At 41.8% G+C, this 72089-nt stretch overlaps 1 protein-coding gene across 1 annotated transcript; it reads right to left on the bottom strand.

Moving 5' to 3' along the window:
* Positions 1-38278: 38278 nt before the first annotated feature.
* rnd2 (Rho family GTPase 2) lies at positions 38279-71754 on the bottom strand. Its single transcript, XM_083896688.1, has 5 exons — positions 71464-71754; positions 70659-70746; positions 46906-47015; positions 43147-43281; positions 38279-39418 (listed from the first exon to the last, which is right to left on the bottom strand). Exons 1-5 carry the CDS (start codon positions 71563-71565, stop codon positions 39149-39151), a joined length of 705 nt encoding a protein of 234 aa, XP_083752814.1. The 5' UTR covers positions 71566-71754; the 3' UTR covers positions 38279-39148.
* Positions 71755-72089: the final 335 nt, after the last annotated feature.

Here is a 72089-nt window from a genome sequence, read left to right as displayed (position 1 = left end):
CATACCACAAAGGAATTATAGAATATATCGACATTCATACCACAAAGGAATTATAGAACATCCGGACAGCTACCACAAAGGAATTACGACTGTCCACCTAGGTTTTAACAAGATTTAAAAAACACCGTACTCACTTTTAAATAGATGGAGCGTCCGCTGGTCAGCACCCGATCCTAACTTCAGGCGGAATTCCTGTCCTCCTTGGTGGAGCGGAAATTTCCTTACCGGTATTAACCTTCAGTCAGAACTCAGGCCCTGAGCAGTAGAACGTCCATCCCATCCTCGTCGCCAAAATGTGAAAGAAATTTCATTGGAGTCATCGGTGTTGGTTAAATCGTGTCTTTACTTCATGCATGAAGGAGAGAATCTGTCACCAAAGCTGGTCTAAATGTTCTCTGACGTTGCTTCAGAGAGCTCAAACATATATACAGTCACATCAAAGCAAGTTACAACAAGACAACCCACTTTCTTTATGACCCACACATGTCATCCTGTGCCCCTCATTCCGACCCCTGCTTTTACAATCCATTGTTTGTTCACAGCTTGACTTTTGGTTAATTGTTATCTTTAACAACATCAGAAAGCCTTACACTAAACCCCCCACGGGAATAGAAAAACTATCTATTTCCCACAGTATATGCAGAGACGAGCTCCATTGTTGGCATAAATTGCTTTGCCCAGGCATGATGCACCGGCCCCCTCCCCACCCTCCACCACCACCACCACCACCCCCACAATACTGATCGATCTAATCCTTACCTATAATGAGTTTCTCTGTCTGAGAGCGAGGGGTGGGAGCCAGGACATGGAGTGGAGAGGAGAAGTGAGCGGGAAGAGGTGGAGCAATGATGAGGAGTACACCCTGTTGTTGTTGCTGGTGATTATGAGGACGACTGACTTTGCCACGGAGAAGAAGCTGCGTAATATTTACAACCACGCGAAGGCTTCAAGTTATAATGTGACAGCACATTAGCGTCATGAGGTGAATTATTTGAAAACAGTTAATGACACACTCTGTTATATTGCATCGAGCGGTGAGATACAGTAAGCACCATCAGAATGTAGTAAAATACAGTAATTATACTTTTATTTATAGAGCATCTTTCATATATAAGTGCACCTTAAAATGTTAAAACAATACATATTTTTTTGAAGATTATAAAAAGAGAAAGTGCATAAACGGATAAATAAAAAATATACTATAGAAAGTGATTTTAAAAATCATACAGGGGCGGGGGAATATAAAACATCCAATAAAAGGCAGTGATTTAAAAGCATCCATAAAAGTCAACAATGTTAAAAGGCAGAAAAAGAGAAGCAAAGGCGCTCTGTGTCCACCAAATGCTTGTCTGAATATAAAGGGCTTGTTTTTGAAAGATATCCGTCTGATGTGGCTGCATAGGCACGGTGTTCCACAGTTTTCGGAGCTAAAAGCAGCTTCTCCGTTGGTTTTGTGGGAAATGAGGAACAGTTAAAAAAAAACAAAAAAAAAAACAGGCATCAGCAGAGCTGAAGATTCTGGCTGTGTGACATGGTGTTAGAAGATCTGAAGGAAGAGTCCTGAACAAGCAGGAGTTTGTCAGTCAGCAGGGTTTGTTTTTGGAAAGATAGAGAAAAGTGTATTACCATGAAACCATTAATTAGCCTCTCACTCGTTGTTTATCTCTTTGTTCTCCACATGAGGGTCACAAGGCGGCTGGTGCTAATCCCATCTGACTTATGGTGGAAGACGGGGTCCACCCTGGACAGGTGACCAGTCCATCACAGTAACACACACAGAGACAAACAACCAGTCACCATTCTCTCAATTAACATCTGCATGTTTTTGTACCTCAGGAAACCGGAGAACCCAGAGAGAACCCAGAGAGAACACACAAACTCCTTAAAAGCCAAACCAGGATTTGAACCGGTAAGCTTCTTGCTGTGAGACAACAATGCCGTTGTGTCGTGTGGCTCATTAGCTTCTCTGCATCTGATTTTGGTGACAATCTTTATTATTTGTGAGAGAAAATTGCCTTTGTCACATTGCAAACTTGTAGCTTTAAATCCATAGACACACAAGACTCTTGACTTCCAGTTGGGTCAGGTAAGACCAATTTAATCCAGCACTAAGTGTTTCTGTTATTGATTAAGTCAAGTAAGTTTTATTTATACAACCCACACAGACTGTACAGCGAGTGTCACACTTTATCCTTAGACCCTATTAATGTACACCATGACATTAACTTTGTATTATACACTAAAACTTCTCCACACCATATCAAGGTTATAGTAATAGTAAGGTAATAGTTTGGATTTGTATTTCGTTTTTAGTTAGTTTAGTCTGTGGTTTACTTTACGTTACGTTTTTATTGGTTTTAGTGTTTTAGATTTTTGTAATATAGAGTATTTGCAAGATGCAAAAAGTTTATAATAAGTATTGTGTCTCCAATAAAACTTTTCAAAATTGCCAGCAGAGACAATATAAATACACTTCATATGAAAGCAAAATTATTATGAATGAATCTAATTTACAAAGAAGAAAACTAATGGAATTGTTGTCTCGCGGAGCTCCGCTTTGTCCATAAAACACGAGAGTGCTGGCGAGGACATCGGCATCCGAAAACCGGAAGTCTGCGAAAAGTTCTATTCTTGGCTCCACAGTGCAGCACAGAGTTCTACATAAACGTCCAGCCTCAGAGGATTTATCTGTCCAGTGAATACATGTTATATATGATGACAATGTGCCTGCTAGCGCCTGCAAATTATCACTTTTCCAAATGCTAACTGCTGTTAGCTCCCAGTAGCCTCTGTGGCTGATGTCATTTCCTGTTCCTTAAGTTTCATTTTACTCTTTTTTTAAGTTGGACCTAAAGAGATACTACTAAACAGAGCGTTCTAAACAGGGCTGTTTTGGCAGGGTGATTGAACTGCTGTGGTGCTTCATCCTTATGGTATTTTGACCAAAGCATGTCACAGACATGTTCATTAGAACACCAGGGAACTAGGTTAACTTGGAGAAATACGGTATAATATGCCTCCTTTAATGCTATTGTTTATTTTTGTTTCAGTTAAAAAATATTTTTCAATTTTAGTTTCTGTTATTTTGTTAGTTTCCGTTAACTATAATAACCTTGCATATTTTTTGTGACCTAAACTCTGTATTTTGGAGATTTAACAAAGATAAAATGAGTTATAAACACATCTGTACTCAATTCCCTCACTCACACCACTCTTCCTTGGTGGTGTTTAATCATCTCATATGTACTTGAAGCCACACACTTTTGCAATGTTTCAAGGAAAGGTCTTTTCTGTTCTGACATTTACCTGCAACATGTGGTAATCAACATTTTTCCATGCTCCCGGACCAGAATAGCCCGGCAACCATTCCCCAAAAGCACAAAGTTTGTGTACACACATAAATTTTTGGCTGCTCAACCCCGAGAACACAAATCGAACAACCCTCAAAATGTCATGGCTGCTCAACTGGAACGAGCTCCAGTGGGATGAAGCCAGTGAGGTAACAATGAAAGGCAATGTTGCTTCCCTCTTGCAGAGAACCCGACTGCCAAAAGAGACGAATAGCAAAGCCGAGACGCTGAGACAGAACAGACAGCATCGCCTGTAGTTCACAGGCTGACTGTCCATCATCTCCCACAGAGCCGGCACCATGAACATCAAGGTAGAAGACATGAAGATTTTTCTACTCCATGAAAAAGCTTTAGACGAGTAATAAGTCACACAGAGCCAACATCTTTGTGACTATATATCACTCGTCTCTGAACCTTCACACACCGAGTTCGCGAGGCCTGCGATCTAATTCCTCTCATCCCTTATCTTCAAGGAACTTTGAGACAAAAGGAAAAGTGCACTGTCTATTAAGTTTAAAAATGATCTATGAGAACTTTCTCCTCTGCGAGAGTGCACCACTGTTCTTATCGTTCTTGCGAGTGGTAGCTTCCCTTTCTGTCTGTTATCAACAGAAACACCACAATTGGAGGCAAGTAGGGCTACAACTGATAATAAGTATTATTATTATTTGCCATTATCCACTACAAATCAATCATTCAGTCTAACTTATACTCGTTCAGTCCCTGTTCAAATGCGTGCCTGTGTGTTTTTTTTGTTTTTTTTTACCAATATCTCCTACATTTCTTATCCAAATAATGTGAAAGTCAGCACTGCACACACTGGTGCCCTTTGTAGGTCAACTCCCAAGTTTGGTGTCTGTCAAACGACCTGTTGGACAATTATGCAAAGAACACACAGATGAATGGAACATTAGTTGGTGCTGTGCGTGTGTGTGTGCGTGCGTGCGTGTGTGCGTGCGTGCGTGCGTGCGTGCGTGCGTGCGTGTGTGCTCTTGTACTTGCGGCATACTGAGGACCACTGAGGGTTTTTAACCAACAAAGTGAGGTCATTTTTACCAAGTGAGGACATTTTGGCCGGTCCTCACTTTGTTTTCATTGAAATCACTTCCTTAGGTTGTAAACATGCTATACTCTGTTTTTAACAGAGGTCCTCAATTTGGTACAAAAACCCAGTTTTCCAGTCCTGGTGTTTCACACACTTTTTGCTCTGGGGCACCACCTGCAGATATTTTATGGAACTGCACCCAGTAGTTCTTTATAGATGTCATTCATGAAGTAGATATTTGTAATTGTGTCGATTTATAAAGTGGAAATGTGTGTGTGTGTGTGTGCGCGTATGCGTGTGTTTTTAGGGAGTGTGCCTATAGGTAAATTTGAAGACTTGAGACTTGCGTGACTAATGTTGGTAAGAGACTGGACTTGACTTAAACTTGACTTAAATTACTCTAAATGGCTTCACTATATAATATTTACATTTTCAGAGTTCCTGTTACAATTTGTTTTTGAAACACAGAAATCCCTGGGTTTTACCAACACCTCTGCGTTTCAAATTCCCATGGTTTAATGTGTGCATAATGTCATTATTCTTTATATTTTGGGCTCCGTAGTTGTATTTATTTATTTATAAACCACCAGGCAGTCCTAACATTTTATGAGTTGTACAGTGTTTCTGTAACCGATAAAACTTGTTTTTTTGCATATTTAAATGTGGAATATCTGCGGAAATCTTCTCCATCTTCTATATTCATACAACTTGACTTGTAACTTGCTTGATTTGATGAAGAATGACTGCAAACTTGTCATAGATAGACAAAATAAACTTGAGATATTCACGTCTTAAAGCAAAAATAAACATCTAAGGTGGATAAAAGCAACTAAGCCCATAATTGGAGAGGAACAAATAAGCACTTGCTGCATTTTTTTCCTTGATAAGTAAGACATTTTATTGTCAGAATATATTTAAAAATCTAAATTTGTTTTATTCAACTGGTTGATTTTTCAACCGATTGTGTCATCTCTGTAGGGAAGACTCTAAAAAAGCGCCTGCTGTGCCTTTATGTTTATCCTCTCTGTATATCTTTGCATGGCCGAACATCTCTGTGTGGTTTAGCCGGTTCAAGTGCAGCTAATCTGACCACCGTTGGCCTCAGAGGCAAAGGACTGGCTCCACAGAGCGGCAAATGTGAAAGGCCTCTTTGTTGAGCCGTGTCATCATCATTGGGATTCAGCGCGATCAAAGTCTCCTCAGCTGGTTTCAAATTTGTCCTGTGGCTACGAGACGTGACGCCGGAGCAGTGAGCGAGGGCGCCGGGGGAACGCGGAGGAGGCTACGACTTTACATAGAATATGAATGCGGAAGGAATCAAGTCAAGGGATTTGCAATTCGGGATCACGTGGGCATCTGTGAGTGTGCTGCTGGTGAAGAGTGTGGGCTGAATAGAGTGTGATTGCAGTCTGTGGGTGCAAGTCTTTGAAAAGTCTCTACTTTTACTTTATGAATCACCTTTTTTACAACTTTTTGTGGCTTCAGTACAAGTTTATAATAGTTTTAGAATTGTATTAGTTCTAAGTTTTATTTAGTTTTAGAGCGGGTTTTCTTTTTCTTTTTTTTTTTTTAGTTTCTATTAGTTTTAGGGTTAGTTTGAGTTGTTTTTAGAAAATGGAGAATTTGCCAGGTGCAAGATTCAAAAGGTCATAATAAGTATTGTGTCATGAAAAACCCAGCAAAATATGCCATTTTTAAAGGTTATTATATAACAGAGAAACAACCATCCCTGAACCAAATATAGCAATCTACAAGAAATTAAACTGAAGTGCAAAATGTGCATCATTTGAAAGGTTAAAAAAAATATAGCCAACAGACTAAAGACACACATGACCATAAAAACATACATAATAAAAATAATACATACTACTCATAAGACACATCACATTGTTTGTGAGCCAGGAGTCTCAGGGAGTTCATCCATCCATTATCTATCGCTTTATCCTCCACCGAAGGGTGTGCTTATCTCAGCTGACATAGGGCGATAGGTGTGGTACACCCTGGACAACATGCCAGTCCATCGCAGGGCCACATATAGAGACAAACACCATTCACTCACACACTCACACCTACGGTCAATTTAGAGTGACCAATTCACCTAATCCCCATATCGCATGTTTTTGCAAAATTGAAAAACCCAATAAAAGACTTGAGGTTTAATTCACAATGATTTCACTCAACCCAATTTAACAAAATGTTATGTTTAACTTGCATCGCCTTGTGTTTCACATTGTAAACAAAGAACCCCAATTAACAACGAGATTGTTATTATGAATGACACACTTCATATGAACCCAGAAAGATTATGTATGAAATTCATTTACAAAGATTAAAACTGAGCACATTTTCAATACAATTTTAGTTCGTTTTAGAAACACACAATTCAGTTTCAGTTTTTTTTTTCTCAAACTCTAGTTTTTATTTTTATTTCAGTTAATTGATTTTTTTTTCATTATTTTATATATTATATATTTTTAAATGTTTTTTTTTTCGTTTTTTCGTTATTTTGGTAGTTTTCTACAATAACCTCACTACATCATCTGTATTAGATAATGCCAATGAAGTTCTATTCTATTCTTAGCATTTGCACATTAATATTGCGGAATATATGCTTCTTGAAGACTGACAATATTGTGTCACAACTTTTTTCAAAATTTCATGAGCTGATAATGCTGGAATTACGTTTAAAGAATGTAAGGTAACGCTTTCTTTCACAGTCCCCTAATTACCAGGCATTTACCTGGTAAATTCATGGTAACACAAAAGTGTTACTAGGTAATTACCAAGGGTAATAAGAAAGTAAAGTAAATACAGAAACATTAATCATGAAAATAATCGACAGATTAATCGTTTATGAACATAATCGTTAGTTGCAGCTCTATGTGCATTTGCTATATTTTGCACAGACAACAGTTTGGTCTGTGTTTCCACATTAAAAGCTCTTTTGTGTCACAACTCAGTCGTAGTCTTGCAGCAGCAGCAGCAGCAGCAGCGATGTCACAGAGGTCTCCCTCGTCTTCATCACTTGGAGACAGGCTGTCACAGACTACACTGGTTACACTGTGGCTGCACAGACATCTGCCATCTTCTTCCATATGGCAAACACAGAGAGAGAAAAAAAAAAAAAAAGAATCAATAGACTCGTTGTCGACTTAATGGAGGTAATTTTTGCAGCCGTCCTGTGTCGTGCAGCAGCAAAGTGTCCAGCTCACTTCTTAACCTTTCTTCGCCTTTCCACGCGGTTCAGTTCGGGATCGATTCGTGAGCGTTTAAATCGAATTGAGAAAGAGAAAATGTGAATGCTTTTGTTGGGATTTGAATGCAGCGAAACCTTTCAATCAATTGTCTTATTTTACATGCGGATCCTTTTCACGAGCCGTCTCTCCTCATCTTTGAAAACGTTGCCGTTACTGTTTCTCAGTGTCTGCAACAGCAAGAGCCTAATCACATGCTTTTCATGACCTGAGACAGTATATCACACTGATTAGTGTCTAAACAACACTGTGTATATATATATATATATATATATATACATGCTATTTATACTTAAGTTTATATGTTACTTGATTCTCTTCTTTTGCACAGTTGATTGCAACTGAGATAATGGCACAAGATATGACAGCTCACACTGTCACATGTTATGTAACAGCATTATTATTATTATTGCTGTACATGTATTTATTATCTGATAATTGGAATAAAGTCAGGGGTGTCCAAACTTTTTCGTGGACCCTTTGTGCTCACGTGGCACAGATCTGTGCCAAAGGTGCACCCGTGGAAAATTACTGTGGGGAATAATACACAACTCCTTATATGGACATCCTGGGGGTGTGTGTTTATAGGTCACATATTCAGGCTTTAAAAAAATTATGTGTTGTTGAGTGAACTGTTACATATCTCCAAATTTCACAAATTCAATCTGATTTTAAACATGTTGAGTACTTCAGGTGTGTTTATATAGTTGGTGAAAATGAGAGAATTTTTCATCAGATTCCCTTTTTTGTGCTTAAAAAAAGAAGAATATAAGACCCTCTATTTTGCCCATTCTTGTACCCTCTGTATAAACTGTATGTTTTATCTTAGTAATGGAAAAAAGCAGCCAAAAGGCTCTGTGTTCTAAGGGTTAAAGAGGGCCAGATTAGATCATGTAGAAGATTCCCGGGGACTTGAAATTATCCTTTTTAACTGTAAAAGTTAAGTACAAATGCACTGTTTTATAACAATTTTATTTCCTTTGTCACAATTGTATGCCATACAGGAGTGAAAAAAAAAACTAAAGAATTCTGCCTTTCTTTGAGTCAGATAACAAAGTAACATAAAGTAATATCTACAAACCTTATTGAAACTCTCGCAACTGCTTACCGATCTTCTGTCCCAGTCCATCCATGGCCGTAAATAATACATTAGTCATTCAGCCGTTTTATAGGCCTTTCATACATTTGCACTGGTGTTAAATTTTAAATTTGGTTTGAAAATGTGGCCCAAAAATGAATAGCCTTGCTGTGGCCCTGCTGTTACAAAAATTGTCAGTAAAAATAGTCCAAACCTTTCAATTCTGCGCATGCTTTATCGACTCAAAGGTGATTGTGTGCTGAAGCTTTATTTGTACAATCCATGCAAGTAAAGTCCAAAACTAAAACATAAATAAACACAACACATTTCTGAGAAACAGAGTGGACATAAGTTCCGGATAAGACGCTGGTCACAAAGGATTGAAAAAAAGAATTGTGTGTAGCCTCAGGCGAGAGATTACATTATAAAAAATATGAAAGTGCTCGTGCTTCACAGCCACGCATCAGATCAAGGATAGTCTCAGGCTGTGTTGGATTAAAACTCATTTAAAGCTGGGATTTTAGTCTCTTTAGAGTTTATTATCCTCTTCACTTGGATAAGCAGGTTAAACTTCTGCAGCCAGATGAACAGAAACTGCTATCTTTACCGGACTATATACAGTATATCATATGCAGCTTAAACCCACAGACACATAACTGGAACCAGGCTTAGAACTGTCTGTGCTTTTCTGAATAACCAGGAAAACTTAAGTATCATGACATGTAACATCAAACAGTCTGTGTGGACAGACACGCTGCCGGCGAGCCCAGGTGCTTTGACTGAGACGACAGTGACCTTCCTCTGGCCTCGGGCTTGTTGTCTTGAACTTGTCTACCTGAGGCCGATGTGTTTATCATCTCATCTCTCTCCACTCTCTCTCTCTCTCTGCTCCTGACATGTCTCTGGATCTAAAGCGCTCCTCTGTGAATCTTAATGTCCACTCCTGACCAAACGGATCAGAAATCAAAAACACTAAAAATACACTGACTTACTTATGGAGTGTGTGCACGGTGTGTGTGCCCATCACAAATCCTGAGACGCGCGGGGAGCACAGGTCGCTGGTGTTCACTAAAAGTGAGGAGTGTGCTGAATTATTTAATGGTCACTGAGAGGCAGAGTGTTGGAGAAAGAAGGAATCACAATTCAGAGCGTATCGAGACTTGATTTGCAGAGAGTTTGTTGACTAAATATAACAGATTATTTTACATAGTTTACGTGTAACAAATGAGAGCAACTTGCACCTTTTACCTCTTTGAAACCAGGGCTGGCCCAAGCCTTTATAAGGCCTTAAGCTGATTTTATTTGGGGGGGCCCTTCCACCACCTAGGAGTCAACTGTGCTTGACTATTATTGATAGAAATGTAACTGTAACTAAAATTGCCTTAATTATAATATAACTGTGTTGTCACTCTATATTTTAACATTAGAGGGTAAAATTTGTTCTTTTCAGTGAAGCATTAAGGTCGTTTTCACACTTAATAGTCCGCTAGACTCGTTACGATTGTGGGGTTGCAACATTCAGCCAGTCCAAGTTTGCTTTCACACTGCACCAAGAATTACTGAAGGAGAAGACAAACAATGAACAAGAAAACTCGCTCATCTGTTGGTTAATGCAGGATAACTTCTGTTTCCTCCACATAAGAGCAAAACATGGAGCTGCATCAAATCCTATCATTGCCATCTAGTAAACTAGGTTAATAGCCTTGGTTTTTAAAACATGGAACAGATGTGTAAGTTTGCACTAAATGTGCAGTCCTCAACTACAAAATAAAATCAAATAACTTTTTTCAATACGTTTGCTTACACCTTTGTTTATATCAATTGCTTCAGCTTATTGTACCGTTGAATATGTTCCAAAAACGTTTTCATGTGTATATATCTTCTGGCAGAAAAGCGCCACTTTTGACCCACTATGGAGCAACACGTTCGCACATTGCTACTTGCTCTGATCTTCGTTTATGTTTCTGTATTGGCCATTCTTGGCAAAATATCCAATTTGAGAATGAGTCGCGGCTGCGTCTGGAGAACAATCTGCTGATGCACTGGAGTCGGCGAAGACGTATAGCGCGTCATTTCAGGCAGAGGAGACGCACTATTTTCATGAATGTGACGAAGATTGCTCCAAAGACCTACAATGTAGGCTATGTCCATGGCATTTACTGCAGAATATGGTTTGGACCTGAGTTCGCGTTCTCACCAGAGGGACCGCACCAGAGTCATTTGGTGCGGAGTCAAGCAGACCGAGACCACCTCTTTTTAGCGGTCTCGGTCTGCATGATTTGGTGCGGACCCGAGTGCGATTGATGCTTTCACCCCAACGAAAACGAAACGAACTAGAGTTTTTGGTTCGAATGGATCGTTTGGTGCGCACCAACTGCTGTTGGTGTGAAAGCGCCCTTGGTTTCGCTTCAAGTGAACCAAATGCAGGAAGTGGACCACCATGCAGGGCATTGTGGGTAAACCTACATGCATGTGTGTCGAACAATGGTCGGGAGAAATGTCTGAGTCCTTTGTCGCAGTGTATATGTTCACATAAAACGATAGGATTTGATTTGTTCATTGTTTGTCTCGTCTTCTTCTTGAGTAAGTGAGGAGGGGAATAAGTTATTCAAAAGGCTGAATGTAGCATGAGGTGTGAATACAACCTTGATCTCACTTAAATCATCAAAACCAGTGGCAGATCTTGGATCTTTCTTCAAAGTCAAGGGTTTTAAAGGGGCCAGATTTTACCGTCATACTTCATAACATCCATGTGTCACGAGGCGCCAGATCTGTTAGTGTTTTTACTTGTTTATTCAGTTCTTGTTTGTTTATGTTTAAAGTCACGTTAAGTTCATGACACTTTTGGTGTTGGGTTTGAATGTTAATGTCTTGCTGTCGCTTTGTTACTTCATCTGCCTTAACACATCTCCCCTAATTCCCTCATGCACTTCACCTGGTGATCCTCAAGTAATCACTCACACCTGCCCTTGATTCCCTCTTCCCTTTAGTCCCTAGATCCTCTGTCATGTGCCAGTGTGTTGTTAATGCAAGAGAGAAAACATATTGTCCCAAGTCTGGCTCGCTCATTCTGTTTGAGATTAGCTCAGTGCTAAGTTTTGTTTGATTTTTTTTCTACTTCTATGACGAAAAACCTCCTGTGGCTCTGTGTGTTTTGCAAGAAGAACAAGTAAAGCTCTTGAATCATTCGTTTTGCCTCCTGTCTCGTGCACTTGGATCCAAGCAGTGTATTCAGCGTATTCCTAATACCTTGTGTTCAGTGAGGAGCGTGTACATCACCAGTCACGCCTTGTTAAAACATTTTGTCCTGTAATGTAAACATCGGAGGTTTTAGCTCGTCGCTGGTGACACACTGGTGTCAGCGTGTCCCTACGAGTAACATTTATTTCAACGTAATTTAAACCTTGCAAGGTCAGGTTTAAGGTTTAATGTGGTTCTGCAGAAAAAAAAATGCATTATTCAGTTTTGAAAACAGCGTTGTAGCATTTGGAAACTGAGCTGTGTTTTGCAGGCAGTGGAGTACGAATGGAAAAAGTCTTCATGGATTTTGGAAAATGTGGTCATGGAGTGTGTTTTGTGTGTAAGCAGTGAGCTTTAGTCACGTATGTGTGCGATGCGGGATTGTGGCGGCAAAAAAACCCAAAACACTTTGGGCTTATCTCCAAATAAAGTGAAATAGAGCATTTGATCACGATGATCAGCTGGTACTTTATGCCTCCAATAAAAACCAATAGAAATGATGAGATGATGAGGAAACTCTAAAAATATAAACTCTCTTTCAGCAAAAAGCACACAAGGTTGTGTGTGTGCGTGCGTGCGTGCGTGCGTGCATGTATGTGTACCATTTAGGACTTTTTCTGGTATAACCAGTAGTCCTCATCGGTCCTCGTGAGGTAGAACCTCATTTCTGAGCAAAGTTTCGGCCTAAGATTTGAATTATTAAGTTCAGGGACACAGGATGTCCAAATGAATGGAAGTCAATGCAGTGTCCTAAGAAGAATAGCAGCACAAACCTGTGCGTGTGTGTGTGTGTTGTCGGTGGGCAGCCTGCCCTGACGGAAAACCAAAGCGACACAATGACTTGCATCAACGTGTATATATCCCAGCATGCATGTTGCTTTTATCCTTGCTATCCTTTACACTCCTCTCCCTGCACTCATTCTCCACACACACACACACACACACACACACACTAAAACAGAAACCTTCAATTCGCATGGAAAACCGCGTCCGTTGTGCTGGTGAGAATCAGTATTTTGTGACGCAAATTAGACTACATTGTCTGATCATGGAACGGGGCTGTGTGAAGCAGCACCTCACCACCTCCTCACTGCTGCCTTTATCACTTTGAGGTCTGCTTTTTGTTCACGTTTAGTCTGATTGCAGAGTTTAATTCAACACCAACTGAGACTTGTCACTTATTCTTTTTCAGTCATGCTCTGCAGTGAGGCGGCGGCGGCGGCGGCGGCGGCTTTTCTTTGCCTTGTCGTCGTCATGTTCACATACTGTTTTAATGTATGTTTAAGCTGCTTATTTAAATGAGCACGCCTCTGTCGGGAGAATAATGAACACAGGGCTGTTCTTTGCTGTGTGCGTGTGCTTGTCCTCGTGTGCCCGATTGTCTCGACAGGCCGGGCTATAATAAGATCGCTGTAAAATAACAGATGTGACCGGACCTGCTGAGTCGGCCCTTTTCTCTCCACGAGCTGACAGAGATGTCACTCAGCGGGGAGCAGCATGACTGACAGGAGAGGAGAGGAAGAAGCTGAGTGACCTGCAGTGAGGAAGGAGGTTACCTGACACTTGATCACACAGCTTCCTCGTTGTCAGAAATCGGATGTGATGTTGAGACCTTGTATTTCTATACGGCAAAGAGAATCATCCAACGTTTAGAATGTTTCCAGACTTCAGTTTCTTTCTATTTATAATCACAGAGGCTGATATGTAATAAAATGACTGTGATATGTCATCAGAGACTAAATACTGGCTTCATTTTATAACAAAGGCAGTTGGCAGCCAACAGTTAGTCTACACCAGGGTTATTTTAAAAATGATAATGAAAACTGACCAACAGTGAACAATATTTGTATAATAATAATCATAAAACATAAGGTTATATTAATCACATTGTTCAATTAAACATTGAATTATATATACGCTGGTATAGTGTTTTAATTACAATGGTTTTGAGTTAATACAGATTACAGATTCATTTTCATTTATATCAAAACAAACACATTTTGTAACGCTTACTTTTGTTTTTCATTTTAATTTGTTTCCATGTCTTGTCATTAACTCTCCTGTCATTTCAGACCCCGCCTTGCCATGTAATCAACTCATTTCCCTCACTTGGTTTCCCCCGCCCATCCTCACCTGCAGTCCATTTGCTCATTCGTCCCTCAGTGTATATATACTAGCCCATTTTCATTGGACTCCTGCCAGATTGTCTGTTAGTTTTTTTTCCCAAAAGCAACATTTCCAAGAAAGCATTTGCCTTCAGATTCCTGCCTGTCCCTTGTCGGATTTGTTTGCCTGCTTGTGACTGATTTCCTGGTTTTGACTCTGCCTGTTGAACTAACTGCCTTTTCCTCTACAACTTCTCAACCTCGTTGTGATGCTTTTGGGTTCTCCCTCGCCTGTGCCAGCGACCGTGACACTTTCACTTTGAAATGCGTGCAATATCATTAATTGTAGCATCATGATGGATCATCAAGATGATTTTAAATTCTAATCAGTAAACAGTTTTTTTTTTTTTTTCAACAGACCCCTGGCCCGTCCTCTCAAGACCAGACGAGAAGTTCACTGGCTTCCAGATCATTTTGAGTTTGAGACCCCTGGTCTACACAGTGACCTACAATTATGATGTGCCAAACATTACCAAAGACATAAAGGCTCATTACCCCAAAACACCGTCTTGATCAGAGGAGATGAAAATTAGTAGAAATGAGCAGTTCTGCGATGAGTTAAAGCGGCCATAAAGTGGTCCTATGGCACATTATGGAGGTCTACTTACATACATTAACTTGTTTTTATGGTCAAAAACCTTCTAGTTGCTGGAAACGAGCCTAAAGAAATCTCTCCTCACTGAAGCTCTCTTCAGTCGCACAGTTTCAGACTGAAATCTCACCCCCAACGAGAGCTTTCCCAACTGTGTTGTGATTGGCCAATACCTTGAAGTGACTTAATCAGCACACCAGCTCTCAGAAGCGCAGCTCCCCCCTCTGGAACGGTGGATGCACTGCTACTCATTATCAAAACACTGTTTTAGCAGCGTTTAAAAATAGCTTTGTCACGACTCCCCGCCGCAGTCCCTTTGACAACTTTGAGTCAGAAGACACTGTCGCTCGTGAAACACCTCCACAACGGACGTTATTCTTCTTCTGCAGTTCAATGTACGCAACCGGATGTTCCCGGACTAGTGCCCGGAGCAGGAGGATCTGCTGTTCAGGAAAAATGCTGTTTACGTAACCAGACCGCTTTTTTCAGAGATCTCACTGAGCCCGAGATTACAATAAAACACAGTGTTCTCAGCAGTGGCTGAACTGTTTGTTTCGAACCTTCAGGGCTTCATAAACCAGGTAATGCTGCAGATTCACACCAAAAAAACCCAGCGTTAATTAGAACTTCCGGTCTAGGTCCGCTTTAAAACAAAGACAGATGAAAGCGGAGAAGAAGGTGAAGACAGACGTGCCAGTGTGGATACATTTCTCCCAGACAGGGCAGCAAAGCAGAAAGCTACAGCCAAGGTTAGATAACACTGTCTCTCTCCCTGTTGTTAGTGGCTATTTAACATTTATAATGTTTTCACAGCTTATTATTGTCTCATCTATCTCTTGCTCCTGAATCACACATTTTGTCCTCTGCTTCAGGCTCTGCTTCACCTGTCTGTCTTCTTGTAAGTCCCAGTACACGGTCAAATGTTACTGCAGAGCACCGAAAGAAAAAAATCACAATAGAGGTTCTGTGTGAGGGGAAAAGAGCAAATGGGCACACACACAAAAAAACATCCCTCTGCTCCTGGGCAGACGGCCACTGGCCCACAGCAGCCTCTCAGTCAATAGCTGTGTGGTGTGCTTTCTCCAACAAGAACCTGCTGCAGAAACCTGCTACTGCGCCACGTGCAGACCCCAAAAAAAAGAAGAAGCAATTTAACAATTGGCCAAAGGTTGCATGAGCCCTGCAGTTATGCTTTCACCTTCTATTAGAGCCAGGCAAATTTTACATATCTATAAAACACTTGATAGAAAATCCACTCTGTAATAATTTGGGTGACGTGACACTTTAACCTGCGTCTGACCCTGGCTGTTGTTTTTACGGAAACACAGTTTAAGAGCTCAGCCGTCCAAAGCTGTGAGAAGTGAATCTGATGAACACACTCAGTTGTTGTACATTTGTTAATCCCTGTGCTGCAACTTCTTTATGAGACAACATGTCATTAGCGAGATAATCAAGCTTGTTCCCGTTATCGCTGCTAATGTTAATGAGTTGTGTACATCCACAGCACGGCCTGCAGAGATCAGCCATCACTCATGGAGGTCTGGTTTTCCCCAGCGTCCTGTCTTTCCCTGGTAAGCCATGTTTCCATCATGGTTACGGTTCTTTTTGGTACAGTACGGTTTGGACCTGCTACGCTCTAATGCTTGCGTTTCGAGAACAGTAGTTCTGTTCTCGTTCTGAGAACAGTACCTTTATTTGGTAGGCAGGGTGTGCGCTGTGTCTGATTGCCGTGTCATCAAGATACTTTTTTTTTCTGCTCATTTTGAAGAACGATGAAGAAACACTAGTTGCAAAGGAGTGACATTTTCTGTCTTCTAATCAGCTCACTGTCGTGGGTCTAGCTCCACCCGTACCATACCGTGTAAAATAAATAAATAAGGAAAGAAAAAACTTCATAATAATCTTAAAATCATGCCATACACAAGTGGAAGTGGAAAAACAATAAGGTAGATTCTTTATTTTTTGGTAGGTAGTGGTAGTAGATGGTATGCACTGGTGGAAAGTAACAAAATACATTTACTCAAGTTACTGTATTTAATACTTTTTTTGTGTATTTGTATTTTTTAAGTACAATTTAAAAATCAGGATTTTGTATTTTACTTGAGTACGTATTGACTCAAGTATTGTACTTAGTTACTTTATAAATCCTATCCGTTACTGAGTAAAAATAAAAATTAAAGCACAATAAAGACCTACAGGGGGTAAATATACACCAGAACCAGACGAATGATGATGTGATTATCACCAGCACTGGTGCGTGAACATAGAGGTGACATAGTATCCTGTGTCGCGCCGGGCGCGTGAGCTCCAAAATAGTTTTGGATTTCTGACCCCTTGTCATATTTCTACTACCCTCACACCCCACGCAAAGTAACTAAGTAACTTTTACTTAAAGTAAATTTCAAATGAACTACTTTTTACTTCTACTTGAGTACATTTTCAGATGACTACTTTTACTTGTACTTGAGTAATAGTTCATCAAAGTATTGGTACTTTTACTTGAGTACAATATTTTAGTACTTTTTCCACCTCTGGAAATATGAGGCTCTGCTATCGATTTTCACTGTGGTAGCATTTTTTTGACGGAGCAGCAAAATTTGACAGAACACCGCACCATTACTCTGGTATACCCCAAAGGGAAGGGTATCGAAAAAATGGACTGTTGGGACTGGTAGTTTGGTGCAATACCAAAAGGAAGCGCAAAAAAATACATACAAAACTGAACTGAAACTTTCAGGATTACTTTATCACTACCTCAATTTGGCCATTCTTCTCTGATTCCTGGCATCAACAAGGCATCTTCACCCAGAAAACTGCCACGCAACTAATATTTCTTCTTTTCAAACAATTCTCTGAGATGGTTGTGCGTGAAAATACTCTGGTCCATCTCGCACCAACAAACGTGACACGCTCATCTTGTGGTCGACATGCATTGAGTTGGTGTCATGTGAGTGGTTGATTTAGTTAAAGAAGTGGTCGAACGTACCTAATAATGTGGCCAGCAGTTACAGTGACAACCCTACTGTCGCATAGCAACCAGCAATCAGCTCCTTTTCCATTCAGAGGAAATCTGCAGGTTCTCCATCATATGAGAAGGCTATGATGCCTGACCTGCCTGATAAATGATTTATCAAAAGCACACACACACACACACACACACACACACACACACACACAACTAGTGTAGGTAAGAGCTGTGGATGCAAAGAGAGGAATTAGAGGGAGTGAGTGAGCGTGAATCTGGTGAGAGAACAGATCGTTGAGGATCCAGATGGTGTCAGTGACAGGTGTGATCATCATTGGGAATTTCATTTACACACGACTGCACAACGTGTGATATTCTAATTCTAATTCCAGCTACACATCACACCACGAGAACAGGGGTCTGCAACGTGAATGGCTTTTTGATCCAGCAGATGAAATGATGAAATGATAAAATGCTGAAATGATTCAAGCATGAAAATATAAGGTTTTGTTTCATAAACACTATCCACTTCCTGCAGATCATAGTTTAGTGAAATCATTTTAATTTGATGTATTTCTTGCTAAAATCTCAAACTCAATGCCACCAGTATTTAAATAATAACAGAAATTAAAATGGGCAACATGCTATTCAGATATTGCAACCCTGGTCATAAATGGAAACTGTTATTGATTTTTTTACAACAGAGGCCTCAGTGATTCCTATTATGTCAGTGTTCATAGGAAACCAATATTTGTGTTTTTGTGGCCAATTAGCCATTTTTCAGGGCATAAATTAATTCTCCCCACATTTTTGTCTGCAAATAAAGCAAAGTTTACTTCGGCAGCAAGTTCGCCGTTTTGAACATGAACACAAAATTAAAAGTTTTCATCATAGTGTCATACATTATGCACACACAAATTAACAATTAAACTTTAGATAAACTGATGTCATAACACTGGCAGCACTGGACACACAATTATCTACATTACACACAATTACAGTCATTTTGGATCCTACTTTAATTGTTAATACTCTGCCTTAATGTGTTGTCTCCTAATTGAATCTCCAGCAAACACATTTACCTGCATTAAATATCACATATTCCACAGTGTAGGGATATTACACTGTGTGAGTGTGAAATTAACTGTATATTTTTACTTCAAGTTCGACTACAAATCAAGATCAAAATATTATCTTCCATCAATCCATCCATCCAGAGTCTGGTCAAATCCATGGGTCACCGTTCTATAGCAGAGCCAACATACAGAGAAAACACTGAGTGGAAAGAACAGTTCTTTTGCAGAGCTTCAGTAATGTCTCATCTGCACGTGTGCTGTCTTGATATAGTTTTAAAACACACATGCAGCGGTTTATTATCTGGGAAAAATGCTCGTTTGCGTGTGTATGTGTGTGTGTGTGTGACTCACTTTATTTACTCACCATGGAGCATTTTTAAAAAACTGCAAATCTGTCAACTCCAGCAAAACAAATCTTTAGTTTCCCCTCTCCTGGTGGCAGTTGAACAGCAGCTATATGGATTTGAGGGGAATTTGTTCCAGCACAGTACTTTATCACTATTAACTTCCCTCCCTGGTGCCATCATTTTCCCTCCATTTATTCTCTCTCTCTCTCCCTCGACTAGACACAAGAGCACTTTGTGGCACTGTTCCTCTGTCTCTTTCCTCCCCTCACTCTTTAAAATGTGTCATTTGATGCACAGGATGTTGCTGTTGCCGTGATCTACATTTCTGTCAGTTTTTCTTATTCGGCGCAACACCACTTCACTCCAGTGAGAGGAAAGAGTGTAAAGGAAGTGGGGGAAAAAAAGGTGGAAACATTAGAGACGATTGAAGAAACCATTGTTGCGAGTATTGTCCACTGTGTCAAATACAATGTGCAGCTAAACCCGAGTGATATTCACATTTGGCTCAAGCAAAAATGCTCATTTGGCTTCATGAGTAGTTTTTTTACTGCGTTGCAATTGCAAACACCCATTATTATTGCCATTAAATCAGTGTTAGCAAGCTGTGAAAATGTAATTTCCAGTTCAAGAACTCTAATTGGAGCCGCTTGGAGCTGAAGTGGAGAGCACGACACTGTCTGTCGAATAGGTTTTGACAGGTTGAGATTACCCCACCTCTGCTGGTGGAGGAGAGTTTAATAGATCGATGGCAGAGGAGGCTGAGAGAGAGTGACATAGGCAGCGAGAGAAGAAAGACATGACATGAGTGTGGTTATTTGGAAGTAAATGAGTGAGGGGAAAGTGGCGTGTGGTGGGAGTGATGGGAGGGGGAATGACTGGCTTGATTTCCCCTGTGTGTGTCATCATTGGGGAGCCGCTCTGGCTCCATCAGCTGGCCTGGAGCTCGGCTGCAGCTCCTAAAGGCCACTCCTGCCCACATCACATGGCCGTTTACAGGAAAGTGCTATGGTTTGATGAGCAGACATATTGGTCATCATTGCCTCTTTGCAGGAGATGAACAGACAAAAGGGGAAAGGGAATTACTCATTTGCCCTTGCTTTCCTTCATCCCTTTTATAAACACGGTGCAGAGATGAACTCCACTGTGTTTATTCATGCTGAAAATCCGTCACTTGGTGTTTGGTTCGCCTACACCTTTTCTGTCTTCCTTTTACTTTCGCTGCCTTGTCTGATTCATTCTGAATTCTGTACGTGTGCTGCTTGTCGGCAGGTTCCATGCCGCTGTATTTTCAGGTTCTGTGGGATTTGTTCTGTTTGTTGGCTGCGTGGTTCATCCCTGCAACTGTTGGGCTTTGGCACAAAGTCTTTGTGATGGTTTGACGTCTCTCAGGACTCCTCACAGCTAACTGGGCAACGCTGGCACATTTTTGTGTTTGCGAGACAGCGGGCATGTGTTTGGTCCCACCTGGCAGGGGGAGATAGATGGGGAGGAGTGCTTGAAGGAGTGTGAATAAGAGGCCTGTTGTAGCACTGTGGGGAGCGGGTGGGCATATTGGAGAGCAGCAGGTGCTCAGCCAATCTGGGAGGTGGCCTGATCCCCCGAAAACGGTCACCTCAAAGGACGGAGAGCTCCTGACTGGCTGCTAGTCAAAACTGACAGAGGCCATGACCACGTTGCTTTGCCAAGGACCCAGTTGAGTGCACCTGGCGCGGAGACACATGACCGGAGACGTCTCAGACAGACCCTGTATGTGGTGTTTGTGTGGCTCCTTTGAAGTCCTTGGTTGTGGATTGTTTGTGTTGTGACCACATGGGGAGTGTTGGGGTCTGTTTGCCAATTAGTGCCTTTCGGCGGATGCTTTTATTCCTGAGGATTTTTTTTTTTCATTTTGAGGAAATCTCCGTTCAAACTAAGACCAGGGTTTTATTCACCAAAATGTGTGTCCCTTGTTGGCTTAATTCTTTTTCTTTTTGATAAAGCCTCTTTTACAATCGTAGCCTTCAAATCTTACCTCAGTGAATAAACTCGCTGGCTTCCACCAGATGCCAAAAATGATAAGTTACCGGTGCACTTTCTCCCTCTGACCTTCTCTCTCTCTTTCTCTCCCTCTCTCTCGATCATTTGCTTTTGATAAAACATTTGAGGCTCTAACCTTGAATGCTCACACCTTTAGCTAGGACCAGGACCAGCAACAATGCCAGCTGTCTCAAGCAAAATGGTTACATATATAAATATTACATGATAAGGAAAATGGATATTTTACACTCTCAGACCTTGAATTTTTGGAATAGATGTAGCTGTGTTACATATTTCAGAAAAGTACTTTCCCATTGTTTTCACCATTAAGTTTGATTGGCATTCCATTTCTGATATACTTTTGTACAATTAATGATTCTTTCATTCGTTCTGTCTCAGTTTCAGAATTTTGGTTTTAAACAATAGCAGAAGTGTCAGTTCTGGTTCCCTGATGCTTCAGTCTTTAGATTATTTTCTATAATATAACCAATAAAACCTGTCAGTCCTCATCTCGTGTCTTTTGAGTACATTTTCACTGCCAAATCCACGTGGAGACAAAGTGTGGCTTCTGCCGCCTATATACTCGGGGCCCGGGTATGAAAGCGCTGGCAAAGGTAAATAAAGCATTAGGATATCACTGCAAAGCTTGTATTGTCAAAACACTTGAGGATTATGGGATTTGAGCCAGATGATGCCCCACTGGCACTTTGCAGTCACAAACAAGCCCACTCTGACCCTGACTGCATTAGGAGCATCTCTCTGGATGCTTTTCAGCTTTCACTTTGGAGTTAGTAATTCCCCGAGCCTCGTATCAAACCCACATTCTCAGAATTTCCAAGCAGTCCTCTAACACGCTGAGTGATCTGACAGGAGACAGTTGACGTCCATTTGCTTGACTCGTCTGCAAGTCTTTCATCTGGCTGTTGACCACAAATTCAAACTTAAGATCATTTCCAAGCTTAGCAAGCGTGTATGAGCAGTGCAAAGTGCACAGAGTACACACTGAGGCCTTTAAGTGCAGGGTATAAATGATTCTGACTATACATTAACCATAATCAATTATAAAAACTTAGCAAAAGCTTACATTCCACGATATGGTTCCATATGTTCATTATTTATAATACTGTATTGAGCTGGAGCCAAGCCCAGCTACACCACCCTGACACAAAACCAACACACAACCATTTACACTCAGATTCACCCCACTCCCCGTCCACTTTGAGGCGACACCACCAACTAAACCCAGTTAACGATTCAACCTAAACTAATTTGCTCCAGTGACAATTTGAAGAAACAGAAAGCATTGGATTGAAAACATTACATGAGGTCACATTTTAACATGTCATTTGGAAACAGCATCTAATCCCCAATCAGCTCAAGAACAGCTGCTTCTTCTTTTTAGGAAAACGCACCAGCTCAACTGCTCATTAATGCAGATGTTCTCGGTGCATTTAGTCATGCAGACATGGTCAAAACAAACCGCTGAAGTTGAAAACGGGCATCTGAATTTGGAAGAAACGTGATGTAAAACTTTGACTGGGGTCTGGTTGTTGGTATTTCAGAAACTGCAGGATTTTTTCCACACACATTAATCTCTAGGGTTTCTAGTGAATGCTCCAAAAAGAAAGATAATCTCCAGTGAGCGTCAGTTCTCTGGAAGAAAATACCTTGTTGATGCCAGACTGGTGTAAAATGATAGAAATACCCAGCACCATGTCGTACTTCATTAGGTGTCCTCTGTGCCCGGTGTCGTGGCTGCTGAGTGTATGTTTCGATAAAATGTTGGATTACAAACACATGTTGGTTAGTCCAAGGACATTAAACTGATTCAGTGGTTGCCTCGCTACAGCAAATAAAATGCATTTGGCTTTTCTGATAAAGCCTGCTATTAAAATAAAATTGTGCATTGTGTTTTGCACCCTACAAAACATGCTCAGTAATTGGTACCTCAGCTTCAACGAGGGTTAAATAAATGTCAGGTACAGAGAGGTGGAACAGGCTTTCTATTTCAGGTGGACTATCTATCTATCTATCTATCTATCTATCTATCTATCTATCTATCTATCTATCTATCTATCTATCTATCTATCTATCTATTCTTTCTTACGTTATTTCGTCTTTCTTTCACAAAATGTCCCCCAAAGTTGTTGTTTTTTTGTCCTCACAAAGATACCAACACAAGAACACATGCGCGCGCACGCACACGCACCCACATACACGCACATTTTCAGTATGAAAATCTGAAATTAAAATCACAGACACAGGCTAATTTCCTTGGCGATGCCACAGTGAACACATCTCTGCTCATTTACAGTGGGTCTGTGCCATTGTCTTAGAAAAAGAGGTAATCAGTGCGGAAGAGATAAAGACTGAATTATTACGGTAGAATGGCAGCTGAGGTCGAGGGGATTGGAGAAGGATGGAGAAAAGAGCGAGAGAGAGAGAGAGAGAGAGGGAGAGAGAGAGAGTGCCTCTGTGAATGCAAGTGCTAAATGCTAACATCTATAAGCTGCTTAATTTTACATGCAGTTTAAACAGGCAATCCATTTTTAAATACTTCAAATTTCGTAGGCCAGCGCTGACTCCATCAAGGTAAGAGAGCATTTTCTTCACTGACTCACACTCAGACTGAAACCATTACTCTAATGCTGTAGTGAAAGTGTATATATATATATATATATATACATATCTACTAATTTTCCCTGTGTTTCCTGTGTCTGAGAGGCTCGGGGAAAATTCTTAGACGGGACAATTATCACTTGTTTTAAACCTTTATTTCTACTTTCCTGTTCCATTTTTCTTCTTTCTCAAACTAAGTCGGACCATATATCTTTGTGTGCAGATGTCAACACTTTGGATACTGAACGATAAGCACCATCCATCAGGATTAAGTGTCTGCTTTATTTACTTAAATCAATTCCCCAATTGTATTGTCACCAACAACCTTTGCATGTGGCTGCCAGTTGGCAGAATTTTGAGAAGAGTCACTTCATGAAGAAAAATGCAGTCCATGCGGAAAGTGATAACTTTGTGTTTTCATTTCACCCTGAGAGAATATCAAGTGAGAGGTATTTGGCCCGATGGAGTGGATTCTCATGGACTGCATTAGGTATTATTTAACAAAAAAAAAACACCTGCCTATATAAGGAAGTCACACAAGAAGAAATGACTTATGGAAAATGAAACACAGCAGTGCAGCAGGGGAAATAAACCAAAAGTATTCATTTTAGCCGACCTGCTGTCAGCTGCATATCTGCACCACTTACAAAAATCACACAACCTTGCAGCCGCCAGCTTCAGCTTTGTCAACAAAAATAAACATGCACTTGTTTTTGCCCGAGGAAATCTCCCCAGCATAAGATGCTAGCGTCCACGCTCGCATGGCTGTCGTTGGTGGCCAGCTCTGGGCGTCCAGCAAGATCTTCTGGCTCTGCTGAGCAACGTTTCCTCCAAAGTGCCAGACCTTGACCTTGGCTCCAGGGCTGCCCTGTGGGTGTGTAGGACTCTTTTATAAGCCAGGATGACACTCATGGTGCTGGAAGCCTCCCCACATTTATCTTAGTTAGTTTCTCGCTGGTCTGAAGAAGCCATTAGCTGCAGCTTGTACTGTATTTTACATGTGATGTAAATGGAGAGAGGTGAATCTAACCACTGTGCGTCTCCTCTTTCCACCTCTCTTTTAGAGGCGAAGAAGGGAGAGAGAGGGGGGAAATAATATTGTAACTAAATGCTGGAGTAGCTTATAATAATCATTAGTCTTGTGAGAGCTTCACTACCCTGTGCAGTCCTCAATAGAAAAAAAGCTGACAATGTTTTATGACCATTCTTTCATTCAACTATAGCCAACAAAGATTTGTGTAGAAGGTGAGGGTGAGGGAATACATTGTTGGCCACTGCTGTTTTAGGGTGATGGCTTTGTAAAGTCGCTCAGCAGGGGGAGGCAATGATTTATGTGTTTTGCAGGATGGGAGGACGCACGTCTTGCTGACGCGACTGTCCTCCAACCAGACGTCTATCTGTGGAATTACAACCCACAGGTACGTTTCTAGCACTCTGGTACTTTGATGTGATCGGCACAGGTTCAACTCCCACGTTAGACTTTTACACACGCGACACACTATTTTCTTGCGTTTGTTTATGTCCTTGTCTAAAACTTACTGTCCAGCCCGGTCTTCTTTAGCCCTAACCTTAACTTCACTAACTAAAAATACAGAAAATGTGAATGAATTGTTGTTGTTGTCATCCCTGCTGTTATTATTATCACTGGTGGCATTGCCATGAATATTGTTGTTGCATTAACTCATGATTCCTTATTGTTGCTGTCATAATTGTTATTGTTTTTAGCATTATATTAACGAATGATAACAATCACAATGCCTCACTGCTGTTGTTGTATGTTGTATGATCATATTCCTCTCCTTTCTCCCTCTTAAATAGTCTCGGTATAACAGGCCATAGTATAACCCCAGTCCAGAATAAACCTGGGGTTAAAGCGGCCTATGCTAGATTATACTCCTCTTGTGTAAAGAGGTTTTGATTTAATTTACACAAGAATGAAGCTTAATTGTTCAACATGTTAATTCACCTCCATTAATATCACCCTAGGAAAATGTCAAATGTATTTGTTAATAATTAGAGACTTCTTTTGGATAAATGTATAAAGTAGTTGATGACTTCTATATGCTACATTTTGTTCGGTTGCTGATGAAAAAAGCTACTTTCAAGAACATGTTTTATTTTCGGCTAAAAATATAGATTATTCCAGGGTAAATACATGTTGCTGTTCCTGTTTATAAATATTAGTGAGTGTAAATACAATCAAAATATCTTTCCACAAGAGGGTTATACTCTGGGGTTAAAGCAGTTTAGGCCTTAATATACCCGAAGTATAATCTATCCAGGGTTAGTTTGGCCTAGGACAGTTTATTCCCCGGGTATACTATGGCCCGGGCCAGAGTATACCCAGAGTTTATTCTGGGCAGAGGTTCATTTGGCCTGTTACACCTGTGAAGAAATTATGTCTCCTTTGCTCACACCAAGCACCCACACTTTCATTATTTTTCTCCAGTTAAATGTTATTTTATAGTGTGTGGTGTATTCTTCAAAATAACACAAAATAGAAAAATTAAAATGCATAAAACATATGCATGGGTAGTTTTCAGTGGTTGAGCAAAACGACCCATAGTTATGTTGGAGGCCTTGTTGTGCTGACATAACTCAGCCATCGTCTCCATGCTAAAAACTACAAAGGTGGACTTAGGGTGAATTCCAATTCCTTGCTTAACCCTCAATCTCAAAAATGCGCGCTCCCTCTAGTGCAAGTGCTGTCCCGATTCTCAGAAAAATTAAGTTGAGGGTCAAGTTTAAGGGCTGTATCGCCCTCAATATTGAGAGTTTCTGAGACCACCCTTGGGAGCAAGGGCTACCCAGAATGCATTGCGTGTTTTCACATAACAAAGATGGCGCCGAAAGCAGCGAAACGAGTACGCTACAAATTAAGTATTTTCTTTTATTAATAGAGATATAAAAATTATGAAAACCATTGTATTATCTTAGTTTAGGCCCATATTATGGATTACTGACGTCATTGGTGCGTAACATTTATTTTTATTTTACGATCTTTTGTCAATAGCACATGCGATCGTTTGCTATGGTTTACTTTTCAATAAGCCGTGGTGTGTGGTAACTGTCAGCTGAATATGTCCGTGGTTGTGGTATTTGTATGAGTATCATCTTATCTTAACTGACAACCTAATAACTTGACTGACAAACGGATCGTAATAAATAATTGTGACGTAAATGTGTTCTTCTTCTTCTTCTTTTTTGGAGTTGACAGACTGGACTCAGCTTTCGCTTTATTCTGCCCCCCGCAGTCTGAAGACGTATCTGCATTTAAGGGGTGTCCCATTTCTAAGTGACAAAATAACCCTCAACACTTGAGGGCCAGTTAAGATTAAGGGTTGAGCTTGAGGGTTAAGATAGGAATTGGAATTGGCCCCAAAACAGAACAGGTTTGCACAGCTATTCTTTTTGGATTGACTTCCTTTCATTTGTACAGCCTAAACAAAACCTTATCCCCCAACCTTAACCATAACCAGTTAATGTTTAACCCTAAGTGCAATGCAAACCTTAGCCCTAAAATTAGGGCTTCAGGAATGAGGCTCTGCATCATGAAGCCCAGATTTTGGTCTTCATGAAGACTACTGGTCCTGCCAAGGTCAGAGTTTAGTCCTGAAGACGTAACAAACACACACACACCCGCCCTCCTTCACTTGCTGTTTGCTCATCTGTTCCTCTTTGCCCGGCAAGAAAATGTATGCTTGCCACAAAGCATAAATAAACACACACACAAGCTAAGGGGGGTTAGACCAAAGACACAGTCACACACTGCATTCATCGCGTAACAAACAAAAACCAAATCACACAGTAAATAAGGATATCAGCGGCAAACCTGCAGCATGTGCCACTTGCAAGGAAGAAAACATAACAATAACCACTAATTAAATTTTTATTTTATCACCACAAAGTGGTTGTTTCATCATCGCAAAGTGTTTTTCTTATCGGGAAGGCACAGACTGATTAATGCAACTGCTGTTCATAACAAAGTGAAGCATGAAGGGTGTCTTATGACTGTGTTCATATAACCATGTGAAGTGACTCATTCCTGATTTTTTTTGTTTTGTTTTGCTTTGTTTTATCAACATGTGATCCTAAGACTGAACGTACATCCATTACAGCCTACATACAGCACATGACTGTTGTTGTCGACCTGCACGTCAGAGCCACAAAGTCAAACTAAAATGAAGGACAGACAGTAATGATAGCAGTCAGTGGAGACATGTGGTAATCAAAGACTTAATAGACGTTTTGGGGCAATGAATTAATCCAAGCCAGGACAGACACAAAGTCAGATGCAAGACACATGTAATTATGAATGTGTGAAGCGTTAAATCTGATCTAATGAATGTGAATGTAAGTGCATGATACTGTAACATGCATGAATGTGTGGCCTTTCCCTCACTTCACTCCTGTGTAAGTGTTACTGCAGAGAACAACAGCAGCAGCAGCAGCAACAACAGTCCACATTAACAAAGTCACCATTCTGTTTCTTGCTCTGGACTCGAAGGTCTGAAGGCAGCTGCTGCCAACTTGGTGATGTGCCATTCAAAACTGGCAACACCAGCTTAGCTGGGCCTGGAAAACAGCCACAGTACTGTACAACCCCCACCCCCACATTTGAACTAGACAAACTCACAGAAGAATACAAAGCTGTGCTTGTGTGCGCTGCATTATGCTGGATAGACCAGCGATTCCCAAAGTGTCGGGCATGGCCCACTGGTGGACCTGGGAGGTATTACAGGTGGGACTACAGACTGGACGAGAAAAAAAAAGCTCCCATTTACCAAATTAATTGAATAATAGGTCGTTTGTCAAAGGATCCCAGGAAATGTAACTTAAAAGATATTGAAATATGACAAATAAGTTATTTTATTATTTTGCCAATTATTTTTAATAAATATTGAGATTAGGATTTAGTTTTTAGATAAATATTATGATCATTTATGTTTTTAAATAACCTGGAGTCGTGCAAATCTGTAAATGCTTTAACTCAGTGTTTGTCAAACTCTCTATATGGGGACCCACTTCATGATCAAAATCACAATATCAGTAGTTACAAGAGCAAAAATGCCTAATATCATTTTGAATTGGAAAACAAATAATTTCCAGTCCAGGGTTGTATAATAAATGAATGACACCTTCATTCTATGCATGTTATTTTATACACATAAATAACTATAAAAGGTTAATTAACTAAAAGGTTGGGCACATGTGCATTCTCAAAAATATTTCCCACAACAACCCATTCACACGACTCTGTTTGATGGCTGAATGTTGACACAATTTTATTATATATGCTTTTTTTCCCCAGAGGTTTTCCACAATTTTAGGAGCCCCAAACATCAGAAATTTGAACATTTTTACTCGATACTAACAAAACGCACCACCTAAGATGCATCTTCCTGTGTTTTCTAGAGCGTTGTTGATGGTACACTCATGACAGCACTGTGTCCTATCCGACATTAGTGACCTTTGGAGAAGGCAGAGCCAGACAAAGCAGGATGAGAGTAAAGGAGCTGGGCAGTTGCCTTAACACACTCCAGCCTTTGCTTCACGGCGGAGTGTGTGCTCAGGGCTACACAGGTCTGATTAGGAACGACTCACTGGCTTTTTCCAAACCAATAAACCCCCCTCGTCCACATTACGTCTCCCTCTCTTGTTTTTCTCCGTCCTTTTCCTCTGACCGTTTCCTCTCGCTCGACGTGTACTTTTTGTTTTGCCACGAGTCCTCCGAGCACCTTTGCAGTGACTCACCTCCACCAGGTAAACTCACTGACAGCGTTTCTTGGTCCAGCTCATTAGCATTCTGCAGCATCACCGGCCACGGTTGCCATGACGTCAGCGTCTCTGTGGAAACCTCATTCGAGGGATCAGGGTCAGATTCACATTCTGCTACGATCATATTACTATTCATCCCAACAGGTTGTCATAGAACACATTGTGAATAATGTGTTGTATCTCTCCTGTCTGGTCTTTGTTATGATGACAGCCATGATTTCCTCTCGGCACTGTTGTACACTGCTGTAGATGATACATGGTCTAACAGTCTGAAACGCCTGCAGGGCAGACATATGGAGAGACGAATAACAGCAATGTTGAGGTGACAAAACATCTGACTGGTTCTCTAATGTGTGTTTAATTGTCCAAATCAGACTCGCATCAGGCGGACAAAAAAAGAAGCCTTGTTCTCTCGTTCATGAAAGCAGGAGGAGAGATTTCAGCAGCCAGACAAAATGTGTGCTGTGATACACAAGTGGACATATTTTTCATTACTCCATAATCACCTTGACTGAGCTTGTGAGAGGTTGAGACACTTCCTCCTCGGAGAGAAGGCGGCTGCTGAGCGTGCTTCCTCGCTGACATTATGTTTGGACAGCCTGGGCTGCATATTCTCATCCATGATAATTATCTAAAGTGCTGTTCTCATGCACAAGGTACATAGCATTATGTACAAGCAATTACACGTGTTCAATATCAAGGGGAGGGCGAGCGTGACGAGTAAAGCGTGTGGGATGAGTTTATCATTTCAAGACTGTGTTTTTTCCTTCTGATGAAATCTTGTTTTTAATTTAAATGTGGAGATTTTTTATGTTTATTTAAGCAGACACATTTGCTGCGGTCGCTGCTGTTCCGCCACACAGCAGCTCACTAATTTTTCGGCCCAACAATACCAATAAAGTCTGTATAAACCACACCTGTAAATATTATGGCAAATAACTATTTATTTCCTCTGCCAGGAAGATGTTTTTGCCAGCGTTTTGTCTGTCTATGAGTGGCATCACTCATAAACTCAAGGACGGATTTTGATTAAATTTTATTTTTGGAATGTAGGTTACGGCCAACAGAAAAAGTATATACGATTTTTGTGATGGTCTGGATTTGTAGTGTGGGAAACTGAGCGGCCTTGGTCTAGGATTGTGCTCCCTTGTGTGCTTTGTTTGGTCAAGATATTAATTTTAAGGCTGTCAAACAATGAATCATATGTTTAAAATGTTATAAATTTGCAATTCAGTGTAAAGAAACTTTTATCAGTGTAACTTGATTCTGAATCAAATGCATGCAAAGAAACTTTGATGATATCACATCATAAGAAGCACAAAATGCCTGCGGTAACACAATGTCTACTTCAGAAATGTAAATGCGACGGCATTAGCATTTTGCAGGAGTTTGCAGGAGTTTAGTTGCTTTCTCTGTTTCATACAGGCTATTAGAGTTATGAATAAATCGTTAACATAATGCTAAGAGTCTAAAATGATAGATACAGGGAGAGTGATTCAGTGACACAGTGAACCAGGTGAACTATTTTTCACTGTCTCTCAGCAGCTGCAGCTTCATTTATTTCACTTCCTGACTAAGTGATTGATCCACAGCCTTTTTTCCCCCCATTATCACATTGTGTTACAGTTTTTTGTTGTTTCGGATCATCAGCTGTTTTTAAAAAGCCAACATCACAATCATCATTTTTGCATCAGGGAGGCCAAAGACAAAGCTAGTGGCAGACTAAGATGAACGGTGGTTTCAAGTAAAAAGGAAAAGCATCACCTTGGTTTCGCTCAGATTACCCGGCTAAAGTGACTTCGATTGGATTTTTTTCCAATCTAAGTGGAAGACACAGAAATCGGCATATGGCCGTAGATCATCACATGAATGAGAAAGGTCATTTCAGAATCACTTTTGCATATACACTGCGTATGTACTGAGTGGTTGTCATGTGCCGAGAGTTGACGTCATCGTGAAAAAACGGCAAAACCAAAACAACAAAGGAGGAGAGCGTCGTTCATCTTCTGAAGCTAAATCTCAGGCACGCGTTTGCTGCTTTGGGGGTTCAGTGAAGCTACATCTTATCTTATCTCACATACTTCAATACCGAGTGGTTTCACAAAATGTGACATTTTCTACTTTTGCAGATGAGGCATGCACAGAGGTATTTGCAGGCATGTGTGCCATGAAAGGCCAATCGCATTGCATCAGATTTGGCTGTTAATCTTAATGTAGTCCTAATATGCTATCAGACTGTGGTAAAGTAGAGAAAACAATCTAAATGTCTCAGTCCAGCTGGGATTTAAACCAGTTCTAACCTCTGTTCCATGTGCTGCCTCCAAAGTTATTTTTGTTTTTTTTATCCAAATGACATTTGACTCAGTTCCCCAGCATATTTCAAAATGAAAATGCTTTAACAGTCATCACAAAAGACTCTCTGTGTACAGGTTGAATTGGTATCACAATAGTTAAAATTATCTCACCATATTTGCACTAGAGAATAATTTATGCTTTTCCCTTCTTGACAGTGATGTGCCCTTTATTAAGGCACTAAACCGTCCTCGGCTTCAGCTGAGCTGCATGCTCACTGGTAAAACAGGGAACAATTGAAAGGGCATCTCCCTAATGTGTGACTGTGTAATAGGGTAAAACAAGTATGAGAATATGAACGCCACTGTCTGTGGAGACAGACGTGACGAGGATTCATTTACTTTCCCCAGGCAGCACAAAAACAAAGAGGAGATGTTTAAGTCAACCATTAATCTCCAACATTACAATTTTAATTATCACACTAATATGAAGCATACACAAACAGCTGTTTCCAAGGTGACAAAGTACTGCAGCTGCAACTTGCTGTTGTCATTTACCACATAATTGGCTGTTCATATCAGACTAAAACAAATAGACCAGATACAGCAAGGTCAGTATTAAGTTACTCTGTATTTTTTATTTATCTTAGTGACTTGCTCCCTACTTCCTGTTCCTGGTCTGTATATTATCCCTCCATTTTACATGAACACACCTACTTCCTGTCCCTGATCTTTTCACCTGGTGAACCTGTGCACTCATTCACCAAGTGTTGCTGTCAGATTGCCTTTGTTTCTCTGGTGTTTTTGGCTAGCCCCCCTTGACTATTCCTAGTGTTTTGCCTGTTGGTTTGGACTCAGTTTTGGATGTTTGCCTTGAACCCTGCCTGCCCACTGGATTAAAGTGTTTGGATATTGGACTGAACTTTGGCTGTTGACATCACAGCCTATCAAAAAGTGTCACAAAGCAGCAGGGACTGATGGTGAGTTAGCTTTCCTTGATAGAGGCATTGGTTTGGAGTATTTTTAGATAGTAATATCCATATATAATGTAAAAAGAGTCTACTTAATTAAGACATAGAGTGTTACAAAGATGTGAATTCTTGACATTTGGGTCACATGCATAGACGATATAAAAATTGACATAGCCTTCAAGTTTAAAGTGGGGGCAAAGCCACTTATTTCATAGAATAACTTGTTTTTAGAAGATTTAATGTTCTTATTTGCTAGTTGCAAGTCTTCTTCAATAGAGCATCACGTCATTTCAGTAAATTAAGATCTCATTTAGAGGGAAATGGACGATAAAGCACACGAGTGTGAATGACAGCTGGCGTCTTTCTAAAGAGTTTCCTGGTTGCAGTTTCCAAAACTGACGCTTGATCAGTCAAATTGCAAATCTTGAGGCTTCACAGCAGGAGTTTGTTTTGAAACTAAATCCACTTTTTATACACAGCTTGGTCTTCTAAAACTACTATTATTCATAAAACATTACATTTAAATCAAACATATTTATATAAATAACACTAAAGAAGTGTGTGCTGATTTTATTGCAGATAATTTACTTGTTTTATAAGTAAAAGTTGGACCAGTGGTGACACTAAACTATGCGGAGAAAGGTCTGGGAATCACTGCTGTCGTTAAAATTCATCTAATAGAAATCTGTAATAAATTTGAGTCATTTCCCTGGTTTGTAATTAGAGGAGATTCCAGACTCCAGAGTACCTCCAAGGTTATGGAGCGACATCAAAAACCTCTAACCACCATATGTCAGGTAAATGGCCAGTTTGCTTTTAAGTCCATTTTTGAAGAAATGGATTGTCTGGACTGGCTTGAGCTATGCAGCATACGATAAATACTCAAAATACTCACCATAGATAACAGCTGGTTCATTTTCCATGGACATCCTCCAAGATATCAATCAGTCTGTGGACTCCAATTTGAAAACTCAAGTGGTGGAGAATGAATATCGTTGCCAGACCTCTTCATCTTCTTCCTCTTATCAGGGCGCCCCTCCTTTTGCACAGTGCAGTCAAACAAGCAACTCATACACAACAAGTAATCCCTCAGGGAAATATGAGTGCATCCATCTGCAGGTGCATGACGGAGAAAACACACCTTCTGAAATATCAATAACTTCACCCATTAGTTCATCTTTACTCTTTTTCAGATGCTGATCCCACATGTAAACTCTGTCACACAGACAATCACAGATTGAGACATTAACACACACATGCAAATACACACGAGCGTTCACACATTTTAATTAGCATTACTTTCATGCAAAAACCACTAAGCCATGGGCTAATTAACCTCCACAGGCTGTGTTTTCACTGCTACACCACATCAGGGAGAGGCCCAGGTTAGGCTCAACTTTGTCAGGTTTATCTGCTGGGAAACGGAAAACAATAAAGCTGAAAATCTTAAGAGGTAACCGGGGAAAGGTCGTCAGATTAATGTGCTGTTGAAGGCATTTTCTTGTGCAGTTCAGTCATGGTCAATGCGAACAGTGTCTGCCAGTTTCCTGTGCGTGCGTATGTGTGTGTGTGTGTGTGTGTGTTTAGCATGGTCACACACTGCTTCTCATTACAAATCCTCTCATGACTGTATTTAATTTGTGGTTCTGCTCTGTAGCCTTTTGTCAGCAGACAGGCCAATTGCCATCTCTCTCTGTCTCCCTTCGCTCCGCTTCACCCCCTCCTCAGTGTGTCTCTGTCACTCACTCTCTCTCTCCCTCTATCCCCCCCCCCTCTTCTCATTCCTAGGGACACAACCCCATCTGCAAATTGTAGTAATTTGCCAAGAATGCCTGCGATTGTGGACTTCCTGTGCACATGATGTCACCTCTGGTCATCCGGGGATAAGATGACTGGGCTCTCTGTCCTCATCAGAGGCTACTTGGAGCAGCATAGAAGGGAAAGAGGAGAAAGTCAAGGACACAAACGGAGACCGTCGACTCACAAAGGTACCTCTAATCCTCCTGGCATCGCAGCACTAAAGCTGAGAAAACAGCCGATCACTGTAATAAATCTGCCTTTGGAACAAAATTAGATGCCAGGTTAATTTCATAAACAAAGTAGCAGGTGATTGGTCATCTGTAGCAAGTTGTTCACACACGTGTAGGCACACTAATCCTATTGAGTGTCTGTCTGAAATGTCGGGGCACAGCAGGCCCAGTGTCCCGACTGCGGGTGCTGCTCTCATTTCAAGAGTTCGTTTCTTGCCCTGGGCAACACATTTCTGCTGCTCCTGAGACTCGTGTGTCTAACGTCGTATGTTTGTCTGCTATAAGGAGTAGTAGGAGTCTAAACTAGTAAACACTGTTAATGTCATTATATGAAGCAAAACTGTGACTTTTGGCTTCACCGTTCAGATTTTGTCAGATAAGATCCAGACAAACGTGTTTTCAGTAAGTAAATCAGAGTCAACAGCAGTTTTAAACTTCTTAGGCCTCTTTACACCTATTTCCACAAATCATTCCAGTTTGGTTTAGTACGGTACAGTATGCAACTGTGTGTGTTTGGATTGTCTAACACTGAAAAGCTTACGAAAAACATCTGTGCCATCCCAGTTTTTGGCACCCTACTGTTGTGAAGCGTCACAGAAGGCTGAATGTCGTCCATTGTTGCTCTTTGTGTCCGGTACTTGTGTCACGCAGGTGTGATGTTGCAGTATTCATGTAGCTGATGTAAATAGTAACATAAATCACGTATCCTGCCAGCACAACACCATGGTGGAAATGCAAGTCAGGTCATTGTGTATGCACTGTGGCCAGCTGAACTGTACTCAACTGCTTGGTGGGAACTAGGCTGGACAAACAATGGGGTAACGAAGACTTCCACCATGCACTGTAAGAGCACAGGTCGGCAGGTCAGTTAGATACAGCAATCAATTATTCCACTATTCCATCAATTTAAAATCTGAAATGATGGCTATTGCAGGATCTGAAGAGGATCACAATGTTGCAGAGTTGTGTAGCGGTTTGTTTTAAAAGCACTTAACCTTTAGATTCATGTGCAAATTTAATCCTGTAATTGTAAGAGTAGTTTCTATAGTCAAGTTTCCTTGTCACAAACTGCATTTTGCTTCTCCTTGTTTCATCCTGATAGATTTTTTTCTTTAACACCGATACAACCGATTAAGATATCGCAGATGAAACGTTTGCACAAGCACACTTTGCATTACTGTAATGACGAGACGGTTTGAGTTACAGGAAAAATTCCAACGGTTTGTGAAAGCTGAGAAGTTGCACGTAAAATTAGTGAGTCTTAGTTGGAGAGGGAAGAGTTGGAAAAATGCCTGTACATAGTTATCTGGTGTTCATGTACAACTACATGCACTTCATTTTTAATTGTTTAAACAGTATTTTAACATGCAGAAGAATGGAAATAAAAGCCAGATATTGAAAGTTATTCTGGAAAAATGCACTTAGTTACAGGACATTTTCTGGCCCTTTTATGGTTAAAATAAGCAACAAAGTCCACATAGGCATTTTGAGGCTTAGGTGTCAAAAGGTTAAAGGTGCATTATGTAATAAATCTAAATCAACTGGCCATAAAATCCTCCTAATATGTCACAGAGACTCAGGAATAATGTTCATATAACAAACTGAACTCACCGCCAACAACAGTACAGACAAAATATTTGCATTAAAAAAAATATTTTGCAAACTGTAAATCGTGTTTATGTTTTGAAATCATGTTTTGGTATGTGGCGCCACCTACCACTGTCTACCAATCATTGCAATCAGTAGAGTCTCAGCTGCCGAGCAACCACGGGTTGCCAGTTACGTCAGAAAATGAAACCTAAAAGACCTCGGTATGTTGAATTTGAATGTAGTAACCGTTTTTGGTCACATTCTTACATATGGCGCCTTTAAGCATAAAGATGAAATAACTTTAGTTCGTTTTTTTAAGGTAAGACACTTGGACATTTAAACAATTTGCTCTCCGTAAACTATAAAATATATTGTAACTCTTTAAATCAAGTCTACAAACTCCTTCCCCCATGAAGATAGAAACTGCAGAAAGTACATTTTTTGGTGTAATCGTCCCTCAATCTCTTTCTCTGCAGTTTCTTGTCTTAGCTTGTCTCTTTCTTTATCTATCCGTTTGGTCCTGCAGGGTTAGAACAACATTTAAGTTGTCGGACAACACTGACAGTTGTAGAGGTAAAGCTTTTAGCTGTTGCCAGAGTGTTTTGACTTGGTCCAGTATAGACAGGCACGTTCACTCTCACCTCCACCTAAATCGTGTCAGGAAACAGCGGCGGTCCAGCTCGAGACAGAAAGTCCTGCTGCATAAAAGAAACTGTCTACTTCAACACTGACCAATTTTGCAGAAACAGCTGGGGGGCATACAGCAAACACAACTTGGTCCTGGGACCGACTGGACACCAAAATTGCTTGCTGTCGATGAAAGAGCTCTTGTGTCGCGTCGTCTGTTGCACTGAATCTACTTGAAGTTTCTGAAACACCGTGGAGTCTGTCACTTAAAAAAAAAAAAAAAAAAGAACACTTCCTCTGTGCCCGAGTGCTGCTGCATTGCAGTTCAATTTTGTTTTTGTCAGCTGTGAGGTCTGCAAGGTGTGCATTAAGACTGACTCATTCCTCAGGCTGCAGTGCTGTTTGACTTGCAGGGCAACATGGGAGCACAGAGACGGCATTAACACATGAAAAGGCACCACTGTTATCAACAGATATGTCTTTTGAAAAGCTGGTTGGAGGAAAGTACGTGGATGGGAAGTTGAACACAAAATGTTCAACGTGTTTTTGAGGATTCTTTGCATCAGAACATAACGAGGCAAATTTGGTCAAAGTCTATTATGAACGCACAATCAACCTCTTTGAAAACTAAGGGTGCTTTCACACCTGCAGCATTTGGTTCGGTTCGTTTGCGTAGGTGTGAATGTAATCTCGGTCCTTTGGTACGCACCAAATCAACGGCTTTATCCGCCCCACTTTGGTACGGTTCCTCTGGTTTGAAAGCAACCAAACCATATGGGACGAAATGGTCTAGTTTCTTATACCCATAATACATTATGGGTATAAGATACGGGATAACCCCGGATTTCCACCGGAAACCTCAGTGTCGCGGTTTTGCTCCGTTCTCAGCCCAGCTTCAATCCCCACCAGGCGCGTTACGGCCTTGCGAGCAAGCCGTATTTACGCAAGAAGCCGAGGCGTACCCGGTGGAAATGCTCCAGTGATCAGCTCCGGTGACCACGGCGCTTAGGTTCCAAGGCGGTGACGCACTCGGTGGAAATCGGGGGTTAGTCTGGTTCCGGTGCCGTAGTCTTCGCGGTCTATATTAGTTCGTTTAGAACTATGCATATGTGAAAGCAAACCGTACCCACGTCTGTTTGCTAACATTTTTCTGACTGGTGCGGACCAAAGCAATCGAACTATAGGTGGGAAAGTGCCCTTAAAAAGGAAATAGAAACTGTCCCCTCTCTGTAGAGTCAAGCTGCTGCTTTATTTTAGTTTTGTGAACGTACAACAAAATAGCCCTAACATTTCATCACTTTATTTTCCACAAAGAAACATCATCAAAATAGTTACAACAGCATTGAGTTTCATTGAATCGAGGTGACACAATTGGTGTTGATGAGGAAAAAAAATAGTGTTAAATGAGCAAATGAACATCAGGTGGGCTAGATTTGTGACTTTTGTTTCTTTAAAAATGCACTTGTGGTTGTAACACCGTGATATTTCAGTCAGTGTCACAAAATCTCATTTGCACCAACATTTGGTTTGAGTCGTCGTTCACTTATCCCTTTTCAGCACAATGCGTTTTTTCCTCTCAAACATGGCGACAGATTGAGCAGCCACACTTTTCGTCCTCGTGTCCACGCCGCGAAACTGTCTTTAAAAACAACATACTTCATCCACAGATGCACTGCTTCAACATGGATCTCCTCACACACACACCTCGCTCTCATTGCTGTCACTTCGACGCCGTACCATCCACTTATTGGAGCAATTTCAGGAAAATAATTCCTTTTTTTTTTTTTTTTTTTTAAATAGCCAGAACTGAACACTTTCAGTGTTGGAGCTTTCTCGTGTCCGCAGAGTCGGTCCTTTTTTTCAAAACAACACAAATATGTAAACAGCTTTAAAAATATGCACACAGGCAATAAAATGAAGCCAAAAATAAGTCCAAAGCATTTTGTTTTCACAGCCGCGCGTTTCATTTTAAACTCACTCCTCTGCAGTGCAAATTATGAGGAAAAACAACAAGAAAACAATAAATAAACTTCCTCTGTTATATATTTCTGTGTTTATGTATATACATTACAGTATATATATATATATATTTATAATTAGGGGGCCTGTGTGCTCTACATGAGCACGCAGCTTTTGGCTCGGTCCTTCCTCATGGCTGGGGCCTGGTCCATTTGCTCAGTCCGCCCCGGCAGAGGCGGCAGAGGGAGCTGTGAGACTCGCTTCAAGCCCCTGCGAGAACTGCTGCGTTTGAGCTGTGGCTTGTGAGGCCGCCGCACCGATGCCAGCGTGGTGATGTGGAACACGTCTCGAACGCTGTTCTCTGAAACCTTGGAGGTGCACTCCACGTAAGCCACCGCCCCCATCTGCCGAGCTATCGTGCTCCCCTGGAAAAACAAAGACAGAAGAGATTACCAGCAAGCAAGGAAACAGTCTTTTTACGACATTCATCAGAACATGAGTTGAGAAATGAAAGAGAGAAGGGTGAATGCATGCATAAAACAAACTGTTAATTACACTTCAGAGCGGAACAATATTTGGGTAAAATATTTAATTGTGATTTTCATTTCCAGACTGCATGCGATACATCAAAATATTGACTTTTGTAATGGAATACAAACAGAACATATACAACTAGTTTCCGACAATGTAGCTACTTTATTTTTTTTCAATGGTCATATATCGTAGAACAATAAGAAACTAGGCCTAATATTAAAGGGACACTGCGTAGTATTTATGGGTTTATATGACCCAAAATCCACTTTTTTATACATATTATGTGCTCCTGCATTGTCTAGTCGCTGTATAATAGTTTTTGTTTCATTTTCGTAGTGTTTCAAAAAGTCCCATGGTCACGGCCGCTGTTGCATAGCCACTGTTAGCAGCGAGACGCCATGTTTCTACGGGAGCCTGTAAGGACAAACCCGAGAGAACAAATCAAGCGTCGCTTTACTTGTAGCGGAAGTCCTGATATACAAAAGACACACTTATACATCTGAATAAATACTAGAACCCCATCTGCTGACACGGAGAAAGACGACGAGGAAGACATTTGACTGGCTGAGGATACCGTAGCGCTCAGGGAAGGGAGGGGGTGAGCAGAGGAGCAGTTTGTTGTTGTAAATTTCAGCCTCTCCTCTAGATGTCACTATAAACTACTTACTTGACCTATAATAGAGTTGCAGGCTTTGCAGTTTGCTAATTGCGTTGGCTGAAGTTGTTGTTTCACTTTAAACCCAGTAATCATTCAGCACCACTTACAGCCATTTCATAGTTGCCCAATCAAGCCTTCAAAGGTTGTGAAAGGACGTGTGTGTAATGAATTGCGAGCCAGTACAAAGTAGACTCTCATTTTGGTATAAATGGAGCTTGGAACATGTAGAGGCTTTCATTTGTTAAAAACAACCAAGAGAAAATCATAATGAGTATATTTTTGTAGGTGTTGGAGCAACACACTCTACAAGAGGCTTTCAGACTTTTTGAAAGTCACCAGTGGATCTGAAGTCTCAGTTTCTCAGGATGAGTGTGTGCTAAGGTGGAAAACAGTTTTCCAATAAAGGTGGAGCCGTCTTGACAAATTTGGTCTTCCTGAATTTAGATGTATTATTTTTCCACCCACAACATCAAAACGGGCTATCGTGGGTTATTTGCCCGACTACCAATACTTCATAGAGTGTCATAAATGTTAAACCCAAGTTGCTTTTCATAACTTTTTACATTTTTACTGGCATCAGGGGGGAAGGTTCAAGCTTTAAAAACAATTTGAGTTGACATTATACAGCCTAGAAGCTTAGGAGACGATCTGAAGTAATTGTAATATCATCCATCCAGACAGAGGATGGGCCTTAGATCCACTATTTATGCCTTCTTGGCCCAAACATAGTGACAGACAGTGAGGTTATGTTCATTTTTCTATGAAAATGGAATAGAAAAGCAAGGTAATCCTCTGGGTTTCCTCCCTGACCCAGAAGTAATAATATATTGAAAAGGCAACAGTATGTCGTTTGTGGATAGGACTCCATTTGAATGGAAGTTTAAAAGCAGATGAGTTCCCACATAATTTACAATGTTGGTCAACATTTTCCTGACGAGTTAATGGTCTCGGTTGTTAGTTTTGCTCTTCTTGAATAGATGTTGATATTTGTAAATGATATTCCTCTTTAGAGAACAATCGACGACTAAGTACAGCACATATGAGTGGAATGAGTGTGATTGACAGCTGGTATTGTCCAATAGGAGCCTGGCTGCAGGTGACAACTGTGAAACTGCAACAGCAAGAGTTCATCTTCATGTGACTAATAGTTAGATTAATAGAGGGTATAATAGCATTAATGGGAAGACGGAATATTTGTTCGGGCATGATTTTTCAAAAGTGACAATCCTTTAGCATCCTGTAAACATGCAGTGGTTATGTTTGATGGCTGCGCCTGTGAGAGGCTGACGTAGCGAGACCAAGCTCCTGATTATCCTTAGACTGAATGTCGGTGATGTAAACATGTCTGGAGACAAATGAAGCTGCTCCATACGAGGCATAAATAATGCAGATTCTCTGCGTAACAAAGTGGTAACAGAGCAGCTCGGAGCCCAGTGGGGCCAGTGCTGAGAGAAGAGGCTGGACTATAAACTCCTCCACTGTTTCAGCTCACCCCTGAGTATATTACAATATACCCAGTTAATTGCGACCATAAATCGTTTACCTGAGATCAAATCAGAGAGAAATTTAATTTTAAAGTCCCTCAGCATCCATCTCGGCATGGCTTCTTGATGACTCTCCTTAACACTCATTCAGTCAGGATCGGTGCATGCAAAGATTTGGTAACGGATCAAACAGCACTAGCATTTCCCATGACCCTAAAATCCCATGCTATCCGACACAGAGGACAGGGCTTTTTCTTTTTTTTTAGAATCGCCGCTATGTACTGAGCCACATGTGAGAAGCAGTGACATCCTCATTAGATGGAACGGCAGCCAAGGTAGAGATTGCCGTGACAAGAAGAAAGGCTCTATCAGATCTCTGGCAGATTAGCGTGGAAATGTCTTGGGTTCACCCGGTGGTCACTCTCTCTCTCTGCCAACTCTTCAGCTGTGTTGGAATTCAATTTTAAGATCAACAACAGGATAACAACACAGGGCTATTGGATTAGAGCACCGGAGGGTTTATTGTGCACAACCTTGGCGTCGGCTGCGTGACACACATTTCCTGAGCAAAAACATGAACCGCCTGAGACACAAATAGAGACTGAGAAGGAGCAACACAATAGTGTAATGTGGGCCCCTGCTATTTTACATTAGCGATGTGGTTTGCCACTCCATCTTTTGTTTATGCATCTAATTTACATGAACTGCTCTGTTTTTCAGTTGCCGATTTTTCAGCGGCTTCATGTTTTTAGCCTCCAGCGAGCTCTCAGACTGCAGCAGGAAAAAAGGGCTCTTTTGTTCTGAGGGCTTTTGTGCCGTGCTGAAAAAAAATCCCCTCCACTTTTTTTTGTATGTCCAACACGGGAGAGCATGAAATGAACACGCTGAATGCTGATTAAAAATTCAAACATTTACAGAACAGTTTATCATCCCCTCCCTCTTCTCCCCATCCCCTTGGCTTGGAGGTCATGGCTGCGCACACAAAAAAGGGCTCGCTCATTTATCAATGTCCATTTTTCTATTCATCCTGCATTTTGAAAACCCCTAAATCTACATGAATATTTCATTTCGGGGGGGGGGGGGGGGGAATGCATCCCTAAAACTCCAGTAACCACCTCTGCCTCTTGCACTGCCCTCACCATAAGCAAACCTTACAACCCTTGTCAGCAAATTTCAGTCAAAATGCCAACCCCAGCAACATGTCCCCAGGGGCTTTTGCTCAGTTCCTGCTCTGCAGTGGGTGATTATATTGCATGAGCCTCTTATCATACTTCCTTCCTACAGGAATCAATACCACTGCTGATTCAAGGCGGACAAAGAAAAAAAAAATCACATGATATCACACGATTGCTTTCTAATTTCTTTTTTGCGTGCCTGTCTTTCCAGGTACCTCGCAAGCACCTCCCTAAATATTTATTTCCCCCCCCCACCTTTCCCCGTTTCTCCTCAAATATCAATCGTGTGATGTCGTTCTCACCTGTTCATGGGTGACGGGGATTAGTCGCTGCTTGGAGAGTTCCCTCAGGGTGTTGACATCTGTCCTCATGTCCAGTTTGCAGCCCACCAGCACCACTTTGGCATTGGGACAAAACTCCTGCGTCTCACCTTGCCACTGCGGAGACGTGAGGACACAGAGACAATGGTCTGATCATTGATTATGTTTAATATGACAGCCTGAGGGAGGATAATGCTCTCATAAAAGACATTAGTCTTGCAAAAGATCAATTATAAAATGAAAATGTGTTAGTTAGTAATTATTTTGTTTTACTTTGAATATACTGATCACGAGATAAGTAGCAGTATATGAGTAATATAATATTAAAGGTGCATTACGTAATAAATCTAAAGCAACTGGCCATAAAATCCTCCTAATATGTCACAGATTCAGGAATAATGTTCATATAACAAACTGAACTCACCAACAACAACAGTACAGACAAAATATTTGCATTAAAAAAAATATTTTGCAGACTGTAAATCATGTTTAAGTTTTTGAAATAATGTTTTGGCATGTGGCGCCACCTACCGCCTTCTACCAATCATTGCAGTCAGTAGAGTCTCAGCTGCCGAGCAACCACGGGTTGCCAGTTATGTCAGAAAATGAAACCTAAAAGACCTCGGTATTTTGAATTTGAATGTAGTAACCGTTTTCTCATTCTTACATATGGCACCTTTGAATATCGTTTTTTTGTTTTTGGAATTGTGATATCTGCCTAACTTTACCAATGTGCTTGCTAAAAAAGGTGGCAATGTGGCAAAAATAGGCAATTATGCTAACGGTATTGGTTTCATTCCATTTAATGACTGTTAATTGGTCAAAATAAGCAATTTGATGAAAAATATCAAGACATGGCAGCTGTAACAAGAACACATCTACTTAACATATATAATACACACATGCATATATATATATATATATATATATATTACTCAAATACATTAAACACACCAGGAAGTAGGGAAACATGCACACATTTGTAGGGCTTTAAGTAATGACCCTTTTCACTCTTGATTAATCTGTTTTCTGTTCTCAATTGGTGGTAACTTGATTGTTCTGAAGAGAAAAGGGAAAATATTGATCGGAGTCTTGTTTTATTTTGTCCACAAACCGAAGATATTTAGTTTATTCTCAGTGGAGCGAAGAAAAGTGAGGAAATAATTGCACAAAAACGAGAAAACACTCAAACTGATCAATGGGCTTTATTATCAAAATCATTACCTACAATCATGCAGTAGTCGATGACTAATTGATTAAATCATGTATTGTTGCCGTCACAGACAAAGTAATGTTTGGCTTTTTTGGCTTTAAAAAACCTGTAAGTCTAAATAGTTGACAATCATTTTTCTGTCAACAGATTCATGAATTGACTGATCATTATGCTTTTAATAAAACCACTATTGACTGACGCACTGTTTGTTCTTCTACTTTCAGATAAAATTGTCATTACACGGGCTCAAGAAACGTGAAAATAAGACTTCTTTGGTGCAGGCTCGGCTCAGGTGTCTGCACCACCTACAGTGTTTTATTTCCCTCCTCACGCAAACAAATCTATTTCAGGTTGTCCACAGAGGTTGAGCGGTCTTCCTTCCAAAATCAGCACGAGATTAAATGTCACTTCTGAAAACTCAGCTGAATCAACACAATAGTCTCCTCCGCATCACACAACAAACACACAACAGCAGCCGACGGCCCCCCCGAAAATACACTGCATGCCGTGTGCAGAATGTCACCGTGTCCATTCATCTCTCGTGATGAAAACAGCGTTTGACCTTTCAAGACCGTCCCTATTCTGCCAGTAACACCCAATCAAAAGCTTTGATTGTTTAACCCTCGCTCCTCCCCCAGCTGTCTTCCAGAGACCTCGCTAACCTGCTCGTTTCATGAGGTCAAGAGTCTAATTTGGGACGGTGATTGTGCAACAGGTTTTCCATGTGCCCCTGGGTTTCAGAGATTACCAGGGTGACAGCTACAGGTCAGAGGTCATGGTAACCCCCTGCCAGGGGATTCATGGGAAAACCAAAACCTTGACGGCAGCCCTGCTTCCCCATGTTGACAGAGTGCACTGACGCTGGTGGGATATTTGTGGGGTTTTAAAAGAAGGTGTCTCGGGTTAGATCTACAAAGTCTGTCCGGTGCATTTTAGCAGCTCCCCTCAGACCACTAAACACGTCAACAGGCCAGACGTGGGAACCGTCTCCGGCCCACGAGGAGCGCAGTTCAAAGACAAGCGCAAACACGTGGTTTCAAGATGAGGGAGCCACAAAAAAGGCACAGGCCTTTTTTTTTTTTTTTTTTTTTTAACATGCCACACATGTAGGCAAACACACCCAATTAAGTTGGGTGTCTCTACATACGCAGTAGGTATTTCGCAGCGCGAGGCACAAATTCTGCCACCGGCTGCAGAAACACATCCATGACCACAGCCTCGCCCAGCCAGTGCTACACTTAGCCACCGCAGAGTCTCACAATGACAAACATCTGAAGCAGAGCTGCTTTACAAATGTTAACTGTCACCATCTGCACGTCTGTGCTCCATAATACTCAGGTCTTAAAGCTGCTTTTTGTGATTTTTGTTGTTGTTGACGTTATTATTATTCAGTCTCTGGTTTCCGTTAATAGAAATTAGGGCTGGGCGATATATCGATATAAATATATATATTGATATATTTTTAAATGGGATATGGAATTAGACCATATCGCATATATCGATATAGTACGGAGCTTTGATTTCAAATGTACTCCTGTTGTTATACAGTTTAGATTTTTATTATTGAACAGCTGTGGATTTATTCATGAACCAGGTGAAGAAACCTGTGTTTATTATTTATTCACTTGATTTTCCACCAACTGTTCACTGAAATAGCCGGTTTCAATAAAACTACTTGTGACATCTCATATTTCATATTTAAAAATATCGGGATATATATCGTATATCGATATTTAGCCTAAATATATCGAGATATGACTTTTGGTCCATTTCGCCCAGCCCATATAGGAATTATGTAACACTATTGTGTGCATTATATTGTGTGCTGCTTCCTTCATCATCTCTGAAGTCAACCAACTACTTTTGCACTTTTTGGTCCTTTTGGTCTATTGTGCAATGACTTTATTGTTTATCATTGTGCTTATTTATTATTTAATTTATTTATTATTTGCTGTTTAAATTTGCATTAGTTTGCTGTAGTTTTTTGTTTTTGCTTTTCATGAGTGCATCTTTGTGTTTTTCGTCATACTTGACACTATAAGTTATATGGAGTTGATGGGCCATGCGAGAACTCATGTGTCATAGATTTGAATGAAATGATGTCTCCAGAACAACATATTTCTAGCCCTCTTGAAGCGTCTCTGTAGCAGCTCTTCAATATGACTGGTGGGGCTGGTTTGCATATCTGATGATATTCCTCTCAAAGCCACCCAGCTGCAAAGCCTCTTTTCTTGTTCTTCAGTCTGACCTTGCGTCCCTCAGAGGGACGTGGGTCAAGTATCCACGGACGTTTCGATGAGATAAAGGAATGGGAGGCTCCAAACCTCTGTGCTGATTTGCTCTATTGTTGAGCCATGAAAATGCAATCTGCTGCCACAGAAATCCAAGTGAACACAAGATGCTGATCGGAAGAAACTGCTTCGTTTTTTTTTTTTTCAGCTGCCTTTCTCCAATGTCACAGCAGATATTAAATGCTGACCCAAAGCATTGGAAGTAGGAGTGTTTTCTTTTTTTTAAAGGGCACTGACCTTCTTTATGACGCTGTCCAAAGTCTCTGGGCGGCTGATGTCGAAACAGATGAGAACCGCGTCTGAGTCGGGATACGCCAGCGGCCTCACGTTGTCGTAATACGAGGAACCTGTGGGCAGACACAAACATATGGCGCAAGGTCATTATGTCTTCTGAGAAATCCTTGCTTTTAACCACATTGAATCCTTTATGTGGCTTGTTTCTGTCAATCGCTGGAAAGGAGTCAAGAGTGTCATGACTGCATGTACATTGTGACACACTGTGGCTTGAATGTCTCTGCAGATGCTAATGAGTCTTGTTTTTAACAGTCGTACGCACACGTGTAAGCCTCCTTGTCTGCTGACCTTACACAGCTGTGGCGTCCCTTTAATCATAGTGCTTCATGAGGAATGTTGAGGGGTTTGCACACTAAGAAGAGAGTGATAGTGGGTTGAGGACCGGGGAGACGTGTGGACACAGTCCATGATCCTTAATTCTCCCTCTTCCTGGCCAAAGGTCCTTGTCTGTAAAACTTTCTTTTTTTGACTTTATGAAATGCACTTGCACTCACACACGTCTCCCTGCTCTCACTTTTCATTTCTATTCCTTGATCAAATTTGAAGGCAGCGTGGCGCCTCAGTACTGCTCCATTACTTGACTCCTGCTCTGTTGCAGCTCTCATTAGGAGGCTTGTAAAAATATCTGAGGTTGTGGCTGTGGGCATCCTCCCTCCTGCCTCCACTGGTTAGTAATGCAGACCTGAACTCTTTTCAATGGCAACAGTCATGAAAAAACGCCAGGCTCTGTGACAGAATTGATAGAAACTGTATCATAGGTGAACCTTTGCAGAAACTCTATGAATCAGTGTACCATAACAACATTGTTATTTCATGTGCTTTGAACTGAAATGGAGGTGCTTTGTCAAAAAGATGCAAGAATAATTTGTCATTTTAAAAAGCGTGTATCAACTAGAAATGTAGGTTAATCCGTGAATCACATTTTGTTGATGGGTGCTTTGATATCTCGAGTTTTACATTTAATCCCTTAAGGACACACAAACTGATTATGATAAGTGTAGATTATCTTTTGTATGTGTTGTTACTGTGCTTCACATCTGACCCGACACACAACAGGCAGTCCGCCTGTTAAAGCTCTGCGTGCCTTTGTCTGGCAGCGTAAATGGGGTCCGCACAATGGTGCTACAGCCTGTTTTAGTACCACTATGTTCCCTTTGTTAATGATGGAACGAGACTACCACAATGGCTCCATGTAGCCAGTGGCCCCACATCATTCAGCTGGCTTGCCTGTGGTGGCCTGCTCCCTCTCTGCTCCCTCGCCTGTCACAGCATCACGGGCTGTTTATTAGAGATTGATGGCTTTTGTGCCTTTACATGAGCCAAACTGCTTTGTTTACATTCACAGTTGCTCACAAAAAAATGTTCTTTGCAGTCAAGGGCTCACGAATAAAATTGTCAACGCCGCCTGAAGAATTAGAATTTACATTTACACACGTTTTGAAGTGTGCACTCCACATATTGTCTGCCTTTTATTGTGGGCCTTTTGCCAGGAAACATATGCCTTGCCATGCTCTGAAACCAAGTATTGTATTTTTATGGATTGTGTTTGACAAAAGAAGTTGATATTGTGCTCAAAATATCCCACTTACTGATTCAAATGAAACTTGCTTTCCACCATATTACCAACTTAAGATTTCCCTGTGGTTGACACTTCATGCGTTCTTTAAAAGTTAATATAATAGAAGTACGACTTGTGTGACTCATTGTGGTGACACCGAGTTCAAATAATGATCATTGTTTTCACAGCAGGTCCCTGTAATGATGGGTTTTGAGGAAAGGTTTCACAATGCCCACCTGTGGATCACATGGCCTCCAATTATGAATGAAGCAACAGCGTTCCTGACTGCTTTGGTGCACATGCGTCATTGTGCGTCTTCGATAACAATACAGGACTGGGCTCTAAAGCAAAACCTCCAAAAAGGTGGTAACTTTCTATTGTTTCTACAACAAAATATAAATTGGAACTACATAATTCAATTTTAAGTAATATTCAACACGTCAAGGGACATTCAGAGGAATTTATAGTCTGCAAATTTATAGGGAGGAAATTATAGCAACCAAAGTCTGCTTCTATGTTTTTCCTAATGTGAAACAAAGACTAACACACACTCGTGCACGCCCAATCCCACAGACGCCAAGTCTAACCCTCCGTAGAGAGCACACTCTGTACGACAGCAATCTCTGATTGGTAGTGTCACACTTGAGGTGCTGCAACCGCCGAAGTTGGTCTTTAGTATGTATCACAGTGCAGCAGGCCTGTACTCGGGTTAGAGTTGAAGAAGAAATGAGACGGAGCATGTAGGGGTGAAGAGGGGACAAAAGAGATTTAATGACTTTGACGCTGGGTGAGGGCAAGGTGCAGGAGAATGTGATGATGAGACCAGGAAATGGACACAGAATCCAGATGAAGGTGGAGAGGCATTGGATGTTTGTTTGGCTCCAGATGTAATTAATGCCTGAAACAAGGCTGTTGGGATTCATTCATCAATCCAAAGGATCAAAATGATTGGCAGATCACAGGCTCACACAGGCCTTTACGCATCGCTCTTCTGCCCTGAGCGACGCAGAAGCTGCCTCAGCACTTTTTGCAAAGTCAGAAATAAAGTCCACTGAGGGAAAGAGAGGGAGTATAAATGTGCGGCTGTGTTTGAAGCAAGCCAAGCAGGAACAAATAAAGGCCAATCACTATAGCAATCAAGAACACAAGAAGGAGGCACAGGAGGACAAGGAGGTGGGAGAAAAGATAAAAGACGAGTGTAGCGATGGAGGAGGAGAGAGAGGGAGTGCTATGGGTGTTTAGGTAGGTAATGAAAGCGCTGGACTCGGCAGGACAGATCAAATAAAGAGGTATGAGAGCTCTGGCTCGGCTATTGGTTCTAGCTGGCCTGCACCCATTCACTGGGAGGTGGAACAAAAGGTCAATTGAATTTCAGACAGAGGCAGGATGAGATGTATGGCTAAAAGGATGGGGTGGGGGAATGGGCTCAGGGACCATTAACAACCATCACGCCTGGCAGAGAAGTGGGGCCTTGCCATGTAGAAGCCAAGGACAGGCATAAAACACCCCCCACAAAACCTCCTCGCAGAGTATTAGCATTAGCCTGATTTAGCACTGGCAATCTCTCACGGTGAAAAGTGGATTTCTGTCTTTATTTCCACAAGGCTAATTAGCACTAAGCCATGCTGCAGCGGCCAGTGCTACAACAGGAGGCTCCGCCAAGCAGAGGTGACAGAGGAGGAATCAGGAGAGCAGTCATCAGTCGAGCTTCCTCAACGGCCAGACACAGTACAGATGAGATTGAGGCAGAAAACTAATATACAATAATAAGGCTTAAAGGTGCATTATGTAATAAATCTAAAGCAACTGGCCATAAAATCCTCCTAATATGTCACAGAGACTCAGGAATAATGCTCATATAACAAACTGAACTCACCAACAACAACAGATCAGCCCAAATATTTGCATTAAACAAAATCTTTTGCAGACTGCAAATCATGTTTATGTTTTGAAATCACCGCCACCTAGGCGCCACCTACCGCTGTCTACCAATCATTGCAGTCAGTAGCGTCTCAGCTGCCGAGCAACCCCGGGTTGCCAGTTACGTCAGAAAACAAAACCTAAAAGAATGTAGTAACCATTTTTGGCCACATTCTTACATATGGCGTAATCTGGTGATGTGCAAATTATGCTAAATTTGTCGTCTGATCTGCTGCAGTTTCAAAGGGAATTGAATACATGAATTTATTTGTAGCCACTGCCACAATATTGACTTGTGATTTCTTGAAATGGGTTTTCTCAGAAGGGTGGGTAAGGCCGGGGTCTCCCTTAGAGATGGAGTGAGAAGCTCAGCCATCTGGGATGGACTCTGAGTAGAGCCACTGCTCCTTTTGTGTGTAAAGGAGCCAGTACCTGGTAAGGAGTGCCTCCCTAGGGAGATTTTCCTGGCATGTCCAACTGGGAGGAGACCTAAGGTCAGACCAAGGACTAGAAGGAGAGATTATATCGCCTCACTGCCCCGGAAGTGCCTGGGGATCCCCCAGTCAGAGCTGCACGATGTGGCTAGGGAAAGTGAAGCCCCCTGCTACCTGATCTGGGATAAAGGGTTGATGATGGATGGGTGGCTAATCTTTCATGATACTCGGCTACTCATCTTGCAAGACATCCAGGATGCACTTTAATGCCAGGTGTCAACAGGCGCTATTAAGGCTTCATGGTGGGCAGGTCTAAAGTGATGATGGTGATGTGAGGCCATATCTGTCATTGCCCATGTCTGTTCAACAGTGAGAACAACCTTGTCCAAAGGTGTGTTTTGTTTGATCTATACATTGCATGTGTTTTGCTTGGCTAGTGCCTGTGCTGGACATGGTTTGATTAGCTGATGCTCACTTTTCCAACTCACAATGCAGTTAAGTGCTGAGAGGAGTTTCAGTTGACGGTGTCCACATGCATGATCTCTCAGGACTCATGACAATACCAGGTCTCAACAAGGCCCATGTGTGGTATGCGGTACTTCATTTATGCTTCCTCTTCCCTGTCGGAGGCAATCTATCTGAAACATGACATGACAGCTCTCTCTTTGCTCGTTCAAACCCTCCGCTGTGTTTTCACTATTTTAACACAAACTGTGAAATTAACAAAAAAAAAGGTACAGCAGGATTTATTAAGGTAGTCTGAGTAATTGAGTGTGAATCAGCATCTAACAAAGCCCAGTCTTCAGAGCATTTATCTGCACCATCACATCAGGAATTATCTACTTCTCTCTCACACTGTGTGTGTGTGTGTGCGTGTTCATTACAAACACAACTAAGAAGCAAACCATTATGAGTGAGGAAAAAAGAATAGTGTTTGCCTCGAGGTTCTCTGATGAGTTCATGCACATATGGCAAGGAGTCAGTAGCAACTAAAAGCCTCATTAGGCCACATAAGCACTCCATGCATATTAACAAAGGCAGGGTTTAAGATAAAAAGGAAAACACCTTCACCAAATAAATGAAAACAATCACAGACTGGCTTCAACTGGCAGTCAACACCACATACACTGGGTCTATTTTCTTCCCCCGTTTTCCTTTTAAATTTAAATCAAAAGGAAAACATTTCAATCTGGGCTGGACAAGTATCATAGCAACCTGGATGGATGCAAATGCTTCATTGTAAGACCCTGAAAGGCTGTAAGAAGGAAGCAAGCGACAGAGCGAGGGGATCGTGGTGGCTGATGACGCCGAAGCATTGGTGATTGGAGGGGTCTTTGAAGCACATAGATGAGGGTTGGCCCTCCACACTCTCCACTGCTGAAGATCCGGTCTGTGTTGTGCACTTCAATCCTTTCAACTTAATCAGGGTTTTACTGAAACGGAGGAAAACAAAGGCTGCTGCCAAGACACACTTCCTGATGATTTTCAAACAGAGAATCAGAATTTACAAGAAAGGCAATTAAAGGGACTTTAAATCAAACCCTGTTGAGTTTAACCCTTAAGGCCACATTATACTTATCCGACTGCGTAATGCGTATCCGACTGCGTAACCACGAAGACCCCTCGAGCCTTCATACTTCTGCGTCGTGGACGGATACGTGCTGCAATTTCCCGCCCGATCAGTAGGGGTCGCTATTCAAGGTTGTTGTGCTTTTGGCGTCCGAGAGAGAAAGACTGTTGTTGTTGAAACAGTGGCCGTTTCTCTCTTTTCTGTGTCACGGAACGCAGTTTTAAGATAATTTGAGGCGAGAAATTGGCCATTTAGAGTCTAAACATGTGGTTTGTGTATTAAGATATGACGAATTTATAGTTTGACGTCGGCGGTGATCAGCTCCGCCTCTGTGGACGGCACAGAGCAGCGTTATCTCAGCCTGTCCTGAGGACCAATCGCAGCTCTTGCCGTCTCCGTTGTCCCTTGACGGAGTGACGGACACTTAAAAAATATTTTGTGCAGTCGGAGACGACGCAGAGGCTCTGCGACAGGCTCTGTGTAACTTTTTCACGGCACTTTACGCAGGAGGATAAATTGGGCTTTAGTACAGTTTGTCTGGGTTGGTGTAAACGCAGTCTGAGACCTCTGAGCTGGACCTAAAAAAAAAAAACTAAATTTTGCTTGAAAGAGTTGGTCTCGGACCACTTGCAAGTGAACTCTGGAACAGTTCATCACTGGAGTGAACTCTATTTTCACCTTTCACTGGAAGCGTAGTATTTACGGCCTCAGTGTTCTCATCTCTCTCCACAAGTGAGGAGAAGGGAAACCGGACAAACGCCTTTTCCATCCTCTGTGTCTGGCAGGTCCCATCTCTTCTTCCTCCTCCTCAGGCAAACGAGCACATTTAGTCGAGCATTATCACCACAAAGCGGCACAAAACCGCCCTGATGCCAGTGGGGACTTATCTCTAAACTATGTATGTATGTATGAACACATGACTTATTTTTATTGATTTAGTTTTTAAAGATAACCATCATCATATTTGTCATTACTATTATTATTCTGTTCAAGGTAACCACTGATTTCAGTTTATTTCTGTATGGCATGAAAATCGAAAAGCAGACTCTTGGAGAAGTGTAATGATTTGAGTGTTGTGTTGCGGCTGATTGTTAATGAAGTGCAAGCTCAGATTGATTAGTAATTACTCATAAAAATTAAGTAGCAAATATTCAAGCAGACATTGTCTTCACTGCACAACTCAATATTGGATGCAATATGTCACACACCATTTATAATTTTTAATTTTATAAATCTGCTTTGTGGTCCATAAGTAAGCCTACATCATATAGTTAGTTGTACTTTATTAGTCCCCTAACTGAGTAACTAGTATGTCTTTCTATTTTAAGTGAAATATGCAATTCAAAATAAATTGTTCACGAAAAAATGACCCCCATTATTTTAAGTGTCTGTTGGTTTAAAGGGACAATATGTAGTATTTATGGGTTTATATAACCCAAAATCCACTTTTTTATGTGCTCCTGCATAGTCGCTGTATAATAGTTTTTGTTTCATTTTCGTAGTGTTTCAAAAAGTCATGTAAAGTAACATGGTCGCGGGCCGCTGTTGCATAGCCACTGTTAGCAGCGAGACGCCATGTTTCTACCGGAGCCTGTAAGGACAAATGCGAGAGAACAAATCAAGCGTCTCTTTACTTGTAGCGGAAGTCCCGCCTCCTCTCTCTCCGCTTCGTCTGCTACGGCCGCAGTAGCTCGCCCTCTCCCTCGCCTCACGAACCTCATCTGCTGACACGGAGAAAGACGACGAGGACGACATTTGACCAGCTGCGGATACCGTAGCGATCAGGGAAGGGAGGGGGTGAGCAGAGCAGCAGTTCTTTGTTGTAAATTTCAGCCTCTCCTCTAGATGGCACTATAAACTACTTACTTCACCTTTAAATAAATATTGCAATCACACGCCACATTTTGGGCCGGATTTAGTGCAACGACGCAGGAGCAGAAGTCGCATAAAAAAAAGTTTTGATATACTCAATTCTGTTAAAAAAAATGTGTAATGGAGCAAACACAAGCTGGCCTGCAGCCTGGACAAGGGGCTAAACTAGACACACACACATCCACGTGCGCACAGATAAGGCTGTTGATCTGTAATAGAGATGACTGTGTCAAGTTTTCAAAGCCATTAGCACACAGCGGGGACAGTGGAGGTGACGCTAGGTTAAATGGCCATTAACCTTCCATGTCTGCAGCCTTCACGCAAGGGATATTGATCAAAGCCTCCTGCACTTTCCCTCTGGAGGAAGCGCAGCCTTTGAAGGGCGACGAGCACCGTCCACTGATCTGAGTCCTCCCGCCAAGGAGTTAATACCCATGTATGTCGTCCATTCGCAGGTTGAAAAGTGGAGCTGGCCACAGCGCTGACAGCTCATACAGGAGAGAGAGAGCGGCATTAATGACTGTCTCCTGCACGCCCCAGGGGGGTGAAGATGGAGTGCAGTGTCCCCTTTCAGCTCTTTCCTCACCCACAGCCCTTCTATTATAATCACACATAGACACTCACTCCCTTTCCAAAGGAGACTTGGCTATGCATTTCATCTCCAGTTGTTTGATCTGGCTGTACGTCTGCGGCTCTGGTTCGTGCTGAGCTTTGCCTTCATAGATTATTCAGGCTACATCAGTGCTACTACTACATATTTAAAAAAAAAAGTTCTGTGTCCAGGTGAGCATTTTAGCTCAGTTTCAGATGTGATAGCCGAACATCATGTGTCCATTCAGGTGTGTAACAGAGTGTAAACAGGATGTTGAGTCTTTCCTCTGCGGTTGTTTGCTTAGTTTCAGAGAGTATTACCGACAAGACACAACAATGATTAAAGGTAACACAAGAATTTCTTTTATGAGACCGACAATGAGGTGACACTGGAACCGAAAGTTAAGCCTGTCCCACACGAGAGGATTTTCAAATCTGACTTGATTTTTTTTTTTTTAAAACGTGGGAGACCACAAACACAACAAGCTTTTCAACGTTTTAATCCCGAGAAAGCACAGAGTAGACGACGCAGTCAAGACGCAGGACCACACACTTGGCGTTGAATCAAATGATTTCAGGGAGGAGATTACAGGGATCTCACAGAAATTTGCGTGACTTCAGAATATAAACAGACATGGAGGCGGACTGTCGGTGGCGTAGGTTAATAGCTGTTGTGCGAGCAATGTTTTGTGCTGAGAAATACAAAAAAAAACTGTGGATGAAGTCATGACTGAGAAGACGGGATCAACTTGGCTGGTACAAGTTATGGTTCTAATCAACTCAGTTCTTTGATGACATTAAAATTGTGCCCGTACTCCTCACACTACAGGATAATTTGGCCAGGTAATCTGTTCAAATCAGTCTAAAATCAGAAGGCGCCCACGATTGTCAGAATTGGGCCAGATGTGTGTCTGTGTGGCAGGTTTAAGTGTTGTAACAGAGCTTTCTGTTCACAGCTGATCACTGAAGTAGCATGGACAGCAGGCGTGTCGGGAGCAAAATGTACAGTATGTTTATTTCCTTCACACACTTCTTTTGTCAACTTATAGATTTTCTGTCTTGCACGAATCAAGCAGGCTCTGTTTTAAATGTCCCCCTTAAACAGTTTGAGAAATGACCTCAGATTCGGTGTGGTAGTCTACAGTTGGTGATTGCTTATGTTCAGGTGTTGCAATACAAACACTGCCCAGGGTTTGTTTGTGTGAGGAAGTCAGGTAGCTGTGGACAACTGCTGTCTGCAGATGTGGAGAACATGCAGAACCTGTTTTTTGTTGTTGTTTGTTTTTCTTTTAAATACGTTAAAGACATTTCTGTGTTTCCTCAAGCTTTGTGCCTTTCACACCACAACCTCCTGTACTCTGCCCTCAGCAGCAGCAGCAGATTGTTTGGACAAGATCCACCAAATAGCACAGTTTAAAAAAAAAAAAAAAAAGCTAGTTAAAGAACACCAGATGCTGACTTGAGGATTATTTGCACAACCCCTTGCACTGCTCAGACCAATCAGGGAAGGACCACAGCTGTTTCCGTTACCCTCAACAAAGAGTCTTTTTCGCTTTATTTGTTTTTGTCTGGTTGCTCAACTTGATCATGTGAAAACATGACGATCTCATAGGGAGAAAGAGAGAGAGTGTGTTTCTTTAAAGTAAGTAACATATTTAGTTTGTTGATTAGCTTGTATGTAGGTGTTCACCTGTCCTGTTAATAAACAGACCACTGCTTTAAACATCCAGATAAAAAGGACTGCACTGTAGGAAATAAAGCATCACACTTGACTTTTATTGTTGTCACGTGCAAGTGTTGCATGCATATAATTCTGAAGTTATTATGTTGAGACTTGATCTTCTGACACCATGAGGTCATGTTCAGAGAGACATTAGAGCGGTGTGACAACACACAACACCATCATTCATTTTCATTGGGTCAATTGTAACAATGCAAAAAAAAAGAAAGCAGTGTCAACCAACAATGCAGCGTAGTATTATCACACAAGGCACTGCAACTGATTATCCAGTATAAGCAATAATTAATTCCTTGCAGATGTACAAACGCACAGATTTCAACCTGGATCTACCTGACATACCATAAAATAACAGTTTTAAAGGTTCCACACTGCCTGGTCTTGTACTATGTAAGTTTGATACGTACACTACAAACACGTGACCATCAGCAGGTGAAACAAACACTGCCTTAATGGCAATTAATTAATTCTTCTCAATATTGAAAGTTAGTTAATTTAAGGTAAAACACAAAAGCCCTAAGTCAGGCAGTTCAATAAACAACTGTTGAATGTGTCTTTTAAATTGACCACGTGAAAATAAATGTTGTTAAATTGTCTCTGGGTGACCACTCTGGCACAAACCATCTGGGTGTTTTTTTTCCTGTAGTTTTCAGAGAGCTGGCTAATCCACAATGTCCCAGTCTCAGTCTAATTAGGACAACATTGTGCCTTCTCTTTAAGTTCAGTGAAAGCCAATTATTTTTGACAATGCCGATCCTTCTCTTCCATCTCCCACTCCTCTTTACGCTGCCTCATGCTGCACAAACCTTTAGATCCACCATTTCCTTGGTCAATGCTTCTTTAGCCGGTTTATCAGACAATCCATTTCCTTGCACTCCTGAGTGTCCGGGGGCCCACATAAATATTAAATTACAGCTGATTTTCTCTGAAACCTGAATAGGCAACACACGATTTTAACAACCAGGTCAGCCGGGGCCTTCAGAACAGTTGCAGAGTTGACAGCATTCACCTATAATAAATTAAGTAAGAAAACTAAATTATAGAGAATTCCATGTTTGGTGTGTTTGTTACAGTAACAAGGCAGAAAATTAAGTCATGTCTCAGTTCAGTGAGTAGGACTATAGAGTCGGAGCTTTGGCACTTTGGAAATCAACATTAAAGCGTCTGTCATTGATGTCATCATCTGGATAAACCTTGCACTAACCTCCTGTCCTTTGCTATAATAATAATAATAATAATAATAATATTTTCCCCTCTCTTCACTACTTCATGTCATGAATTGTTTAGTAATGGAGAATGTATTCACCAACATTCTTTTTGAAGTTCTGACTCGCTTCAATTTTTGTTGGAGTCTGAAAAAGTGTCTCCTATATTTCTTGCAGCGAGAGACCCACGTCACTGATAGATGTCTTTTTAACACCATGACTAAAGTATTTCACTGACAGCAGCTTTAAATACTGCTTGTGGCTGCAGAGGCCAGATCAAATGTCGCATGGTGTTGCTTTAATCAAGTCTAATTTAGACATTTTTTTGGCTAAACATGTGGTGGTTCTGGTTCTCTGAGCCAGCAGCCTCTTCACAGTGCCTGCATTTAGAAAAAATGTGAACAATTAAAATAGTTTTTGTTGTTTTAAACCTCCATTTCAACACTCTTTGAGATGTTGCCAAATTGCACCAAGCACTATGACTATGACTTTGAATTCAGCTATAAAAAAATCTCCTGAACCTCAAAGTCTCTTATCCCCTCATATACAATTCAAAAAATTCACTCCTTTTCACATGTAAAACAGCAGGGTTCACATAATTTGTACTCATGCACACATAGTTCAGTCCCTCCCCCTTAAAGACTTTCATTAAAACTTGTAATAACACTGACTGCAGCTTCTGTCTATTGCCGTCTGCCGTCTGATATGACAGAAGTGAATGGGGAGTGAGAAAGTTCATGTGCTTTATACACATGCATGTGAAAGGAAAACTTGGAAAGCGGAAAAAGGACAGCCTCCACTTCAACGACTCCATTTCCTCTGGCGCACAACCATCCAAACACATCCCTATCATGATGCTATCTATCCTCCAGTCCACTCTGCGACCCCCCAGGGAGCCGGTGAGGAGACGAGGCAGCGCCTCAAGTGCAATTTCACTTCCACAAAAGCAGCAGAAGCAAGACAGGAAGAGCGCAAGTGGATCTTGTTTATAAATAAAGTCATCCATAAATGATGAGAGTGTGTCGTATGGGCGAGGTGCAGGTGGCGGTGGCGGTGGTGGTGGGGGCGGGGTTGTAAGATGGAGGTGAAAGTCGGCCCTCTCCCTCCCATATTATCCCCTTGCGCTCGGCTGGGTTGCAGACGGATGCTGAGAGGGGTTTTTCCCCCGTGGAGATGGAGAGCCAGAGGGATTGAGCGTGAGCTTTGGGAGCAGCAGAACCAGTCTGTGCGCCTGTTTGATGTGGGCTGATCAAAGCTGGTTCTGTTGCATGAAGAAGAAGAGGGAGCTGACCGGGAGATAAAAAACATACAGAACCACAGTTCTCTTCCTCTGGCTGGGTTTCCTGTCTGTCATTCACTTTTTCTGCTTATGAAAAGGAACAAAGGTCTAATTTAGTGTCAGGGTGGAAATGCTTGTCCCTCTTATTCTGTGAATAAATCAATAAAGTGCTTTAGCGTAACTTTGTGCGATTTGCTACCAAACTGAACGGCTTCTCAGTATTTTCAAAGCAATTTTTATTAAAGTATAAGTTTCTCTTTGAAGAAAACTATTAGGTGAAATAAGATTGCAATGACTCAGTGGCCTCTGCGCTTTGGTGCACGGGCATCTTCACTAAATAATTTAGATAAATCACAAAATGGTAGAAGGGCTGGTGAAAAATGTACACAAAGGATGGAAAAGGTCAAATGGAAGCAGCCAACCAGAAAATATCCCAGTGTCAAACCGTGGTTGTGCACAGTCAGCTTTTATTCATTATGTCAACAAAACCATAAATTTCAAGGAGGAGTCCTCCCATTTCATGTTGTCTAGTCCATTTTCGTATCAATAACTTCCGACTTTGTCAATGGATTCACTTGCGTTGCGCCGTAGATCGCGTTACTTCAGGTCAGTGAAGACAAAGGTTGCGCGATTCAGCCGGTGCTCCTTCCGTCTATGAAGACGACGGACAAAAGGCACGGCATTCAATCCCTCGCGGGACTGTTTTATTTTGCCATATGTTTATGTAGATGACCGCTTAGCATGTAACACGAGGCCTGCGGTGCTTTAAAAGTGTGACACAGTTGGCGTTTGTGCGTCTGCTTCCCTCCAAGGACCAGAGTGGGTCAGGTCCCAAGGGTGCCACCGACGAATCTTAGCCACAACACAAAGCCTTGGAGGGAGATGTGGGGAAGGTGGGGGTCGGAAAAGCACAGATGTACGCTTATCCCTCTGTTCTCTACTCCTTCTGTTCCCTTTCCCGGTTTTCATCTTTTCAATCTAGTGAACACTTACCCTCTTATAACATGGACTAAGGGCACACACACACACACACTACCTCCTCAGTCTCTCATGTGCTTCAACCCCTCACTCCCCCCAATCTCTTTTCCTATTGGTCGAGGCATCTGCTGTGCTTTCCAGCCTCATTGTGCCGAAGCTCCCACTCCAGCACCGTCCTCACCAGCCCCCCATTATGCCTCTGGTCAGCTGGGAAACAATGGGAAGGGTCACAGGGTCATAACTGTTGGAATTCCCTTTCACGGGCCTATTCAATCGCACACATGCCCACACACGTAACCCATACACTCACACATATTTATCTAACCCACAGGCACACACAGGTTTGTGGAGCTATTCTTGTTAGGACACTGCGTTTACTTCCAGCCTAAACAAAGAGTTATCCCGAAACTTAACCTCAACCAGTTAATGCCTAACGCTAACCTTAACCTAAACACAAGTCAAATCTTAGCCCTGAACTTGACCAGGTGTTGGTCTCTATTGGCAATCTGTAAATCGGTGTACTGTAGTTTAGCTCTATGAGGTGCCATTAAAGGGCCAATGTGTTATCTATAATAAAATGTTTTCAAACAAGTCGTCATTGACGCTTATCAAGAAAAATGGAAAGCACTAGAAAAGGAGTCTTTCTCCTTTTGTGAAAATTCAAGAAACATGTTCTTCACGAGCAAAAAAACAACAACAAACACAGAGTGTTTAGGTGAATTGTTCTCCAAGAGGATATAGTGAGTCATTGCTCTCAGTCTCCCATGGATATCTGAGAACTAGACCGTAGTAGGCGAGGACTTAAACCTTTTATGCAGCCATCATCTCTCGGCTACCTTCCTTCACACTTTCCCTCAGGCTCAGTTACTGATGCTGCAGCTCGAGCTGGATGTGAGGGAGATCACCTCGTTGACCTTTGACGGCTCACGCTCCAGTCCTGTCACCATCACAGCATCTCTCTGCAGTGGTGAGGCAGACGGAGTGAAAGAAATCGTCAGTTGAACGGTAACGAAAGAAAACAACCTACAACCCCCCCCCCTCAATACGTGCTAGTTTGTCAACGTGTCACCAGCTCTCCTGTGGTGTTGCAAGGGTGATGGCTTGGATTCGGGCAGTTCCAGGACATGCATCCTAAATCCTCTCATTCACAGCCTGAATGACAAGTACACAGAGAGAGCTGTAGCTTTTATTTTATGGCACACTGGCTCAATCATTGTGGATTTTGTCAGTCCACATACTGATTTGTTGGGGGTTTGTTCTCATGATAGTGCAAATCAAAGCTTGCTGTATTTTCTAGTACTATATGTTATGGTGCTTTTCTATTATACAGTTGTAGCACGACTCTGTTTAACTTGACACTACTCATTTTTATTTCTTTTTCATGAGTTATAGTTACCTGTTACTGTGTTTGGTATCTGCTCTGGTGAGGTTCCAAGTGAACTGAGGCGATACCACAGTCAGAAAGTGTCATCACTGGAAGAGTCATAAGTGCATAAGTCATCAGTTAAAAAGACTTAGAAATCCTGAAAACGTGTTAATCTCCAACATTTAGCACTGCTGAAAGCTGCCGATCGTGAGCCGAATCACAACCCGTTCAGCCGTATTGCAGTTCAGTGACAGTCATGCAGGAAGTTCCGAATTAATCTTTTAATGGACTTATTTCTAATGATTCAGTAGACGGAAAAGATCTGCTTTGCTCATCACTAGTTTGTGTGTTTGTGTCGCGTATAAAACAACGCCACGGCGGTTTCGTGCAGCTATGCTATGATGACCTCACCCATGTTGAGGAGGTGCACTACCGTTCAAAAGTTTGGGGTCACTTAGAAATGTCCTTATTTTTTGAAGGAAAATCACTTTCTTTCAATGAATCAGAAATACACTCTATACATTGTTAATGTGGTAAACGACTATTCTAGCTGCAAACGTCTTTTAATGGAATATGTACATAGGTGTATAGAGGCCCATTTCCAGGGTGTTTGCTAATGGTGTTAGAAGGCTATTGGATGATTAGAAAACCCTTGAAAACCCTTGTGCAATGATGTGAGCACAGCTGAGAACAGTTTTGCTGGTTCTTTGATGAAAGCAAAGTTATTATTTTGAATAAAAATCATTATTTCAAATTTTTTAAAATGTCTTGACTATATTTTCTATTCATTTTGCAACTCTTTTGATGAATAGATAAAGTGTGATGAAGTGTGAGTTTTAATGGAAAACACAAAAAATTGTGTAGGTGACCCCAAACTTTTGAACGGTAGTGTACTATAGTAATGAAAAACGACGCGCCGGATACCAAACTGAGTAGAGTCGAGTTGAATAGAGCTAGAACTCACGCTGTGATGAAAATGTTGTTGATTCTGTTTTGCTTTTGAGATATATCTTTGTGTCTGAAGCATATTTTTTAAGCATGAATCAAAGGTAGAGATTATTGGGGTAGAGAATTGTGCCTCCCTGGTGGTTTCTGCATCCCTTTTGCATTGCCGTCTCCTTTTATGGTTGCAAACACAAGAGTTGGAAACTTTTTTTTGTCATTTTTTAAACAGCTAAATTGTCCTCTGTGAGCAGCACAGAAAAGGTGAGGCAAGGATTAAGACGAGCCTTGTAATACGAGTCAGAGTGAGCTCATCAAATGCCTCGAGTCCTCTTTCCTTTGCGCCACACAAAGGACTTTTAATTCTGGGCACATTAATAACTAAAAGCCATACACTACGTTTGTCTGTAGTGTGCGGTGGTGTTCAGCAGTGGACGTGCCATTTAAGCAGATTATAGCCTTTTTGCCTGGTGCTCAGCATTAAGCTGATGTTACATAGAGGTTGAGATGAAGGTGAAGGAGTGTGTTGTGGTTCTCTGCTGCATCTCATATACGGAGATAAGAGATCACAGAGTCTGCAGAGCTGTAGACCGTCTGAGGCTTCCCGGCTCCAGACCGTGATTGTTTTATTGTTCATGGGCAGGTGGACGTTTGGGTTTTGTATCCATGTAAAAGCAGGCAGGAGGGAGGGTTCCACGTCTGCGAGCTGCAGGTGGCAGGCCGCGCGGTGTGAGTGTGCATGTTCCACTGAGGAGAGCTGATATTCTGTGGTAATTACAGCCTGTGTGTTCTTGTCAGTGCAGCGGGCTGTGGAAGCACTTCTGCCCACCCCATTGCTTCGCGCGGCCTCCGAATGCTGGTGACCTCAAGGCGACGCTCCAGCAGCCACCCATGGCTAATGGCTTCTCAGAGAAGGAAAGTGTGGAGGATAAATAAATAGCACAGGCAGAAAGGATATCTGGCAATCCACCCCCAGAAAAGTTAAGTCGTGCTCTCCTGTTTCCTCCGTCGTCTCATATTTCTTCTCTCATAGCTGTTGCAAAACTATGGGCCGTCATTTCCTCTCCAGCTTGTTGGCTCTTTGTGTTACAGTCTGAGACTGGGATTCAGAAAGGGCTCAGCTCTGGGGATGGAGCACAGCTGCTCGCCATGGTCAAGAAACAAAACATCCAGCCCCGGCAGCAAAGTACTGTCAACTTTCCTCCACAGTTTCCATAATGTCACGAAAGCCCTCTCAGAGAGTCAGGGTGCAATCGATTGCAGCGCCGGGCAGGAAAATGATTACTCTGAGAGTTTGGAACAGGACTGTGAGGAGGAAAAGAGTAAATGGAAATACCTGACACAGGGGATATGTTTGTGTAATGTCAAAAATAATGACTTATTTCTATACTGAGGTGAACATGCAGGTGACATTTCAGATGATGACATTGCAGCATTTCTTTTAGCTGTAACAAACATTTTGGTTATTGTTTAATGCAGGACTTTTAAGGCTCTTAAAGGGATACTTCACCGATTTGAATGTGGCTTTATATTGCTAGAATAGCAGTAGTATTTTTTTAGAAAATGTGCTTCCCTCCCTCAGTTTTTCCCTGAGTTGTAAAAAAATCTGTTTTCCCTTATCCAAATGTGCCCTACTGTGAGTCAAATGATGCGTTTTGCATCACAGTAGAGCAAATTTTGAAAATGGAAAACAGATTTTTTTTACAACTCAGTGAAAAACTGAGGGAGGGAAGCACATTTTCTAAAAAATACTACTGCTATTCTAGCAATACAAAGCCACATTCAAATCGGTGAAGTATCCCTTTAACAGTGTAGTAGCTGTAAAGCTAATGGTCACATTTACATTCTAACGCCCAGCATGTTGAATTCTGATTTGTCTCTAAAACAACCTGAGACACTTCTCACCGCGTACAACCTTTGTTGTATGATTTCTACAGTGTAAAACGTTTATGTCAGTCTTCTGTACTGTGATTATCAGGGTCTATTGTCTGCAGGGCAGAGGCTACAGGCTCATCTCCAACTCGACGCCAAGCGGCTGAGAGCCGTAGAAGAGCTGGACGATATTATGCTCTGTGATTTTTCTGCCAAAGAGTGGAGACTGCAGACTTGGCACAGCAGCACGGGTTTATTTCCAACACGTGCAGAAAATCCAACGAGGCAGTTAGCATTCGAAGAGCATTATCACAACCTTTGCTCTGTGCTGTTCCCCCACTCACACTTCAGCTATTAAAATTGAAAAGGGAAGATTTAATTCGCAAAAAGGCAAAACAGAATACAAAAGGTTACCCCTGTCATGACTTTACGTGCTCCTGTAACACTACAAATATAATCTCATGCAAGTGGCTGTGTGATTAGAAACGGCACGACTCTGAGCTAAATGCCAGTATTGGCATGCAAGCATGTTGGGTGTCTTTGGGTTTTCAACTGTTGGAGGGCCACACAATCAATGTGACGATGCCGAATATGGCTGTGAAACAATTATATAGCATCAATTAGGCCTTAAAAAGACTGTTTATAGGTGTAAAGATGAACAGGTGGCTAAGGTAAGATTTTCCAAATCTCTTCAGTGTGTGTTTGTTTTATTACTGGGACAGAACTTCCTCCTTTCAAGTTACAGCGTTTCACCCGCCGTGTCTCTCTGTTTACTCATTACCCAAAACTGTCATGCAGACACTCTCCCCCTGAGTGAATCGTGGGTTGCCTTCCAGTCTGCCATGCATCATCAAAACTGGTTTCGTTTAGTTGGTTATCGCCCTGGGAGGATGAGTCAGACGGTAAAAAGAACAACTTTTTTTCTGGACGCTTTTGGCACACGTTTGCGAACATCAGGTGCAGGGATGTCGTCAGCCTGCCTTCGGGACGCTCACAAAAGTAAACAATAGTTGTATTTACAGACTGCCGTGATTGTGCAGCTGCCTTTTCCTGTGGATTACAACCACAGATCGTGGACACAGGCTTTCACTTTGTCAGTTAAATCCACCAGAGGGTAATAATGTATTGAAGAGCCATCAGGGTAACCTGTTCTGATTGCAAAAAGAAGATAATTGATCATTAATGCAGTCATTAATGACCCCAGTTTTCAGTTGCAGTCAATTTTGTGAATCACGTTCCCATTTAAAAGGAAGACACATATGAGTGGGCACCAGTGTGAATGATAGCTGGTGTCCAATAGGTGCCTGGTTGCAGGTGATTTCCAGCTTCAAATCGCAATTCACAAGGCTTAAAATCAAGATTTCAGATTCTTATGGGTGACATCATGACCGGCTGCTATTACCACTTGAATGCTGTTTTGTTAATAAAACTTTAGAGGTGTAGGGAGGCAAATTAGACTCCTGTGATCAGCATGATCACCACTGCAGGTCTGATGGCACTTCTGCTCCAGGGCGGGGGGGGGGTGGCCTGTTTTATTTTATTTCTGCACTGTGTATTGGTTATAGTTCACGTTCGAGATTAATCAAGCGGAAAATGTTGCGGAACGGAAAGCTTAGTGGGCTCAGGATGTTAAGAGAGCGTAAAGACACAAGGAATGTTGTTGGAAACTGTAAATGAGAGCAGACGGAGTGCTGGCACTGGGAGTGGTGTTACAACACTTGCATGTCGTGTTTCTGTCTTTCTGTCAAGTCAAAAACTATCACACTTCTCAGTGTGAAGACATGCAACATATTTGCCTCTGCAAATGAACCACACACAAAAAAACAAAGATGACAGTAAACAAAGGATAATTATCTAGTAAGTCATTTTCAGTAATTATCTCTAACATTGTTCATCAAATATGTTTCTTCTTCCTATAGCCTGGCTTTAAATAAATAGTTTGCAACAGCCAGTGTCAGGCAGAAAACAATCATCCAATACACAGCAAGTGATGCGTTTAATGTTCCCAACAGCAGAAACAGCATTTTGTTTCGAAATAAATAGAGAAAGAAAGAAAACCAGAGTGGTTAGAATGGGACACAAAAAGCTCCACATTGCTGATCAGACAATGAAATTCTCAAAAACCCACCCACAGAAGTGCTCTGGATAAAAATGATGAGCATGTGGTTTCAATGACAAGTGATTTCTGGGAAGAAGGAGGAAAAAAAAAACACCACAGCATGAGAGATAAGTGCAAAGATGAAAACAAAACATGATTCCTGCAGATTGCGTTTTGAAAAACCACTCGAGCGTGACTAAACAGAATGAAAGAGTTTCACTTTTCATCTGGGAAGCAGGTCGGACATTTGGAGAGGCAGCAGACGGGAGGAAGTGAAGGGAATTTGAAAGTACCCTTCTGTGAACTTTAGGGAAACCCGTCTTGTCTTGACAGGGATTTGTAGGCTACAGCACGTATATCACAGCACGAAGCTTTCCCAGGCATCCTTGCCATATTGGGAAGAAAGCATTAATGCCTCAGGGTCTGTAAATACCCAGCCTGGCTGACGACCAACTGAGCCCCGAAAGCATTGACAGTAATACTTAATGGCCCTTAGACAAGTCATCACCAAGGCACTGACATTGACCAATGACTCGTGGATGGACGACACTTCATTTTAACTAATGAGACACTCTGCGTTCAATTATCCACGACATGTCGAGTGTTCAAGTGCGTTCATGCAGAAAGAAAGTTGAATGCAAAAAACGACACCGTCAACAGTTGCTAGCTTGTTGACTTGGCAGAAGAGGAGGGAACACAATGGCGGCTGAGGAGGGAAAACACACCAAACTGTGTGCAACCTTGATCGTTCCAATCGACTGTGTTTCTCAGGATGGCAGTGTTTAGACCTCATATCATCCCGTGACATTCCTGCACTGCAGTAATTCATATTTTCTGTCAGACATTGTGTTAGTAACGTGAGACAGCTGCAGTATGACTGAGAACACAAAGGCATGTTTCCTATACTGATAAAACCCAGTCGTTCAGCAGTTCCACCGGATCAACAATTCTTGCCCGTCCTCACGCTGCTGCTGTATAAACACAAACGCTCCCTCAGTCAGATCTGATCGTACTCTTGGAAGAGTCCGTTTTCAGGTGATTGCCTCTGTGTTTTCTATTCACAAACAAAAATAAACCGAGGCAGGATAATAACATCACACAACAACAAAAATCTGCCAAAGTCACGCACTGCAACTCTCGGCAAGAAAAAAAAAACAACATAGATGCTGGTTTCTCTCATTTAAATTCCATTCGATCGCGTTCTAATTGGCTCAATTCTCCAGATGGTCTGGAGTGAAAGGCAGGGCAGAATACAAAGTGCACGCTAAAGTTTCCCCCCTGGTTCCAAGAAGTCATAAAAGCGCCCGGTTTCTCTTAAACGCTACTTAAAGGTGCAAAAACACACGTGCACAGAGAGACACAGAGTTGAACTCGGTAATGATCTCCATTAAATGAACACCTCATCCCGGTTCTCCTCCGCCCTACAAGGAACTGGCCTTGTCAAAGTCCCAGAATTAATGAGACCAAACTAATCGATGGCAGATTTCCATGCTGGAACAATGAACGCTGGAAGCATTTTTAATGGCGATACAAATCTAACCATGCCAGAGAAATAAGTGTGAACCAGGCGAGACGCAAGCTGTTTAAACAGCCTCGCCTCAGATAGCGATCAATAATTTGCTTTGTGAACAGAGCAGACCACAGCAGGCAGACTTCACCAGCAATTAAAAGGGAGATGATTCTTTATGTGAAGGGGCAGAAAGCTTTGTTGTCAAAAGAGGAAAGCTGTACATCTGAGGTGGGAACGGCTTGTGGCTACCAGCAGAGTGAGTGGAGGATTGACTGGTGCAAATGTCAAGTCCAAATGAAACGGGACAGTAATTGCATCACCAGAAATTGGCAGGATGAAATTCATTTGCACATTCTCTGCAAACACTGGGGGCTTGATGATGATGTACTCAAAGGGCATGCAGCGGCTGCAGGTGGATGTGGACAGTTTGTTGAAGGTGCAACGGCCACAGAGAGGAATGTTCTCTTGGCGTTGCTTCTCCTTTTGGCACACGGTGACTACTTCTCTCTTTGGACTCTCCCGTTTCCTGTTCCCCCAAAGGTCAGTGCTGCCAAGATGGTTTGCAAGTGGCCGGAACAGTGAAATCAAGGGTCATATTTTAGCGAGGGCTAAACTCTGTGCCAGGCTGTCACACGCCGGCGAGTAAATCCACAGACGACAGCAATTCCTCTGAAATACATTGATTTGCGTTTGAAATTACCGCGTTATAAATGATGGCGGGAATGAGACCCAAGAGTGTGGGCATTGCACTGCTATTGCTGCAGCTGAGGTACATGAAAGCATGAAAGATGATTGAGAAGTGGGCAAAAGAGTGAAGAAAAACAAATCTGATTCTATTAGAGGGAGCATGAGAGACGTGGAGTTGGGAGGATAAAAGCCTTTCTCATCAAAGTGTGAGGCAATTATTTCCGTTGTTGGGAGAAAATTCGTGTTATGATTCAGTGAATAATGCCACACAGCACAGGGACCTCACAGTCTCACAGAGGAACACATGCTTTCACAACACACACACACACACATGTGCCCTGTGGGCTGGGTGACGTCACGTTTGTTTGTGGGGTGGGAGCGGCTCCTGGTTTAAGATTAAAGACTAACACTGCCAAAGGTGGTTTAGGGTTTTTAAGGATGGACAGAAGCACAACATTCCCACTGCATCATTAGGCTCTTTCTGCCTAAAGATAAGGAACTCCACTAAGTAGTGGCCCTGAGCCCCAGAGGACCCTGACCCCTGACTGACAGGCTCAAGCTGATTTACTCTCCGGGTCGACACGAGGTCCAAGGAAAAACAACATTCTTTCTCTCACCATCATAAAAAAGGACTCCTGTCATCTCTTTCCGGAGAATAGTTTAAGGTTTGAGAATGTTTATAGTAAATGAATAAACATCCCTCCCTGAGAGGATCTTATATTCAGTCCTCTCAACTGGTCAGCCATGTCAGCGGTCAGAGAGCTGGTACAAGTCTCTGGCCTGGGACGACTATGATGAGATGCAGAGTCTCAAAGTAGCTCAGGGCAGTTAATCCATCCATGCTGACAAGACTGGGATGAAAGTAGAGCATGGATTCTGCACAGGAGTCTGGCTCATGCTACTTGCAGCCTGGTCGCCAAGAATACTTCCCCCAATGCATATTAATGCGCAGAGGCCAAATCCCACGAAAGGTAATTAACTAGACAGAGTATGGATTATCTGTTGTCAGAGAAAGTCGCCATCAGACGGCACAACACCACTGACACCAGTGATCCGCTTCTTCTAAAATGTGGTCAGATACGTACTGTGTTGTATTTACATCTTAATACTAAATGTGCGCGAGAATCAGCTATTTGATTGACGTGATTTTTTGTATTCCCGTAGCAGCCTCAAAGCTCTGTTTCAACTGCTTTTTTTTTTTTTTTTACTGCAGTGAGCTCGACCGTGATTGGACAAATGCAAGTGGCAAAAACGTCATCGCTTCCACAGAAGCTCAGCTTCTCTGGGAGTCAATGGAGCAGTGGGCGGGCACTGGGCTTCTGCATGGTGATTGGGGGAACGGCTGTGAAAGGCTGAACCAGTTTTTGACTGACAACATTACAGAAACATACACGACAGCGGAGACTTTTCTGCCTCAGATTTTGTGAGGGAAGTCTGTAGAAAACATGATTACGGCATTTCACTTTTCCTTGTTCTAGTTGTTCGTTTGCAGAATTTATGTAAGAATTTATGCATAAATAACCACATAAAAAACTCCTGGCTGAAACCTCAACAAATAAACGCGATGAATACGAGATGTAATGTTGAGTGTGAACGCTGGAAACATTCTAGTCTTACAAAAGAGGAATCTTCACCACATTAGCAGACAGCGTGTGTCACATCTGCCCCAGTGCATTTGTCGTCGTTGGATGAAGACACTTAAACAGTTAGAGCAGTTACTGTTCCCCTCAGGCACATCCTGTCTGAATTATCCACGCACACACACACTCACACAGTTGCCTGACCCTGGCCAGAGCATGGGAAGAGAAGCAGCAACACACACACAGTGGACAGCACAGGAATGCAAGAAACGGAGAGAGACAGGGAGAGACATGGCTGGCACCGGTGTTTTAAGCAAAGACAACAACCATAAAAAGAGCCCCATGCCCCTAAGCTAAAAAAAGAGACACATCCATGTGAAGCTGACTACAGTCTGTCAGAGAGGTGACACACACGGCCATGGCAGGGATCATGGGAGTGGATGGGTTTTTGACGGCGCAGCAGACGAAACGGAACAATAAAATGAAAGCGTCTTACCTGACGTGTCCCACATGTTCAGCTCGATCCTTTGCTTGTCTATCTCGAAGCTGGCAGTGTAGTTTTCAAACACGGTGGGGACATAGTTCTGGAAAAAAACAAGGCGTTGACATTCATACAGTTAATTGGAGCAGGATAATCCTTGTGTTTACACAGCCGCAGCCTCCACACGGGTGAACTATAGTGAGAAGATCATATTTGACAGTTAAAGGCTGCTGTCAAATAAAATTCGGGCTTAACGCGTTTCTAGATTTAAGGTCTTCGTTGCCATTTTTTTTTTACATCCATAGTGCCTACAATTTGGGAACTAAGAATAAAATGCACTGTAGGAAGTGCTTCTACAAGATATTGCACATTTGTATTCCACTTATATTGCTGTGTTTAATGTATTTAACTTTTTTTTTTACTTGCAATTTTTGTTGAGAGTAGAATCTCTTAAGACCTTATCAATGCATGTTTTTCTACTTTGTATATGTATATACTTTACATATACACACGCAGATTAATAGCAACATTATCACATGCTGTAGCACAACAATGGAATGCCATAAAGTTTTATGTGCAAACAGACAACAAAAGTCAAATGTACAGGGCTACATAACTGTGGTTTTTACAAGCGTTTCCTTTCTCTTTCTTGTTTTCACGCTTGTGTCCTGAGGCAGGTGTGTAATGTAAACCTGCTGAACAAGTCCAGTGTTACATATCAGTGGCAGTGCAATTCACTCATTCACAAACTGTCCTTTCCTAACATTCTAAAACAATTAGACTTTCTTTTTATTATTATTATTATTATTATTGGACTCACCTCTGGATAACAGTCCTTGGCAAAAACGTGCAGCAGCGCCGTTTTCCCACACTGCGTGTCCCCGACCACCACAATCTTGCAGCGGCTGCCGAGACTGTCCATGGTTTGTCCGTCAGAGGTGTGCTGTTGACGCGGGGACGGCTCGCATCTAGCATCCGAAGCGGAATCGATGAATGGGAAGAAAAATGAGCAAATACATGCGCCGACCCGCGTGCGCTTTTTATCCAGCTCCTGGTGCCAGGAGGACGCGCAACCGTCCGCTCTCTGTGACTGAGTGAGTGAGTGACACAGTGAGTGAGTGAGTGAGTGGTTGTTGTGACTGAGCCAGGACGCACACACAGAAGCTCTCAGTGGAAACTCCGCTACTTTGATTACAAGGCCACGCCTTCAGTTCACAGTGTCCATGAGTGAGTCACATCATTCAGCTTCACATTAGTATAATATGATCATCACGTAATGTAGTATAATGTGTCAGTGGAGTGACATACAAGAGTTAAGATAAGTGTCTGATATCTTTTCTTGTTTTGTCTGTTTTGTTTTTACAAATTTGCAAATTTATGTGTTTTAGTTTTTTCTCTCTTTTTTATCTTAAAATAAGTCTACTTTGCTCCCAGGGCCAGCCCCAT

This window comes from Microchirus variegatus (assembly GCF_963457635.1).
Source record: "Microchirus variegatus genome assembly, chromosome: 10".
Lineage (NCBI taxonomy): Eukaryota > Metazoa > Chordata > Actinopteri > Pleuronectiformes > Soleidae > Microchirus > Microchirus variegatus.
Note: the sequence above shows the minus strand (reverse complement) of the source record. Positions and strands in the feature narration are given on the sequence as shown.

Bases quoted from the DNA above. Each gene is read 5' to 3' on its own strand.
- rnd2 (XM_083896688.1), bottom strand. From the start codon at position 71,565: ATGGACAGTCTCGGCAGCCGCTGCAAGATTGTGGTGGTCGGGGACACG. The intron at 70,747-71,463 runs GTGAGTCCAATA...GTTTTTTTCCAG, and splicing joins CCAAGGACTGTTATCCAGAG to AACTATGTCCCCACCGTGTT. The intron at 39,419-43,146 runs GTGAGAACGACA...TTGTTTTTCCAG, and splicing joins TCCCCGTCACCCATGAACAG to GGGAGCACGATAGCTCGGCA.